The following is a 72,089-nucleotide window of genomic DNA, read 5'->3' as shown; positions in this document are numbered from 1 at the left end:
CAAACATGAAGCATATGACATCACTACATTTTTCCAAAGATCATCTGAAGGCCTTCCATGAATATAGAGAAAGTATATTATGAAAGGTCCCATTAGAATTATTACAGATTGAACTAATAAGGGAGACAAATCCCAGTGTAAGCTTAGAGGAAAGCTCCAGAGAAAATTGTAAAGATAATTATAAAGCAGAGTCACAAGAGAAGTCTGCACATGAGTTATAACACTCAGAGCAACAATCCCAGAATGGGGGTGGTAAAAAAAAGAGTCTGAAAGGGACACTGCTAGAACTACAGACAATATAGTTGAGAAAACCTTAGCTAAGAAGCAGGTCGAAATTTAATCTACTTCCACCCAGTCAACAAAACCCATTGTTATTCATTTAGAAAAAGAATGGGAACATTTTAATAAAAATTTCCATACATAAGAACAATCATCTGAGGTAATATACTCCATAGCATAGATCAACTCAAGAAGTTACAATGTAGAAAATTGTAAGCAATCAAGATGTGGAGCTCATTCCTACCACCTCCACCTCTAAAATTGTTTTGAGAATTGAGGAAATTGATCCCTTAGATGTGTTTTATAGACCTACCCATAAACTATCATTAAGAGGTAGAGGAAGAAAATAAAGGTTGATGTTGTATCTTTTAGCATTCCTAACAATGAACCAATGGATATTGTCTAGAAATATCCGCCCATGGACCCACCTAAAAACCTTACTAGATTGTCGCAATTCGTAGGAGCCTATGCCACAATAACTATTGATAAAGCGATAGAGGTTGAAATGCTGCTTAGATAAAAAGAAAATAAAATTTTGTTGTTGGAACAATAGATATAGTAGGAAAAATATGACCAACAAGAGGAAATGCAAGCATCCAAGCTCTAGTAGGAATTCAAACAGATGCAAATAGAACATCATGCCAGCCTAGTAGAAAAAGATGCATAGATACAAGCCATGATAGATATGTTGTTATGAAACCAGCTCACAGAAAGATATAAAAGATAGTTGAACGCCTTAGTATTCATCCTCTTCGAGGGGGCAACCTCCTTTAGATTACACAAATGGACAATTCTTGGATGATAGAAATGAAAAGACCTCCTTTCTATATATAGGAGTCTAAGGAGTCATAATATAATCATAGCCGACATAAAACTAATAATGTAAGGGCACAATAATAACAATAGTGGGCTTGTATGGGGCACAATAGTAATAATATGGGGACTACATGGGTACAACAATATAATAAGGGGGTTGTACTACTAACAATAAGGGGTTACACCAGTAGTATAGGGGCTTAACATGCCCCTCTCCTTCAAAAAGTGTTGTCCTCAATACTTGAGTAGTTCTCGATGCTTCTGTAGAATATTCTTGTCTTCCCATGTGGAATCTTCAGTGGGTAAGTTCTTCCACCTGATGAGATACTCTGAAATTGATCGATTTTGTAGCTGTTGGGTTCTTGTTTCTATGACTGCTCTAGGTTCCAATATGATTTTTCCTTCCTCCTCACGTTCTATCAATATTGTTTGAATTGGGATAAGAACAATCTACAAATCAATCAATTTATAATAGAAGCACTCAGCCTTAACTCCCAATTAATGCACCAAAATGAACTTCTATGCCAGAAAATCTTGCAGTTAAGTCCTTATTATGGGATAAGTGGTAAGATAACAAGCAAAGTCATCAACATGAGGCTTGAGTAGGACAAAATATACAAAATTATTTCTAACTTTATCACTTGGAAAGACTCGGAAAATGGAAGAAAGGATGATTTTCCGAAACTAGAGTAATCACATAAAGAAATTATATTTGGATACTGGGATTCTCGTCTCAAGCAAGTAGAAAGGTCAAAAATCTTCGTGGCAACTACAACAAACAATGTCATTGAAACTATCAAGGAAAATCTACATGGCACCATCTTAGTTGCAAAATCCATACCAGGATTTCTTCCAAATGCCAAAGAACTAAAGAAACATTAGAGACAGAGGAAAATGTAAAGAGAGGAAGTAATTAGGCAAATGAGAAAGTTAAATTGGGAAGCATACTGGAAATACTTAGTCAAACGATACAACCAGTGGATGACCATGTGATTCCTAACCACTTCCACATAGAAAATGGTGCCATCACTGACTAATGTCATATTTACTGGATAGTTGAAACCTGTGATCGACCAAGTGACACAACTCAAACCAATGATGGATATTTGCGATCTTAAGGATCAATTGCAAGGGATTTAGTCACCTTATTTTATTTCCATTTTAGTTTCACTTCACATAATCTGAAGTAGGTCATTTAAACCTCCTCAGCTATTTTTTTTGTAATAATATATCTTTAGGACCTATAGTTTAGTATTTAAACCCCTCTCACGCATTTAGATAGTGGTAAAGAAATTTTATTAGAAAAAATATTCAAAACATGCACTTCTGTACCTTTGAGAAGGTTTTGATGGAATGAATGGAACAAGATTTATTTTCTTCTTATCTGGCATGTTTTACTGAAATTCAGTTTTGTACTCTTAGATGGTGTTGGATTGATTGGAAGTAGGTTGATATTGCTGAGACTTATGAAAATAACTTATTACAAATGGTAATTTTATCTTGTAATTTTTCTTTATTTATGTACCAAGCAATAGTTTTTCTTCAAATTGCTTTATGTATGAAAGTTTGAATCTTGGTTAGCATTGTTTCACTTTTGTATGGTTTTGGCCTAAACATTATGAAGAATAAAGGAATAGTTGTATATGTGATATATCTTTCACAAACGTTCTAGATAAATATTTATGCAAAATGATTACTGGTAATCGATTTCACTTCTTATTGCAGTTGAATGATCTTTATTATCAATTGTTATAGGACATTATTGTAGATCGCATACTTTACTTTTATTCCCGGGTATAGTTATAGTTAGATAGTGTTTAAAACTAGAATATATGCATGTGATTAATAATTTAGATTATATTACACTTAGTTTAAACTTTCCCTCGTTTTATGATATATCAGCCCATCAACACTCTCAAAATTCCTATTAGGAAAATGGTCCCATTATCCCTAGTCAGAGCCACTACATCAAACAGAAAAGGAGCTACCAACCATGGTTTGGACCAGGTGGTTTTCCCCCATGTTGTAGCAATTATTTTCAAACCTTTAACATTTTGGCGCTAGAAGGATGGCCTGACTATGAATGGCAAGTAAATTCAAACCAACAACCCATTATAAGAGTAAAAATCCATCGCCCTAACCTCCAACTTTTCGATCGCATTCCAAATCTCCCAATCCTAAGTGGGAAGTTGTAATGTGACCTTTAGAACTTAGAACTAAAATCTCAAAGAAGACAAATCATTCTTCTTCTATTGGACCCCTGAAGTCTAATCTTTGATTCATAAGTTACAAGGGATTTTGATATATCAAGAAGAATCTGAGTTATCCCAAGCTAGTGTCACTTCTTAGTTCCCCCCTTCTCAACGGTTAACTAGAGCACATATTGAAAAGTTTGGGATCCCACCATTCGAGGTCCCTCTACTAAGTCGTAAGAAAGCTAAGAATACATCATTTGAATCCCATAGTTAGGCTCTCTCATTGACACCTCAATCATCTTCATTCATTCAATCCATATCATCACAAGATTAATCATCCACCTCACAACTCCAGATCATGATTTACATAGGTACTAGAACTCAACCCTTGTCTACCCAATCACCTTCAACCACTGGAAGATCTTCCTCTATGAAGATACCAACAATGGATCAAAACCCTCCAAGGCCATGGACAAATCTAGGAATTGTAAGGATGGCAGGATCTTTACATCCATTTCCAGCCCATTGATAAAAATGTCTACTAAAGTCTAATCTTGATAATGGCTTACTAGCTGAGGAACACATAAATAATTTTGTGTTTTCCATTAACCGAAATGAAGTAGTAGAAGAAGATGCATTTGTAAGATTATTTCCATATAATTTACAAGGACCAATAGTGTCATGGTAATTTTCATTACCATCAGGTTCTATTAATAGTTGGGATGCCTTTTAAGAGCAGTTCTTAACCAAATTTAGAGATGACAGATCCATCACTACCCTCATCAATGATATCTCCAATTTGAAATCTAAACCTAAAGAACCGATCAAAGAGTTCAATTCCCGCTTCAATAAATTATTGAATAAAATACGAGTAGCATCCAAGCCCAGCGTTGAAGTCCAAAATGAGTGGTACATTTCAGTTATCCCTTCAAACACGACTATTTCGTTGATAGAGTTGCCAAGCGAACTTTGGCAAAAAATATGAAAGAAGCAATAGATGTAGAAAAATGAATTATAGCCTTAGATAAAAAAAAAATACATTAGAAGATGAAAATCCAAGAAAGTTACTTTTAGGGATGAATCCAAGAAAAAATCACCAACATATCCTTTTGATCTCAAAGGTTTATAAAAAGTCCTCAAAACCATGTCTAATGAAATGGTTGATATCAAGAAACAAGTAGCAGAGATTTCCTCAAAGAAATATTTTAGACCATATAAAATGAATTCCACTACTGATCCTAAGCCTCCAAATGCTATATCAAATGTTGAATCATACGGGAGGAAGATGAAGTCTCAAAAAATGAAGAAAAAAAATATGATGATGAACTGGCTGAGTTATAAGGAATGTGGGATTTTATACTTCCCAGTGAAGAAACACAAGAAGCACTCCCTGTTACCCCCCGAAGTAAAGGCCCTATTTATTTTCCACAAACAAATTGAAAACAGAAGGCTTCAACGCTATCTCCCAGGGGAAAAAAATAGGTAAGAAATATTCACCTAAATCTACTCAAACTACTTCTCAATTGAATTCTTCACCTCCAGCTAAAACCTTGATATTATCCAATGAAATGGAATACAACATTATTGATGATATGAAAAATACTACGATGAACATTAGCTTTCATGAGCTTAGCAAGTTGAAATATCAGCAGAAGCTACTCCTGAAGGAACTCAAAGCAGTCCATAGTTCACCTCTTTCTGTTGATGTGATCTTGCAGGCTACCCAAGAAATGGGGTGACCCCCTAACACCTCATTAGATAATCGATTCTACTGATATTTCTCTAATTGGGGGAATATGAAAATACCATACTCCTGCATTTCTGCTGACTTTTGAACTTTTAGTAAAATCCTACAAAAATGTTTAGTTGATTCTGGAGCTTCATCTAACATTTTATGAAGAACAATTTGTGCAAAGTTGAATGTTCACCCTCAAAAATCTGTTATATGCATCGTACAGTTAGACCGATCCCAGGTCGGAGTTGTAGGGGAACTTAATCAAGTTACCATTAGACTTTCTTCAAACCCTAAAGTTTGTCAAGTCATTGACATTATTGTAGCTGATATTCTCGATTTCTATGGCTTAATCCTTAGTAGAGACTCATCAGAAAAGCTCCATGGTTACTTTGTAATTGATTGGTCTCACATGTGGCTTCCCTATAATGGCAAGCAAAATCCAATAAGGGTTGATAGCGAAAAACATCAGAAATACATTGTCACAGAGCTAGAAGGATAAAACGAACCAATCAGGTATAACAAAAATATCATTGGAAACTACACAGTAGAATCATTTATAGGAAATTTTAATGCTTGTACTTCACCTTAGAAAAATCTATTGTATCACAAGTTGAAATTTTTTCTCAAACAAATAATTTTAAGCGTGTAAATTTTGTAGATAAACTTGTAGTTGGCTCTTTATTTTGGAAATTATTTTTTGATAGATCTAAATCCAATGATGGAATAGGAGCGGGATGCATTTTAGTTAGCCCAGAAGGGGAAAAAACCAGTATAGCATGCAGACTTGAATTTGATTGCACAAACAACACTGCTAAATATGAAGCATTAGTTCAAGGTTTATATAAAGCAATCGACCTTAATATCAAACACCTTCAAGAGTTCGGAGATTCAGAAATTGTGCTAAAGCAGGTAAGAAATACTATATATTGTTTGTCTAAACATTTGAAACATTATCAATCGTTAGTACAAGATCTTACTTCTCACTTTACAACATTCAATATTTCCCCTATCCCAAGACACCAAAATGCAAGCATTGATATTTTGGCTAATGTGGCTTCCAAGCTTATTCCACCAAGTGATTACAATCCCGTTCGATTTTATATTGATTTGATTTTTAGGCCTTCTTTTGTTGATAGTGTCACCAATTAGCAAGTCTTTAATAAAAATCTGAATATCGTAAGATTTTTGACATCAGAAGGCACTTATGATGACTAGATAATTGATGAAGATCAACATGACAACCAGACTAAGCAAGAAATAGCTAAGAATCCCATACCTATGTTTGTACTTAAGATAGAATATTTATATGGCCTTAAATATAGATTCAAAATTCCCACCAACTCACAACTTTAGAGTTCCACTCTGAGGTATGAATTGATTAACCTTGGAACTAACCTTAAACCTCAAAATATTAATCTAGGCCTTGGTTTTATGTCATATGAAAAATCAGTCTTCATACATTTTTGGAAGAAATATAAGAATATCTTTGCATGAAACTATGAATATATTAAATCATATGACACTTCTATGATTCAACATACTAAACCCATGACATCTGATGAAAAGCCTATGAAGCAGAAATTGAGAAAGATTCATCCCAATTTAGAAAATCAAATTAAATTTGAATTGAACAAACTACTGAAATCCAAAATTATTTTTGTTGTCAGACATTCTAGGTGGGTCTCCAACTTTGTCCCAATCAGAAAAATAATGGTGATATTCGAATATGGATAGACTTTTGCAATCTCAACAAAGATTGTCAGAAGGACAACATTCCATTCCCTCCTATAGAATGGATATTGCAATCATTTGCAGGCTTAGAACTAAGGTCTTTCCTCGATGGATTTCCAAGTTATAATCAGATTCTAGTACATCCAGATGACCAGCTAAAAACTACATTAGAACAAATTGGGGCACTTACGCTTATCAAAAGATGCCATTTGGATTAATCAACGCTGGTGGAACATTTCAAAGAGCCATGGACATAGGTTTCAAAGGTTTAGTAAACAAATCAATAGTGATCTATTTAGATGATATAAGTATATATCATAAGAGGCGCAGTAATAATTTGAGAGACTTGAAACAAATATTTGAGAATTGTGAGAGGTATGGAATTTCTCTTAATCCCGAGAAACATTTCTTTGCATTAAGTGCAGGAAAACTCCTTGGATTCATCGTATCCAAAGAAGGGATTCACATTGACTGTGAAAGAATAAGAGAAATTTCTGAAATTCCTTTACCTCATAACAAAAAATCTATGCAATCCTTCCTAGGTGAAATAAATTTTGTGAAAATATTTGTCCTCTACTTTTCATAAATTGTTTTACCTCTTCACTCTATGATTAAGAAAAATTATATTTTTAAATGGGGACACACAGAACATGAAACCTTTAATCTGATTAAACAAGCAATCATAAATTCTCCCTCTTTAGAAACTCCAAAATTTTCCAATAATTTCATTTTATATCAATTTTCTTCCGAGAAATTGTATGTCGCTATATTAAAAAAGGTCAATTATGACAAAGCCGAAGCCCCAAGCTCCAATTTGTAGGGGTCTGAATTAAACTATTCAAATGTTATAAAACAAGCTTTTGTTGTTTCCAAATCAATAAAGCATTTCAGTCCTTCTCTCCTCAAAACTCATACCAAGGTAGTAGTTCCATTCTCAGTAGTGATAAATCTATTAATACAAAAGGATGTAGGTGAAAAGAGGGAAAATTGGGTAATAGCACTGCAAGAATATGACATTGAAATTAGACTAGCTAATATTGTAAAAGGTCAAGGTTTTTACAGGATGTTAGCAGGAGCATCCTGTTTATCAATGCTACAAGACCACGCTGATGATGTACAAGTCTATGAAGTAAGCCTTAACGACACTGAGTCAAGATATGCTAATATCATCTTTAATTTAAGAAATGGGTATGCCCTGACACAATTAAATTATAAGAAGAGAAGGGCATTAAGGCTAAAATCTAGATAATACCAAATCATCAATGATATGTTGTTTAGAAAAAACTATGATTCTATTTTTCTTAGATGTCTTGAAAAATCTGAGGCATAAAAAGTTTTTCAGGAACTCCATGATGGAGTAGTTGGTGGACATTTTGGAGGAGACACAACTGCACACAAAATCCTGCATGCTAGGTATTATTGGCCAACCTTATTCAAGGAAACACACAGTTATGTAAGGAAAGGTAAATTTTTTCAAATAACTGCTGGGAAGCATTTAGTTTTGGCTTTGCAAATAATAGTCTCTTTTATATTTTGACTTTTCGCTTATATAAGTAAAGATTGTTAAGACAATAATTTTTGCATTTGAAACATAGGTTAAGTTTTATTTCTCTGAAATTTCTTGTTCTTGCCCGCAATTTTTTATCCTTTCCTAAAACTTGACTTTATAATGAAACCTTTGTTCTACCATCAGTCAAGAAAAGTATCTGTAACAAAGAAAAGTCTCTCCACAACAAGGCGTTTTTAAACTGTATGATTGTCATCCTAAACTCTTAAGGAGTCTATGATTCCCCCCATCTACTGAGATTTCATTTTTCAGAGTGTAATTCTAATATATGCTTAAAACTTAAAGGATAAGAGGTCTCATCAAGAGTCGGATTACCATGATCATAGAGACATCACTAGATGACATTACCAATACTGCATATCAAAATAGGGTAATGACTTGAGATTCTATCAATGAAAAGAAAAGGGGTCTCATCAAGAGTCAAATTTTTAGTTAATTTACAACCAAGTGAATGACATTGTCAATTTTCGTCACCAAACAAAGGGATTTTCCTTTAAGGAATAATATGAAAATATTAAAGAAAAAAGAATTGTTTAGAAAAATCAGAAAAAGACTGAATTTATATCTAAAAATTACTTTCTTATCTAGATGGGATACCAAATCATTGTTATTAAAAGGTAACCCTATCAAGGCTATGGATGCCTACTCGAAGCGGAGGCTCTACCTATGATAACTGAGTATACAAAAAGCTGATAGGTGAGAGTCCCCCTGTTTTTGTCTTTAAAACCAAGTAATGACTGATGTAAACAAAGAAAAATCTTATTTGAAAAGGATGGTAGATAGGTGGATGTTTTTCTTATTATTCAGAGGAATGTTACTTATCTTATATTTCATGTAATTTTTATTTTCTAAAGAATCCTTATTTTGGAAGTTTTTAGAAATTGCAAAAAATTGTCAGAGATAGTTGGTTCTTCCAAGTGAATTGCTAATTGTTGTGCTATGCAGAAAAACCCCATTTGTTAAATGTGATATTCAATATTATATTCATAAATGATGACCCTTTAAAAATAATTCAAAAAATAAGTTTAGCATTTAGGCATTTTTCTTGTTAATTTTTGGAATAAAGCAAGATATCATGATAGCACATTTTGAAAAAGCTAGAAAATGTTCGCCTTTTCACATATCACATGATCAAGAGTGTCAAAAGCCTTGCTATCCACAAAAACTACTGAAAAGCAATAAAAAATGAACACCTCGCTAAACGTCGAAACTATTAGGTTTCCCATGAGAACTAAGTCCTAAGGCATGTCTTATTAAAATAAGGCTCGCATCACATATCACCACTTACAAAGGGTGTTCCCTAACAAAGTATCTTAAACGATGTGATATGCGACATTGCGATAATACAATTTCCCTTATCACATCATATTACGAACACCTAAGAGAAGCCTGAAACCTTATCATTAGGCGAGATTGCGAAATGTGATTGAGACCTGGACCCGATTCCAAGATATGTTATAAAGAAGCACTCAAGTCCTATGCTTAAGACAAATGGCTTTACATCGAAAATCATAATGAATAAGATATGCTTTGGAAATTATAATGAGGGCCCCAAATTTCGCATCCTATAGAAACTAAAGAAATGTTAAATAAAGTGTATAGACATAATGCAGTAATGTGATTTGTGATATTGCATTGCAATCTCCAAATTGGCATTTTCGAAGTTTAAAGGCTCACCACGCTAAAAAATTTCTTCCCCTGCTTATGATGTGAACATTAAAGAGCATTAAAGTTAGGGATAAGGAACCTTTAATGGTCATTTAGTAAGCATTAATGGTATTTACGTTTGAAAATAAATTCGACGTGATATGATATCTTCTCACCTGCATTTAGTAAAACTCATTCCTTCTCATCTTTTCAAAAGTTATATGTGTCATTCATTCTTATGTTCATTCTTGTCTCTGTATATCTTATAGCTTTTTCTTTTCTCCATTTTTAGCAAAAATCCACATAAAGAGTCATTGGGAGTAATGGCAAAGAGGGGTAAGGCAACCACTTCTGAGAAATCATAAATGGCTCCTTGATTCTCTGATGCTACATGCAACAAAGGTGGAGGAACCTCTACATGGGAAACCATGTATTATTTATTAGAATAAGAGAAACCAAGATCTCTAGTAACAAAGGCCACAAACAATGGTCATGTTTCCTCAAAAGCCTCCATCTTCGAGATGACATGTTGATTTATGCACCGCATAGCCATGATACCTAAGATAATTCCATATAAAGATATGGGCTAGTGGATAATTGATCAGGTAGATGTCTCGGACAAAAAATTTAAGAATAGCAGGTAGGAGGTTATGGGATCTTTTTCACTAGATAACCTCCATCTTATGTACAATCTTCTGGAGCCACAAAAGCTCTACAACAAACAACTCCTTGAGAAATTTGCTAAGGAGAATGAAGACCCAACAGATGTCATGCAGACCTAAACAAAAAATGAAGGAAATATCAAAAAGGATAAAACAGGTATGCATTCTACAACATCTATTTATCCCCCTCATAGTTTTGTAGTAGCCATGCTATGTAGAATGTTCAACAAGCCCAGTATTGCCACATTTTTACCAAAATGGTTGCCATTAATAGATGCAACTGTAAACGTGACAATAATGAATTGGGCCCAAATTTTATCTGATAATTTGGCAAAGGCTATAATGGATGTGATCTTTTTTGGCTCCAAATATCGTATCATGGGATGGAAGTGGATTATGCAAGACTTTCTTTCCATTCATATATATATCATAAGAGTATGTAGGAGTTTCAGTTTCACCCCCATTTTCACAAAATTTGTCATGGAATTATGTTGCCTATCCATAAACAAGTCTATAACAAAAATGCCCCTAGGTCTTCTAGAGAAGCTGAAATAGATATCCTACCTGTGGCCAAATGGTTTGCGGAGGAGACATTTATGTATATAAGAGTATTTTGGAGCATTTCTTCACTGCATATCTTCTCATATATTGTCCGTAACAAGTTTATGGCTAGGGAGATAGTGTACCAAACAACAGGTGAAGTTGGGCTCAACAAAGGATTAAAGGATAAAAAAAGGCCATTTGGCCTACATTTCCATTGCAGTTTAGTTTGTTTTCACTACACGATTTTGGACATTCATGCAAATATGTAGAGATTATGAAGTCTCTAAAGCTACCTACATTCCTAGGAAGACGGTACGACCCAAGTGGCACTACAAAAAACTTTACTACCGTGGTGAAAGTGAAAAAATTCACTAGTTAGGAAGATGCATTCGATGACCTCTTCCTACAAAAGGGGACATTTTCAGATGTGAATAATATGGCATCACTACTTATTTCCCAGATGATCTTGAAGCCTTCCATGAATATAGAGAGAGGATATTATTAAAGGTCCCATTGGACCTATTACCTATTGAACCAATAAGGGAGACAACTCCTAGTGTAAGCTCAGAGGAATGCCCCAGAGAAAATTCCAAAGATCATTCTGAAGTAGAGCCTGAGGAGAAGTCTACTCATGAGTCAAAGAACTTAGAGAAATATTCCTAGAATGGGCATAGGAAAAACAAATATTTTGAAAGGGACAATTCCAGAACTACAGAGAAAGCAATCAAGAAAACCTCAGCTAAGAGACAGGCTGAAATTCACTCTACATCCACCCAGTTGTCAAAATCTCTAGTTATTGATTTAGAAAAATAATGGGAGGATTTTAATAAAAATCACCATACAGAGGAAAAAACATCTGAGGTACAGACTCCACAGCACATATCAACTCAAGAAGTTACAATGGAGAAAACTAGAAGCACTCAATATGTGGAGCTTATTCCTACCACCACCACCTCTGAAATTGTTTTAAGAATTGAGGAAATTCCTCCCTTATATTTGATTCATAGCCCTACCCATAAAGTAGTCAGCAAGAGGCAGAGGAACAAAAGAAAGTTGGATGTTGCAGCTGTTACCACTCCTGACAATGACCCAATGAATATTTTCTGGAAAGGTTTTCCCATGGACCCATTTGAAAACCTTACTAGACTATCACAATTTTTAGGACCCTATGCCACAACAAATATTAATAAAGCGACAGAGGTCCAAATGTTTCTTAGAGAAAAGGAACATAAAATTTTGTTTTTCGAACAACAGTTAGAGTAGAAAAATTCTAACCAACAAGCAGAATTGCAAGTAGCCAAGCTCCAGCAGGAATTCAAACATATACAAATAGAACATCATGTCAGCCTAGCAGAAAAATATGTGTAGATACAAGCCATGATAGATAAGTATAAGGACATTCCACAAATCTATTAGTTTATAATAGAAGCACTCAACCTTAACTCCTAATTAATGCACCAAAAGAAATTTCTATGCTAGAAAATCTTGCAGTTAAGTCCTTGTTTTGAGATAAGTGGTAATCTAACAAGCCAAGTTGTCGATGTGAGGCTTAAGTATGACGAAGTATAAAAAATGATTTTATAATTTATCACCTAGAAGGATTCGGAAGATGGATGAAAGGTTGAATTTCCTAAATTGGAGGAATCACATAAGGAAATTCTATTTGCAGATTAGGATTCTCAGCCCATGCAACTAGAAAGGGAAATAACAGTCACCGAAGTAGCAACAAACACCAACATTGAAACTATCAATGAAAATCTACATGGAACAAACCTAGTTGTAGAATCCACACAAGGATTTCCTCTAAAGGCAAAATAACTGGAGCAGTAGTGGAGACATGTGACAAAGGAAAGAGAGGAAGAAATCAGGAAAATGAGCAGGCTGAATTGGGAAGCATACTGGCAATACTTAGTCAAACCATAAAGCCAATGTGTGGCCATTGTGATGCCTAACAACTTCCACATAGAAAACGGTTCCAGCACTAACAAATTCCATATTTATTGAAAAGTTGAAATATACGATCAACCAATAGACACGGCTCAAACCAATGATGGATATTTGTGATCTTAAGGATCAAATACAAAGGATTTAGTCACCTTTTTTTATTTCTATTTTAGTTTCATTTCAAATCATCTAAGGTAGGTCATTTAAACCTCCTCAACTATTTTTTTGTAATAATCTATTTTTAGGACCTATAGTTTAGTATGTAAACCCCTCTCATGCATTTAGTGAGTGGTACAGAAAAATTATCTGAAACAATCTTCAAAACATGCACTTTTGTACATTTTAGGAGGTTCTGATGGAATGAATGGAAAATCATTTATTTTCTTTTTATCTTGCATGTTCTATTGAAATTGCACTTTTGTACTCTTAGATGGTGGTGGATTTGTTGGATGTAGGTCGATATTGCCGAAACACATGAGCATAACTTATTAGAAATGGCACTTTTATGTTGTAATTTTGTTTTATTTATGTATCAAGTAATAGATTTTATTCAAATTTCTTTATGTATGAAGGTTTGAATCTTGGTTAGCATTATTGCACTTTTGTATGGTGTTGGCCTAAACCTTATGCTGAATACATGAACAATTCTATATGTGATATATCTTTCACAATCATTTTGGCTAACTATTTATCCAAAATGATTATTGTTAAATGATTTCACTTCTTATTTCAGTTTAATGTTATTTATTACCAATTGCTATAGGAAATTATTGTATATCACATAATTTAATTTTATTCCGAGGTATAGTTATTGTTAGATAGTGTTTAAAACTATGATATATGCATGAGAGTAATAGTTTATATTAGATTACACTTAGTTTAAACATTCCCCCATTTTATCATATATGACCCCATCAACACTATCAAAATATCTATTGGGAAATTGGTCCCATTATCCCGAGTTGAAAACACTACACGAAATGCAAAAGGAGCTTCCAACCAAGGTCTAGACCAAGTCATTTTCAGCCATGTTGTAGCAACGATTTCTGAGGCTTCAAAAGGCTCATTGCTTCAAAGGTTCATATTGAGTCAGGATTCCTATAGATAGGAAGAGCACGTCATGAATAATCTTCAACATTGTGTTAGTCACTATTTCTTAGTACAAAAGGAAGCATAAAATAGTTACACTCAGTTCAACAAAGGTCGAGTACGTGGCTTCTAGTGAAGAACCATGCACAATCATTTTGATGAGGAAGATCCTCATAGGATTCTTTATTCATGGGATGTATTCTACATTGATCTACTGTTACAATCATAGTTTCAAAGAACTCTTGAGAATCCAGTGTTTGAAGATAGCTCCAAGCATATAGAAATCACGTACCGTCATCTTAGATATTGTGTGCATAGGAGGATTGTTATGGTACCATATATTGTTGCAAAGCAATAGGATGCATACATCTTGACTAAGATCCTATCAAGGGGAAGTTCAAGCTTCATAGAGGAAACATTGGGGTTGTTCACAATCCCTTCCTTGCTAAGAGGGAGTGTTGAAGATGTAGCGAGGAATGGATTCTTTGACTTTTGCCTTTGTCAAAGATGCCAATTCAAATTCAGTCTCATAGTTGATTGAGTTAGATTTTAGTTAACATGTTTGATGTGTCATATCACAAAGTTATACTTAGTTAATTTGAGTTAGATGGAATGTAGTGAGTTGTGATCTAGTTGATGAGTAAAATTAGCTATCTAGTGGAGTTAACACTTGTACTTATTAGTTAACTAATATCTAGTCCTAGAATAGAGACAGATCTAAGATAGACATGACATTAGCTGAGTAGTCGACTTTGTGTTAAGAAAAATTACTCTTTGTTAACAATAGCACTAGTAGGCCATTCAATTCGAAATTCCTATAGATATTTAATGAAGGCACAATTGTAAAGAATTATTTTATGAAGGTTCTAGTGCATAGGCTTGACAACCGAGTCAAACTAATTCTCTTGGGAATTGTACAAGGAAATAGGATAAATTCCTATTTTTTAGGGGTAGATTTCTGCTAGGAAATAGGAGCTGCTAGTAAGTCTTATTTACATTGGTGTTGGGCAAGTCTTGAAGAGAGTTGATCATTATTGTAAGGAGCTTCAGGATTCCCCATAAAGATGTTTTTTTTCTAATTGGTTTCCCTAAATATATTTTGTGTTCTATGTTTTATTGTGTTTCTATTCATTTTTTCTTTCCATAGATTTTTGGTAGAGAAATCTTATTTCTTTTGTGATCAGTTTTCTCCCATTAGCAGTTGCAAGCCTTGAAGTATTTTATACATTCACTTGATCCATCATCTTATTAATTTTTAGTTACCCTGTTTGGGTATTATTTTTGAAGTAGATCATATTGTGACACCCATTATTTTCTCCCTATGGCGCTCATACTATCAAGATCCCACTTTTTGATTTGAGAGATCAACTCCCTCTAAAGCTAAAACAAGGGTTCCTAAGGGATTCTTGAATTCTCCCTTTAAAGAAAATATTTTTGATCAATTATACTCCCCCTAACACATGGGTTCTTGAATTTTAATAAAAAAAACAAATCACATGGGATCAACCTTGATACATAAACTCTGAGGAGCCTATACAAATCCTTCTTTCTTCATATAAGTATAAAAATTCATCATGTACCTCACAATCTTGAAATAGATTTTATGTACACTTATTATTTCATCAAGGAAGGTGATCACTACATTCATATGATGTAATTTTAAATTGAAATGATAAAATTAATTAGATTGTAACACAAGTACACTTGAAAATATGTCCCTTTTGTAGGTTTTAACCCAACAAAAAAATTTCCTGCATATAAATTCAAAAAACAAAAAATAAATGATGGTGATAGCATAAAACATAAAACATATATGCCCAGAGAATTTCCCATGTATACCAAATTGAGGACTACCAGATTGATTTTTCATTATATTCCTTTCAATGTTACAATACATATGTATAAATTTCAAAGCATCCATAAGCCCCAATCCATTAACCATATATTAGAACATAATCATAGTTCCCTTGACCAGATCTACAAAATACCATCGGCAAAAAGTTATCATTAGCAAAACAATGTGTGAAATCCATGCACAAAACCATAGGTAGGTCTGCCCACCTACTATAGGGTCCCAAAAAATAAATTCCCCAGGGCACTGCCCCAGACCTCGTAGAGTAGGGCTACCAGCCCGTCAAACCCCACAACAAGGATGGATTTTTCCTCCACTGTGACACCCCTGCTATGTCCAACGCAATGAACATGGGGGTATTTTGTCTCTCTTGTGAAACCCCCATGCATGTGGCTAGTGATGGAAAGAAATTAACACACACCAAACATTCCCCCACTTTTTGTTTTATTTCCACAAAGGGACATAGGAGATCTTATTCATTAGTCCAGCCTCGCAATGCCGATTATTTCTCTACACCAAGAAAACTTATCAGTTCTCACAAACTTTGTCAATGTATTTGTAGTATTCTTAAAAATGTCAAAATTTACCATCAGCACCTTTTTGTCCTCAACCATACCCCTTGAAAGTTATACTGAAAATCAATTTGATTTGTCGTTGATTGGTAAGAAGGGTTATTTTCAAAGAAAATTGCACTTTGGCTATGAAAGTATATTCTTATAGGTAGTTGTACTAACTGCATATTTGGACACAATATTTGTAGCCAAATTGCTTCCTTTCTTGCATGAGTGGCTGCCATGTATTCTTCTTGTGTAGTTGAAAGTGGCACTATAGACTGTCTCTTACTCATCCAACTGAATACACTTCCAAATAGGTTAAATACATACCCACTTTTAGATCTTCTCTGATATCGATCTCCAACACAGTATACATCATCAAAGCCATGGATATCCAAAGCTCTGCCCAATCCCGCTCTTCCTTGGTAGCACAAACCGTAACCAGTAGTGCCACATAATTACCTGAAAACCTGTTTCACTACTGTCCAATGCCCCTTCCATGATTTTGACATAAACCTTCTAAATACTCCCACTGCATGTTTAATGTATGGTCTAGTACATACCATTGCACACATTAGGCTACTTATTGGACTTGCATATGGAACACAGAACATGTCCTCTCCCTCTTCTTGTCTTTTGGGACACTATTCAACAAATAACTTTATAGCTACAGGAATAGGAACCCTCACTGGTTTACTATCCTGCATATTAAAAATCTACAATATTGTCTTGACATACTTCCTTTGGTTTAATTAATGCTTCCTATATTCCCAAACTCATTTAATTTCCATGCCGAAAATATAGTTTATAGCACCAAGATCTTTCATGTCGAATTTGGAGGGTAATTGGGTCTTCAATTCTTGGATAATTTCTTTGTTATTACCAATCAGCAACATATCATCCACATAGAAGACCAAATAAATAACATGATCATGAATTAACTTAAAATAAACTCAATGATATTCTTTGCTTCTGGTGAAGGCATGTCCCCGTATATATGTATCAAATTTCTGATATCACATCCTGGTTTACTGTTTTAACCCATACAAAGACCTTTTTAACCTACATACCACTTCTTTCTTACCCTTCACTGCAAAGCCTTCAGGTTGTTTCATGTAGATCTCATCTTCTAGATCGCTATGAAGAAATTCTATCTTCACATCCATCTATTCTACCTCAAAATCAAAAGCAATAGAAACATATAAAAGTAATTTAATAGAAGCTACCTTGGCAATAGGAGAAAAAATATCAGCAAAATCAATTCCTGGTACCTAGGAATAACCTTTTACTACCGACCGATCTTTCTATTTCTCCACTTTGCCTTCTTCATTCATATTCTTCTTAAACACTCATTTTCTTGCAACAGATTTCCTTCTTGTTGGCAAATCTACCATATCCCAAGCCTCATTTCTGTGCAAAGATGCCATTTCATCAACCATGGCCTCTTTCCAGAGTTTTCCATAGTCTAAATCTATTGCTTCCATGACACTTCTAGGATCATCATTAGTAATAGATAAAGGAAAATTTGAACAAAAAACAGTTCGAATGTACCTTTCTAGTTTCCTTCTTTCTCGAACTAGTCTTCTCACAAATGAAGTTTATGCCTCTTCATCTTCTGATTCCTCTTACGTTGTAGAGTTTGATTCCTCCTCCTCTAGCTCAAACTCTATCTTCTTAGTTTCATTTTGTAGGAATTTATGTTTAAAAACAATTTTGACCCATCTAAACACCACATCATTGTTTTACACAACCTTCATTGTTTATGGGTTCCAAAGCTTATAACCTTTTAAACCATCCTTGTACCCAATAAAGATGCACCTTTCATATTTTTTGTCCAACTTGGTTCTTTTCTCCTTCAGAACATGTAAATATGCATCACATCTAAATATCCTCATATGTGAAAGAGAGGGTTTCTTACTATTCGATACCTCTTGTATAGCCTTATCTTCCAACGCTAATGAAGGTGATTTGTTGACTAGGTAACATGCAATCTCCACTACCTCTAACCAGAATTCTTGTCCTAACCCAACACCACTGAGGATACTTCTTACTTTTCCCATTAAAGTCCTATTCATTCTTTCTACAACTCCATTTTCCTAAGGCATGTATGGATTAGTCTTCTATCATGCTATACCACACTTCTTAGAGAAATCTTCAAATTCCTTCTTGCGAAACTCTCCATCGTTATCTTTCCTCAACACTTTTATGTTCTTCTCTGTCTGGTTTTACACTAGACCCTTAAATCCTTTAAACTTCTCAAAGACTTTAGATTTCTTTTGGAGGAAATATATCCATCTATTCCTTTAGAATCCATCTATAAATGATACATAGTACATAGAATGTCCCAGTGATGGAACCGACACAAGTCTGAACACATCACTCTGCATAAGCTCTAATATTTGTTTTTCCCTCTTATCACCATAGGGGAAAATCACTTGATTTTACTTCCCATATATGAAATTTTGACGTAAATCAAAATCTATAGAGAAATTGGGCATATCTTCTACCATCCCATTACCATGAAGTATTTTATGGCCCTTCTCTCTAATACATCCAAGCCTTTGATTTCATAGCAAGGTCTTTTCTCCAGAGACGACTATATTTTCTACTCCATTTTTAGGAACCACAGGACTACTACACCCATCAATAACATTGCTACCCTAAATATTGTACAAGGTTCGAATCCAAACTCCCCACATAAATAGTAGTGCTCCCTAAACCATCTTGTAGGTGTGTTTCTTGAACACTTATTTTACACATGCATCATCTATCTTGTTTATATAAATCAGATTTGTGGCCAATGTAGGAATATGCAGAACACCCAAAAGTGTTCTAATCCTTCCACCTTACAAATTCAACTTAACTTTTCTATGATCGAAACTTCTAGCCTTCCTAACACTCCTTAAGAAGACATCACCACAATCATATTTATCATACTCCCACAACCACTCCTTATTGGGAGTGAACTGAAAGGATGTACTTGAGTCAATCAACCATACCTCATGATCTACATTTGTACCTGAAGAAGAATCAAGGTACACATCCCCACCTTCATCTGAGGTGGTTTTCTCCTCTACAAAAGGAGCATCATCAGATCCATTTCCTTTCTAAGGATATTTAGATCTATAGTCCTTTTTGAAGTACCCTTCTTTTCCACATTTCAAGCACACATTTACATTTTTTACTAGAGATTCAAATATCCCTCTAGATTTAGATCTCCCACTCAAGGATTTTTTTTATTTATTTTTTCTATTTTGGGGCCGTACTCATATAGACAAGGCATCAGCATTTTGTCCCTCCATATTTTTCCATCTCATCTCCTTCGATAGCAAGGATGAGAACATTTCATCGAACTCCAAGGTAGTCACATTTCTACCAATTGTAACAACCAGACTATCCCACGAGCTTGGTAGGTAACACAAACATTTGATGCACTTATCTTCATATATAATTTTTATATCATCAGATAACAACTCACTAACCACAATATTAAATCTCAGATGCTCTATCATCGAGTCTCCATCCTTCATCCTCAGGTTACATAGATTTTTTCCTAGGAACCGTTTATTCACCAGAGACTTAGATTGGTAGAAATTCCCTAACTTGTCCAACAAAGCCTTTGCTTAAGCTTCCTAACAATACTAAATCTAAGATACACAACATATTGTGATCTTTTCCTTTTGATCCAACTTCTTTGAGTGTTCAGCTAAAATTGTTGTTTGTTTAGTACTCGGATCTACTATGATCTACTGATCTCTATCCACCAACAGATCCTCCATCTTGAGTTTCCACCACTCAAAACTCTGACCACTAAATTTCTCGATCTCTATTTTTCCACTGGTCACCATATTCCTTCACCACAAGAATCAATCCCGTAGATCTCCCACTAAAAAGTTTTTCCCATAAGCCTGAGAAAAACCTCTTAGTAGTAATGGCATCCCCTTGAAACCAAACGAATATACATAGACATTTTTGGTCCTATCCCAAAACTGAGGCTACTAGGTTTATTTTTCATTATATTCCTTTCAGTGCTACAATACATATATATATACATGCCAAAGCATCCATAAACCCCAATCCATTAACTTTGGATTAGAATATAACTATAGTTCCCTAGGCTAGATCTACAAAATACCATGCGTAGAACACCATCATGCCGAAAACCATGCACAAAACCATAGGTAGGTAGCGCGAGGGGCTGGTCATGGAAAGAAAATAATAAACAACCAACACCTTTGTAATATTCTTCCTTTTACTAAGTTAATCCTTCACTTTGTACTTCTATCAAGTTTTCATTTACTATATACTTCATCTTTAGAGCCACTATTGACTTTCTTTTGGTATAGATCAAGACATACTTCAATTCTTTTAATTTTATTGCTCCCTCTTGAGCTAAGATTTAGTATAATATATCTTAACAAAAATATTTATTTTAGGGAGAGTCCTTTTCTCACAAATTTTATTTGTTCTTCCACCTACTAATAAAGCCTTTCCAACATTCATTATGTACCTGCAATCCTCACTAGGAGGTCATCAAAGAATAGTTACCAACAAGAAAACGATTCAAAGATAAGAGACTAATTTATATTAAAAAAAGAACAATACTAGTAATCAATGAAGAGAGATATACAATATTTTTCTTTTAAGAAGAATTTTATATCCCTATTGATATTTGGTCTCCATACATCCATTTTTAAGGTTGTCATCTTCATCCACATCATTATGATGTCATCCCTTTGTTGCAAGAGCTAGGGATTTCTCATTCAGTGGAAATTTGGATCTAAATTCAACCCTAGAGATTTTGTCCATAAACCATAAACCATTATTTTTTACTAGGGTTTACAAACCATATATATCTAATTGTGTATAAACCATATAATTTTTTACATCCAAGGCTTTCATTCAGTCTTCCAAACCCTATATTTAAAAAGGTTCATTTTCAACCTATTTCAAGTCATATTATAGAATCATAAAGTCCTGAAGTTTTTGGAAAACAATCAAGAACGTGTATCCCACAAAATACTTGGTTATTATTATAATTCTCTTAGATAAACATGACTCTTATCCTTTCAACCTAAGTATCCTATTCGTGATGATACTAAGAGATTCAACAATTGACTCATTTTTCTTAACACGGTTTCGTTCATTAGCCTTAAAGAGGAACTCAACCTCTTATTCACTATGAGACCATAAATTCTAAACCTATAGTAATAGTAGAAACATCAATGGCAACCTATCAATAACTAATAATGTTGAAGCAATGAACTAGGAGTTGGACTTTGGAGTAGGTGTTCAATTAAATCATCCTCATCTTATTGTCCTCCTCCAATGGTTGCTTCAAAAATATAAAGTTAGGTAGAATAAACCTCATCGTCTTCCTCCTTCTCTAACCATAAAGGTAAATCATGCTCTAGGGTAGGTTGAGAAGGAGGGTATAGGACTAACTATTTGGAAATATGCCCATTCTTAATGGTAATATTCCCAGCTCTGCAGCTAATGTGAGCATCACTTGTGCCCAACCATGGCCTATCAAGGATGAGAGGATAACCAGTAAACTTAGCCTTAGGCTAAAGAACTAGGAAATCTACAAGGTACTCCTAGGAGTCAATGGAGACCATCACGTCCACTAGAATTCCCTTAGGGGTGACTATGAAACGGTCTGGAAGTTGTAGAATTATTTTGGTCTTCGTCAATGACCCTTGGAGGTTGAGCTTGAGCATGGTGTCGTTAGTCATCACATTGATGGCATCCCCAAGATCAATCAGAGTGTGTGGGAAAATGGTGCCATTGATGTGCACATCTACTATAGGGCTTCCATGGACAAAATATTTTGGACATATTACCTACCCCAACATTAAGTCAGACAACTACCCAATGACATTAATGGTAGGGGAATCCCCTTTTCTTCTTCCTCAATGCTTGAAGAACTTTTCCTTAATCATCTTATTGTAAATGGGAACATATTTGATTTCTTGTAGAAGCAGGATCTTTACACATAGACTTTTTAATTCTCCGAGAAGTTCAGTTTCTTCTAGGGTAGGATGGAGTGGTTGGGCTAGTCTTTCAGGAAAGGGTGGATTTACATTAAGGTTGATTTATCTCTTTCTTCCTTGACCTCGCTATTTGGAGAGGGAGGTTGGTTGTTTGGGAGAATTCTCCCAGATCTTAGGTTGATCTCCTGGATTTTTGTAGCATAAGCTGGGTATGATGTCTCTCCAATGTATGCATGTTGAACCTGCCTATTGTTTGGGTTTGGATTTGGATATGTAGGCATCTGGGGTTGGTTAGGTGGAGTCGAGTGTACGAGTTGTGGTTGGTTAGGTGGCGGAGGCAATAGGACTATAACATTCTTGAATTGGAGCCTCCACCCCTCGGGTGGGGTATTCCACTGATGTTATGGCTGAACATAAGGTTGAATGACTAGCTGGCTAGCTAGGATTCATACTAAGATGCATAGGATGAAGGAGGCGGTGTAGGCCAGAAAGGATGAGCAGGGGGTCCCCAAGAAGGTATAACTGTGGTTTGGTTGGGGTTTTAATATGCATGGGATGGCCCTTTCATACCATGCTGGTATTGTCTATGCCCAAGAGGTCTCCTTTGGATGATGTAGAAAGGCTTCTCAGTGACCCCTTTAGCTCCTGGACACACAAATTTGAGTCTAGGTAAATAAGGGCACTAGTCAGTGTAGTGGTTTTCTTCATAAACTAAGAAAATCTTAATACAATTCGATGGACATTCATTCCTAGGATGCCTCCAGGTGCATCTAGGAAAAAATATGGCCAAGGCTATCTCTGCTTCCTCTTTCTTCCTTTTGATTTTCATGGTGTCCAATTGTAAGGAAAGGTTTTGCAGCATATCACTTTTGAAATCTTCCAACATATTTCCAATTTCACCCTTGATGGATAAGTTGGAGGATGATGTACTAGCCATATGCTGACTACCACTACCGTTTTTCCTTGGCTGCCCCAGAATTGTTTCTGAAGACAACCTTAATAAGCTCATATGGTAATTGGTAGACATCTCCTCCTACTATCATATGTAAGATATCTAGGAGATCTTCCCTTACTCCTCTAAGCAGAACCAAATTTAGTGACTTAGGGTCGAGTGTGCACCTGGCCCTTTTGTAACTGAGTTGAAATATTTCTTCATAGTCTTCTAAGGATTCATCATGCCCTATGGTCATCATGAAAATATCCTCTATAGTATCCTTTGACCTACATTATTCCATATATTTTTTGTTAAAAACCTGTTACATCTGAACCCAAGTTGTGATGTTATCTCTAGGTAAACCCATGAACCAACATATTGTTGCATCCTTGGGGGTGGATGGAAACAATTTTAACTCTTTCTCATCATCTTTATAGTCATAGGTTCAACATATAATAACATACACAAATACGAAAGTGTGAGGATCCTCTTTGGTCAAGCCATGGAAATAAGTTAGAGAAGAGGGGCTTTTATTCTTCATCTTAGTGTCCCCATTCATCTCCTTGATGGGGAAGGCACCCTCAAATCTCTCTCTATTTCCTCTGACATTTCAGTTTTTAGCCATTGGTTTAGTAGGAATGGATTCTTCCTCTTCTTCTTCCCCTGTAGGTTCCTCAAATATGTAAGGCTGCTCACCTAAAGGGTCTTCCAATTCATGATCAATAAATTCGAGAGAAGGTTGACTGTTGGATGCAGTGGGGGTATTTGACAAGAATTTCCCTAAATTGTCCCTATTCCTACGAGACATGAAAGGAAATGTTTTTGGGCTTATTTCTGGAAGATCTTTTTTAGCACGAAAGTAATTTGCAAAAATGAAATTGTTGATTGAACAAAAAGCCACTAACAAGAAAAACTACTTTCCGAATTGAAATTTTACTTGTAGAATGGAAAGGAAAGTAGATAAGACAAGTGAAAGAGAGGAAGAAACTAGATTACTTTTGTAGAAATAAACTAATGGGAGAAAATTGGAGACTAGAAATATAAGAAAGCAGTAATTACATTCTACTTAGACACCTCCATGTCAACAGTGCCAAAAACTGATGACCCTAGGTACTGCAACAATAATGTTGCAACTCCCAGGACTACCAGATTTACTTATCAACCTAGGGTTCGTACAAACCTAGAGGTGACAGTGCTATATGCACAAGTAAAAGTGTACATATTGCTTGCTTTCACTACTCATCTCATAAGAGACACCAGGGGTTCTAATCCGGACTTCTATGGGGTCAAAAGAAGCTTAATTATCTGATGGAAGGAGAGAAAACCTATTCTAAGGGAGAGATACTCTACTGTAGTAATGAAGAAAATTGCATCTAATGATTAAACTATACCATAACCTCACTAACAAATCAAATAGCTATGCTAAGAATAATTGCTAAATTAACACTAATTTAATGCTAATTATCTAAGTTGCAGAAGTAAAGAGCATCAAAACTAGAATAAGGTGTAAGCAAAGAACTAAAGTAACTCATATTTCAAGCAGAAGAGTAGTAGGAGGGTCAAATTAGTGAAAGGAGGACATGAGGAAGCAATAATGCATAAAAATCATTGGATTAGTCAGGTGAATGGAAAATGAGAGACAAAGATTGGATTGTAGGAGGTTACATAGATAGATGGGCAAATAGGGTTGACTAATAGGATGAAGGGTGGAGATCTTATTGTGAAGGATTTCGTGAATGGATGGACAAACAAGGTAACAATGCAGATGAACGTTGGAGATAGCATCATGAGGGATTAGGTGAGTGGATAGACAAACAAGGTTAATAGGAGATGAATGGCTGAGATCTAATCACGTAGGTGAAGCCAAGAGTTGGATGGACGAGGTTAAGAGGAACAATGAACAACTAAGATATTATCACACAAGTGAAGTCAAGAGATGGACAACAAAGATAATATCGTGGGGAAAAGAAACATGCGGAAATGAGGGAGCAAGTTTCTAAGGTGGTAAGTAGTTTCTTGCGTGTGCTTTAGGCTGTAAGAATTATTTCGAAATTTCATGTGATTAGCCTTACTGTGCAACATATAGCATGAGAAGACCACTTTTATCACATGCTCTCGGGTGGATAACGTTCATGCACTAATTCGTGTAAGATTGTGCGATGGCCGTTAGATCAGGCAGGACTGATCAATGGTAGAGATCGGCCAAGCTAGTTGGCGATCAGGTGAAGTGACAACCGTCAGATCAGGCAAGGTAGATCAATGGAGGGGAATTAAAGTGCATAAAGTGATTGGGTGACACACTAGTCATCAGATCAAGGGACAGATCGAAGGTGGAGATTAAAGCTCATAAACTTAGTGGAAGACTCCACACGAGGCAACAGTTAGAGAAAATAGTGAATGAAACTATGATTAATAAGGTTTGTTGGTGATCAAATGGTGAGGAAGTGATGCATGAGGAAAGTGTTGGAGGCGGTTTCAACTGAAAATGACAGGGATAAATAGTGTGGGTGAACAAATAACTGCACTAAATAGCAAACTCCATAGCCCATGTGAGAACTAGAGACCTTTGTTTCTGGGGCTATTGAAGGGTCCCTTCCTCAAGTCATGGTCCCAGAGGGAGGAGATGAGGCCAAGACACCTGTACACAACCTGATAGTGATCCTTTTCCTCTAACTAACCTATGAACTGAAAGAAGGCATAAAATAAAGTAAACTACAACAATTGCAACTACTGAAGCGGATGAATAGGAAAACCATGCATGACCTACGATATATTATTGTAATGAAAGTGCAACTAGTTAAGCAAATAAACATTGAAAATGATATGGCTACTTAAGCAAATGAACAGAAAACCATGAAACTACTAAGAAAATAAATAGAACATAAGTCTATGTTAACATACATGTATAGTAAAGAGGAGTTGTGGTTGTTTGGTTCAGGCCCTAACCCAAGAGCTTTAGCCCTCAAATTTAACTCAAAGCTAGCATAAACATAAGTCATCCTCATTATAAAAACCATGAATTATAGAGAAAACTATCACAAGTCTTTGCAGCTCAGAAATAAAACAGGCTTTTACAAATGAAGTCCAAACCCTATTGAGGTCCTAAGCCTATCTACTTATACATGTGATAAACTGGTTTCTATCACTTTCACTTGCTCGGTTGTCTTATAGTATTCAAAGCGATGGTTGTTTGCACTCTGAGATGATGGAGAAATATTTGAATGGAGGGGTACTAAATGAGGAGGATTTACCTCCTATAATTACTCTCCCTTGTCCCATTTGATTTTTTACCAAGGTCTTTGCCACAGTCGCTTGCTTTTATCCTTTATTGCTACATTTTTCCTTCCTTTTATCCATCATTAGTTCATTACATGCACGTTAGACCACAAAACAAAATATCCAACTCTAACTCATCTCATAAACAAAATATAATCAAAAGTATAGAATAAGTTGTGAGAATAGTTGGTTTGACTAAGCTAGGAGGTGAATTAAGGCCAATTAAGGCCCATATAAGGCTCAACACCATAATTAGGCCGATAGGCCTTCCCTTTGAAAGAGACTTCCGTCGTCCCTTTCATTCTAAGGTTGACACCTGACATTTTTTTCATCTTGCCGTTTTGCATTTGTTAATGCCCCTGTATGCGTTGTTAATCCGTGGATTGTGGAACCTCTACCCAACAACCTACGTGTGGTGCGGTGGATTGTGGAACCTCTGCCCAACAACCTGCGTGTGGTGCGGTGAACGTTGTTGGACAAGATGAGGCGGTTCAAGCGGTTGCGGAAGCTATGTTAAGATCGTGGGCTGGACTTGAAAGACCTCAACAGCCGACTAGCATGCAGTCTTTGGTCGACCGATTTTATCTTTCGAAATTCTTCTGTCCCCTGACTTCAAAAATTGCAGGCTTTGCTGCCTGTTGCTGTGTGATGCTGTCACGGGACTTTGAGCATGGGGCAGCGCGACCAGTTGGGGATTTTTATCGTTTTCAGTTGCCCGCTTTCATTTCCATTGTCCGCAAGTAAGGTGTATTTCCACCCCAATCAAATTTATTATGGAAAATGGCTTATTAACAAGCAGGTATCTGAATTTTCCATCTTCAATCAGTTCATTGTTATATAAGCCTGCAACACTATAGCGAGAAATTTCACAGTTGCGACTCGCGGTGAATGCCGTGTATTAAACACTGGGGGTTTTCAACCCTGGACGGGAATTATTTCACACACCGAACTAACCGCCATAAAAACCCTCGCCAAAGAGTTGCCTTCACCGATTATTTATTGATCCTTTTTTATTTTTACTTGCAATCAAGTAGAAGTTCTTCCTTGATTATTCGTGGTTTCGAAATTCAGATTTTTCACGGGCAACCCTAGTTGTGGTAGCTTCTGAAGTTCATTAAATGCATTAGGGTTTTTCCATTTCAATTTTTGTAAATTTTGTTATATTTTGGAGTTTAAAATTGTTGATATCAATGTTTTCCTGTTTCCAATGTTTTCAATGTTTAGGTGGATATTGTGGTGTTCCCTGGTTCGCTTTATCGGGTTCTGGTACTTAATTTTTATTCAAACTAGGAGTGAGATAGAAATGTGTTCCCAGGGTGTAAAAATGTCAACTTTTTTTTTTGACATTCAATGCAAAATTATCAGGTCCTATGTCTTTGTCGCGGTGGATTTCTGGAGAAGTTAAGGTAAAGGGTGTTTGTTTTTCATAATTTTTGCTTTAATTACATTTTATGACACTACACTCTGTGTCTTTGTCGCGTTGGATTTCTGGAGAAGTTAAGGTAAAGGGTGTTTGTTTTTCGTAATTTTTGCTTTAATTACATTTGATGACACTACACTCTGCATCTGATATAGATGCAAGGGGCTTTGGACAAATCAAGGAGCTTTGCACTCTTAAGGTAGAGAGAGTAAGTGGGATGGAAAGTTCAAAGAAGCAATGTGGAAAATGCAAAGTCTTGGGAAAGGAGAGGAAGCTCAAATACTTGGGAAAGGAGGGATTTTTGACATTGCTGGGACAAGAGATAGTCGTTTTGGTTTGGTCCGTATTGATATGTCTGAATATATGGAGCAACATTTAGTTGCAAGGCTCATAGGTGCTCCTCCTGGGTATGTGAACAGCTAGATGTTTCTAATTGAGATTAGTTGATAGCCAGACACTCAATTGGTTGACAGCAAGACGCCTTTTCTACACTTTGCTTCAAATGCTTGATGATGGTAGACTTACGGATGGCCAAGGTCGCACTGTTAGTTTCTCAAACAGAGTCATTCTCATGACATCCAACCTTGGAGCAGAGCACTTGCTTGCTGCATTGTTTGGCCACACAACAGTAAAAACTGCAAGAGAGAATGTCACGCCACACAACAGTAAAAACCGCAAGAGAGAATGTCATGCAAGAAGTATGCACACGCATTCCTGGACTCTGTGTATGCATCTTTTTCATATAATTTTATCACAAAGTTGGTTGCGGTGCTTTGACATGCCTTTGAATATTGTTGTAGGTTAGAAGACATTTCAGGCTAGATTTATTGAATAGACTTGATGAGATAGTTGTATTTGATCCTCTTTCTCATGATGAGCTCAAGAAAGTTGCTAGAATACAGATGAAAGATGTAGCAATTCGTCCTGCAGAGAGAGGTGTTTCTTTAGGGTTTACAGATGCCGCTCTGGATCTTGTTTTTCACGAAGCCTATGATCCTTGGGTAATAACATTGAAATATGTTTATTATGGTTGTTGTTGCCATTTACATTAATCTGTAAGTGAGAAGTTTAAAGAACTGTCAAATGGCAATTGCAACCTTACCATACAGATAAAATGTCTGGCTTTCCAAGTAAAGATCAGCTAAATTTATAGACTTGATGATGGACCTTACATTGGGAGATGCTTATGTATGCTGTTGTATGTCATATGCATTAATCCTTGGGTAATAACATTGAAATATGTTTATTATGGCTATTGTTTCCATTTACATTAATCTGTAAGTGAGAAGTTTAAAGAACTGTCAAATGGCAATTGCAACCTCACCATACAGATAAAATGTCTGGCTTTCCAAGTAAAGATCAGCTGAATTTATAGACTTGAGGATGGACCTTACATTGGGAGATGTTTATGTATGCTGTTGTATGTCATATGCATTAATTCGACAGTGAAAAACACTTGCGGATGGGCACTTGGATGCTAATCGTATAAGCTGTGCACAAATTTCACCACCTCCATTTTGAAGCAGTTAACTTAACAAGAATGGTAATAAATATGATGTTTGTTGTGGCCATTGATATCATCTACATTGATGGTTTTTTTAACTGTATAAGTTATTCTCATGTTTCGTTACTTCAAGGTAATCTGAAATTGGCTTGATGCCAATCAATCTTATCACGTTTCACCCACTACTACTTGTCAAATCATTCATTTGATCCCCAAAAAAAATCCTTTTCCTATGTGTAGGAGAGAAAAAGACACCCCTGTACTAAGCGGCAATCCAGACCCAAAATGTTTTGGCAAGTTTGCAAATCCACGTAACATGCCTAACCGTTATGCATCTCCCAGCAAACTACACAACGTGCATTTGTAAGGTCAGTGATATATAGTCTATCTTTTGCTGCTGAACCCATACGAAGATTGAACCACCCAAACATTCTAATCTCAAAATAGTTGGATGGCTAGATACCTTGAGGCTTGAGGCCTCCTCATCCACCTTGTTTCGGTATCCTGAATGTTCCATTCTTGTCAAGGTGATCTGCAATGGGATAAATTGGCCAACACCCCCATGTTCGTCTGGAGATTGAATGTTATCAGAAATATTCTCTATCCAATAATGAAGGGAAATATTTACTGCCAAGAACCCAGTGGGTTAAACCCACATAAAAATAGCAACAACATTGCTTCCATATACATGTCAGCCGAAATTGCAGTTCTCTAGCCTAGATATTTGTTGCCCTTTTCTGTCGAGATCTTTGTCTTTCTTCATTATGGCTTCAGTCCTCAACACTTTGCTTCAAATGCTTGATGATGGTAGACTTACGGATGGCCAAGGTCGCACTGTTAGTTTCTCAAACAGAGTCATTATCATGACATCCAACCTTGGAGCATATCACTTGCTTGCTGCATTATCTGGCCACACAACAGTAAAAACCACAAGAGATAATGTCATGCAAAAAGTATGCACACGCATTCCTGGACTTTGTGTATGCATCTTTTTAATTTAATTTTATCACAAAGTTGGCTACGGTGCTTTGACATGCCTTTGAATATTGTTGCAAGTTAGAAGACATTTCAGGCCAGAGTTATTGAATAGACTTGATGAGATAGTTGTATTCGATCCTCTTTCTCATGATGAGCTCAAGAAAGTTGCTAGACTACAGATGAAAGATGTAGCAATTCGTCTTGCAGAGAGAGGTGTTGCTTTAGGGTTTACAGATGCTGCTTTGGATCTTGTTATTCACGAAGCCTATGATCCTGTAAGTAATCACTTTGTTTCTTGTTTTATTCAGTCTAACTTGCCAGGGGATGTGCCCCCTACCCTAATAAACTTGACACTGCATCTCCTTCACAAGTCCTCCCTTTCCCTATTGCAGGGGACATGACCCACTCCTTGGACACATGTCTCCACATCGTAGGAGATGTTGTGGGAGGGTTCCCTGACTAAATTGAACTTACCTCCCTTTGAAACAATCTAGAATTGCGATTTATATGTTCTATTCTGATGCCTGGTATTTTTCATTCATAATGTTTGCTGGGTGTTCTTCATGTACAATGATTTTATTCAAGGTCTGATTTCTATTTTCCATGCCCTGTCATATAAACATGTGTGGAAAGTTATTCTAGGAGTTTGATGTTTTGCAGAGTTTTGGTTGTGTTGGCCAACAGTGAATATTAAAAGCGCAGGACTTTTCAGTTTACAATTTCATTTTCTCATATTTTCAATGGTCTGTCATATATTTTGCATGAACCTGTCTAGGGAGTAATTTTAGTCTGATATTTTTGCTGGCAGTTGGTTATGGTGGCCAACGGTTGATCTTTAAGAGCTGTGAACTCTTCAGTTTACAGAGTTGCTTTCTGAGATTTTCAATTTTCTCAATTTTCACATTCAGTTTCAGATTTTCTAATTTTCACGTGATTTTCTTCCTTCTGTATGGATCCCATCGATATAAATTTCAGTTCTGTTCTTTAAATTTTAACATTTTCCTCTCGCACTTGAACTTTAAAAATGGGGTGTTGCCTGTCTCTGCGTACTCGACGAACTTAGTTCAAAGTATATAGTAAAGGGATGTTTTTGGTGTGTTTGTTGATTAATATAAATTAATGCATTGTTTACTTGTTAATACTAGTGAAGCAGGCAGGATCATTATTAGCCTTTGTGGTTTGTGGGCAATTTAGGTCAAAATTTGTGAGTAAAATGCAAGACTAGTTGGGGATTCTCATTTAAAACCTCTAAATGGATAACGTGGTAACCTGGTACTTGTAGGTTTATGGTGCTCGCCCCTTGCAACGATGGTTGAAAAGTAAAGTTCTCACTTTGCTATCTTGGATGCTCATCAGTGGGGAGATTGATGAGAACAGTAAAGTATACATTGATGCAGTGCCTGAGCACCAACTCCCAGAGTTTGCTCCAGATACATCCTCAATAAATTCATCTATCACTGGCAATGCTTGGAGTTGATGATGATTTGGTATCAAACAGTAGTCTCTGTAAAAGCTTCAATATTTTATATGTGGTGCATTACTGTGAGCCAATGTCACTACTTAGTTGTGTTCAATTTCAATCACTCTGCATAATGGCTGAAGCTGTGTCTGAAGTTGAGTGGAGTCCATGTAAAGTCCCTTGCCCACTTGATCTACTTGGAGCAAACTTTTAGAGAACAAGAACATGATAATAAAAAACCTAGGGGCAAAACCTTTTGCTCTGCAAATTCCAGTTGGGATCCTTAATAAATATAGTTAAAGTCTATAAGAACTTTTTAAGGCATTTCGGCGCCCCTCAGTAACTAATTTAATCATTTGCACATCTCTTGAGCTAGCTCACTGAAAATACATATAAAGATCATGTTTCAAAAAGAAATAGATGGACCTACATGTAAGTAGAGAAGCAAACGGTTCCGGCTCCTCCAGTGGTAACCAAAAGGAAAACTTTACAAATGGGTGAAATTCATTGCCACCTGTAGCATGTAGTATAAAGGAGGACAAATGAACTTCTGCCGGGTTGTTGGAGATTCAGAAGCTTCAGAAAAGGCCTATAGCCTAATGGCATGTAGCAATCTAGCATTGCAGAGTGTTTGAATTAGATAACAGCCCAAAACCAAAGATATCATCCACAAATGAGATGCAATTAGGGGATCACGGTTTCAATCAGACATGATGTTATGAAAATTCAACGTCAATACAAACTGGACCAATAGACAGATTTTTTTAATTGTTGACATAAGAGAATTTGAATTAACATGATCCATAGAAAGATCATTAAGATTTAAAAAACTTAGGTGACCTTACACTTATGCAGAGCAGCAAAGGTTCCTTCTCCTCCGGTAGTTATCAAAAAGGAAACAGATGGCTAAAATTTCTTAACGCCTTTATCCTTTTGTAGAGAGGACAATGAAATTTTGCCTATTTCAATGAGATAATACGCCATAATCAAAGACAAGATCCACAAGGAGAGACGGTTAAGAAATCATGGCTTCAACTAGACACAATGTTGTGAAAAGTCAAAGACGATAATGGACCCTTGGGCTGATATTTGATTTATTTTTATAGTTGACATAAGACAATTTGAATTAATATGATCCATAGAAAGATCATTAATTTTCAGAAATGGTTCACATAAGCAGATAACCAAAAGTTTGTTCTCTTCCAGTGGCTACCAAGAAGGAAAACTATAGAGAAATTCAACAACTATAATTTAATAATCCTATCGGCCTCTCTTTGTACGTTTTGGGACAATTGCTAGTTTTTAACTAAATGAGAACAATGGTTATTGTTTAGAGTAATACATAAGCTAATAAGTGACGATAGCATTTTGAAATTTTTATATTATATGTAGTGATAATAAATCACCGATAGGTGTATACATGTGAACTTTCCGTGGAAGAGGGTAGGTTGATTTTTGTTCTGTGTTAATAATCAACAAACATATTTGAGTTAGTGTGAATATGCCTAGCATATTCTTTTCCTGAGTATTTAATTGACAACTGCAAAAATGGAAATGAAAATAAGGAAACAGGTTGGAAGATTTAGTGTGGAAGTGTTGGCAGTTGCATTAACACGTCAAAGTTGGTTCATGAATATACAAAAAAAATTAATGTATGTTATTATAAAGATTTGAATTAAATGTACGTTGTTGTTGAAAGAACAAGTTAAAGTTAAATGTTACTGAGTTATTAGTTTACTATAATTAAAAGTAATTTACTATGGTAAAATATATTCAAAGTTAAAAATAAACACATTAATGCTAAATTTCACTCTGTTTTTTATAACAAAATCCAAAAAGTTATTTTCATATGAATCTTTACGCCGTAAGGCGTTTCCCTCTGAAAGCAACTCCCTTCTCTGCGTACCTGTCATCTTGTAATCCACACGATTATATGTTAGACGATTGCAACAATTTCACCCGTTGATCATTGATTCAAAAAGGTTGCCGAAACAGTTTGGGCGTTTCATTTGGCATCGGATCGAATAATTTCATCAAGACAACTGAACCGGGCTCTAGTGCTACATGCGTCCCACTAACCCTGTCATTCCCTACCTGAACACTTTTGTTATGCACATTAGGGCATATGTTTCTGTTCGACATTTTATAGAAGAGCTCCATACCCTCGTCCAACTTCCCTTCTTTGCAAAGACCGTCAATCAGAGCAGTAAATGCAATAACATCAGGGTTATGCCCTTCGTTTAGCATCTGATACAACAATTTCTTGGCCTCTCGGAGCTTACCTTCTTTACACAGTCGATCCATGAGGGCAGTAAATGTGATTGTGTCCGGCTCAAAACCCTTCTGCAGCATCGCAACTAACAACCCGAACGCCTCGTAGGTTTTCCCGATCTTGCAGAGCCCGTCTATTAGGCTACTATATGTAAAACGATCGGGAACCTGTTGTTTGCCCACCATTTCTTTGAAAAGTTTGACAGCGTCCTCCATCTTGCCCTTCCTGCAAAGCCCTTTGATGAGGGTACTGAAGGTTATAACATCTGGAATATAACCATATGTTTCTATTCCTTCAAACACTTTGAATGCATGATCTAGTCTACCTGTTTGACAGTGAGAATTAATGATAATGTTCAAAGTTATCAGATCTGGAACAATCTCTTTTTCGCCCATAAGTCTGTAAACGGATAGCGCTGATTCATGTCGACTTTGTCGGACTAGGGTACTTAACAAAAGGTTGCAGGTCATGAGAGAGGGGATGTATTTAGATTCAGCTGAAGGCAGATGCTTGAAGGTGTCCACCGCCTCTTGAAGTCTGTTGGCGTGGCAAAGTTTTTTGATGCGCATGTCTGCAGAGGCATTGAATGCATGGAAGGGATGTCGAAACAGAAACACAAGCAACATTTTCAATCTGTTCATGTTTCTCCAGGTACTGTACTCCCAGATCATTTTTTATTTCTTGTGACAGTTGTAAAGGGGCATCAACATTTCATTCTGAGTACAAACCCATAGTTAAATAATCAGAGTATTTGTTGTACAGGAACTGGGAGAATCCAACCAAAAAAAACAGGGCATGAATGAAGGTAAGTACTTTGTCTGCTCACCTCTTGAATCTCTGTTTGTAGTTATTGATAAATTCTTTCTGAAATTTCTGTGTCAAGGAAAATCAATGTTTTATCAGATATTTTGAAGTTTCAGATTTCAATATGTTTTTTTGGGCAGATGCCATCGACATTAACAATGAAGTTTCAGTCTCAGATCGCTGTAATTGCCCTGTTACTGTGCTTCTTCTTGTCATGTGGGCAGCTTGTATCAAAACAAGCTGATGGGTCTCTCAATATCTTAGTAGTTGGAGATTGGGGAAGAAAAGGGCTCTACAACCAGTCCCAAGTGGCATATCAGGCATGATTTTCAGACCTTCATTTATATATAATATCTGGCATATTTTTTTTCCCTATATATGCATGGGTTCATTGTTTTGTAAATGGATTATAGATGGGAAGAATAGCAGAGGACCTGGATGTAGATTTCATCATCTCCACTGGTGACAACTTCTATGAGAACGGGCTAACAGGTGTATCAGACCCAGCCTTTTTACAATCATTTTCTCAAATGTACACTGCAAAGAGTCTACAAAAACCTTGGTATGCTGGTATGTTTGATTACCTCTATGCAGAATAATTTTATTTACATTCACATGTTTGTTCAATATGTATTATATATATATTTTTAGTTAAGATGTTTTTTGATTTAATATCGTTAATTGGGTTTATCTTGTGATTGGGGTGATTGGGGAATGATATCACTCTGTTTTTCTTACAACATGCAATAATCTTTTCGACTTAATGCTGTCAATTACGTTTATCTTGTCTGATTGGGGAATGATGTCAATCTTTTTCTACATGATGGGAGAATTTTTTTGACTTAATATTGTTAATTAGGTTTATCCTGTCTGATGGGGAATGATGTCAATCTTTTTTGCGGAATTCAATTAGGGCAAGGAACATGAATACTCTGGAGGACTAGAACACGTATATTCCTCATATAAAATATTCTCTGAAGACTAGAACATGTATATTGCTTATATAAAACATAAAATATTCTCTACATCAAAAAATTAATCAACAAATGATATAAACTACTCAAACCACAGTTTGATATTAATATTTCTGTGTTTTCTATATTAATCATGAAATCATATACCTCTGCAGTTTTAGGAAACCATGACTACAGAGGGGACGTTTTGGCCCAGCTGGATCAAGTTTTGAAAGAAATTGATAGCAGGTGGCTTTGTCAGAGATCATTCACCCTCAAATACAACCTCAGTACATTACCTTTTTCTTCTGCAAATGGTATGTTATAAATTCATAACTTGCTATTCCAAATTTCATATTTCTGTTTGCACTACTTTATCTATGTTGGAAGTAATGCTTCCATATCATGTATAATTGTTATTAAGAATTATGAAAAATCAATCTAGAAATTATGTTTCCAGTAATTATGATCCACATATATCAATCTAGAAATTATGTTTACCATTTATAAATTGTAATTATTAACTATAATTAGTATCTAAATGTGTCGAAATCCTTAATTTATGTAGTATTTGCATTTTTACCAAAATTACTCTGATCGCTGTAATTGCCCTGTTACTGTGCTTCTTCTTGTCATGTGGGCAGCTTGTATCAAAACAAGCTGATGGGTCTCTCAATATCTTAGTAGTTGGAGATTGGGGAAGAAAAGGGCTCTACAACCAGTCCCAAGTGGCATATGAGGCATGATTTTCAGAGCTTCATTTATATATAATATCTGGCATATTTTTTTTCCCTGTATATATGCATGAGTTAATTGTTTTGTAAATGGATTATAGATGGGAAGAATAGCAGAGGATCTGGATGTAGATTTCATCATCTCCACTGGTGACAACTTCTATGAGAACGGGCTAACAGGTGTATCAGACCCAGCCTTTTTACAATCATTTTCTCAAATGTACACTGCAAAGAGTCTACAAAAACCTTAGTATGCTGGTATGTTTGATTACCTCTATGCAGAATAATTTTATTTACATTCACATGTTTGTTCAATATGTATTATATATATATTTTTAGTTAAGATGTTTTTTGATTTAATATGGTTAATTGGGTTTATCTTGTGATTGGGGTGATTGGGGAATGATATCACTCTATTTTTCTTACAACATGCAATAATTTTTTTGACTTAATGTTGTCAATTACGTTTATCTTGTCTGATTGGGGAATGATGTCAATCTTTTTCTACATGATGGGAGAATTTTTTTGACTTAATATTGTTAATTAGGTTTATCTTGTCTGACGGGGAATGATGTCAATCTTTTTTGCGACATTCAATTAGGGCAAGGAACATGAATACTCTGGAGGACTAGAACATGTATATTCCTCATATAAAATATTCTCTGAAGACTAGAACATGTATATTCCTTATATAAAACATAAAATATTTTCTACATCAAAAAATTACTCAACAAATGATATAAACTACTCAAACCACAGTTTGATATTAATATTTTTGTGTTTTCTATATTAATCATGAAATCATATACCTCTTCAGTTTTAGGCAACCATGACTACAAAGGGGACGTTTTGGCCCAGCTGGATCCAGTTTTGAAAGAAATTGATAGCAGGTGGCTTTGTCAGAGATCATTCACCCTCAAATACAACCTCAGTACATTACCTTTTTCTTTTGCAAATGGTATGTTATAAATTCATAACTTGCCATTCCAAATTTCATATTTCTATTTGCACTACTTTATCTATGTTGGAAGTAATGCTTCCATATCATGTATAATTGTTATTAAGAATTATGAAAAATCAATCTAGAAATTACGTTTCCAATAATTATGATCCACATATATCAATCTAGAAATTATGTTTACCATTTATAAATTGTAATTATTAACTATAATTATTATCTAAATGTGTCGAAATCCTTAATTTATGTAGTATTTGCATTTTTACCAAAATTACTCAGATCGCTGTAATTGCCCTGTTACTGTGCTTCTTCTTGTCATGTGGGCAGCTTGTATCAAAACAAGCTGATGGGTCTCTCAATATCTTAGTAGTTGGAGATTGGGGAAGAAAAGGGCTCTACAACCAGTCCCAAGTGGCATATCAGGCATGATTTTCAGACCTTCATTTATATATAATATCTGGCATATTTTTTTTCCCTGTATATATGCATGAGTTCATTGTTTTGTAAATGGATTATAGATGGGAAGAATAGCAGAGGATCTGGATGTAGATTTCATCATCTCCACTGGTGACAACTTCTATGAGAACGGGCTAACAGGTGTATCAGACCCAGCCTTTTTACAATCATTTTCTCAAATGTACACTGCAAAGAGTCTACAAAAACCTTGGTATGCTGGTATGTTTGATTACCTCTATGCAGAATAATTTTATTTACATTCACATGTTTGTTCAATATGTATTATATATATATATTTTTAGTTAAGATGTTTTTTGATTTAATATGGTTAATTGGGTTTATCTTGTGATTGGGGTGATTGGGGAATGATATCACTCTGTTTTTCTTACAACATGCAATAATTATTTGACTTAATGTTGTCAATTACGTTTATCTTGTCTGATTGGGGAATGATGTCAATCTTTTTCTACATGATTGGAGAATTTTTTTGACTTAATATTGTTAATTAGGTTTATCTTGTCTGATGGGGAATGATGTCAATCTTTTTTGTGGCATTCAATTAGGGCAAGGAACATGAATACTCTGGAGGACTAGAACATGTATATTCCTCATATAAAATATTCTCTGAAGACTAGAACATGTATATTCCTTATATAAAACATAAAATATTTTTTACATCAAAAAATTACTCAACAAATGATATAAACTACTCAAACCACAGTTTGATATTAATATTTCTGTGTTTTCTATATTAATCATGAAATCATATACCTCTGCAGTTTTAGGCAACCATGACTACAAAGGGGGCGTTTTGGCCCAGCTGGATCCAGTTTTGAAAGAAATTGATAGCAGGTGGCTTTGTCAGAGATCATTCACCCTCAAATACAACCTCAGTACATTACCTTTTTCTTCTGCAAATGGTATGTTATAAATTCGTAACTTGCCATTCCAAATTTCATATTTCTGTTTGCACTACTTTATCTATGTTGGAAGTAATGCTTCCATATCATGTATAATTGTTATTAAGAATTATGAAAAATCAATCTAGAAATTATGTTTCCAGTAATTATGATCCACATATATCAATCTAGAAATTATGTTTACCATTTATAAATTGTAATTATTAACTATAATTATTATCTAAATGTGTCGAAATCCTTAATTTATGTAGTATTTGCATTTTTACCAAAATTAATCCAACCAAGAACAAGCCATAGTTGTTTGGCACAGGAAGAGGTTTCTCATGAGAATGAAAAATTGTTTTTTCTGTTTTTGTCTTTTCTAAATATCCCTTTTTGGGTTGCAGACCTAGAATGTCCTTCGACTGCGGAGCTGTATTTTGTGGATACATCGCCATTTGTCGATAAATACTGGAAGATAACCAATGAAGATACCTATGATTGGCGGGGTGTTATTCCCCGAGATACATATCTTCGACAACAGTTGCAGGTAAAGTTATAAATATAGAAAGTCATAATTAGATGTGCAGTCAGATAGATAAATATAACCTATGAAATTGAACAGGACTTGGAAACAGGTCTGAGGAGTTCAAATGCAACATGGAAATTAGTAATTGGGCATCATACACTAAGAAGTGTTGGTGATCATGGTGACACAGAAGAACTCGTTCAACAATTGTTACCGATCCTGGAAGTAAGTTATATGTTTTACCATTTTTCTTTTTAAGAATGTATAATTTTAAAAAGTATTTGTTAAAATTTTGATTTTTTTAAAATGACCATTCATATATCTATTAAATTTTCAAAATAAATACTCTCTATTTGTTCTGTCTCAGAAATATAACGTAGATCTCTATATCAATGGACATGATCATTGCCTAGAGCATATCAAAAGTCTTACCAGGTAATTACACCGTAAGGCGTTTCCCTCTGAAAGCAACTCCCCTCTCTGCTTACCTGTCATCTTGTAATCCACACGATTATATGTTAGACGATTGCAACAATTTCAGCCGTTGATCGTTGATTCAAAAGGGTTGCCCAAACGGTTTGGGCGTTTCATTTGGCATCGGATCGAATAGTTTCATCCAGGCAGCTGAACCGGGCTCTAGTGCTACATGCGTCCCACTAACCCTGTCATTCCCTACCTGAACACTTTCGTTATGCACATCAGGGCATATGTTTCTGTTGGACATTTTATAGAAGAGCTCCATACCCTCGTCCAACTTCCCTTCTTTGCAAAGACCGTCCATCAGAGCAGTAAATGCAATAACATCAGGGTTATGCCCTTCGTTTAGCATCTGATACAACAGTTTCTTGGCCTCTCGGAGCTTACCTTCTTTACACAGTCGATCCATGAGGGCAGTAAATGTGATTGTGTCCGGCTCATAACCCTTCTGCAGCATCACAGCTAACAACCCGAACGCCTCGTAGGTTTTCCCGATCTTGCAGAGCCCGTCTATTAGGCTACTATATGTAAAAAGATCGGGAACCTGTTGTTTGCCCACCATTTCTTTGAAAAGTTTGACAGCGTCCTCCATCTTGCCCTTCCTGCAAAGCCCTTTGATGAGGGTACTGAAGGTTATAACATCTGGAATATAGCCATGTGTTTCTATTCCTTCAAACACTTTGAATGCATGATCCAGTCTACCTGTTTGACAGTGAGAATTGATGATAATGTTCAAAGTTATCAGATCTGGAACAATCTCTTTTTCGCCCATAAGTCTGTAAACGGACAGCGCTGATTCATGTCGACTTTGTCGGACTAGGGTACTTAACAAAAGGTTGCAGGTCATGAGAGAGGGGATGTATTTAGATTCAGCTGAAGGCAGATGCTTGAAGGTGTCCACCGCCTCTTGAAGCCTGTTGGCGTGGCAGAGTTTTTTGATGCGCATGTCTGCAGAGGCATTGAATGCATGGAAGGGATGTCGAAACAGAAATACAAGCAACATTTTCAATCTGTACATGTTTCTCCAGGTACTGTAACTCCCAGATCATTTTTTATTTCTTGTGACAGTTGTAAAGGGGCGTCAACATTTCATTCTGAGTACAAACCCATGAGATTACGTTCCTCTTCCATCGAAAATGACGCATATCCATTTCAGAATCATGGTGGCAAACCCTCAAACGAAGAAGTCATGGAGAATAGAAGTAATGAGTGCTTAGTGTCAGGCCAATTAGACGAAAACCAGGATTTGTTATATGAGGAATTTAGTAATCTTTCAGAAACCCAAACAGATGGTGTTCGACATAAGGATGGATTAGGAACCACAGATGATTCGAAGAGTGACACGACACAGTTTGGGGTGGAGGGAAGGGCTTTGCAGGGGTTTAAGTGTTGTTCCGATGTGGTGGGTAGGGTTGGGAAATGGTTCGAGGGCAGGACTGAAGACAAGGGAATTTGAGAAAGCTGAACAGTTCTTCAGGGACTGGTCTTCTGGGAAAATCTTTCTAGGAAATACTACAAATGTTTGTTCATCTAAATCAGAGCCTGATCGACAGCAACCGAAGGATTTCTTCTATATTAGTCGTCGGTGTGAAGTAAAAAATCATTTTGAGGACCCACTCGGTAAAAGGGACTGCTCTCCAAATAATTTTCCTGAAGGAGTGCTCATTAAAGGGTTATTAGATGATAAGTGCATGGATCCTTGCAGAGAGAATGATCAAGTTCAGAGGCCACGCAGTTCTTACATGTATAATACATTAATTGATACTTATGGGAAGGCAGGCCGCCTAAAAGAAGCTTCCGAGTTATTTTCTGAGATGTTAAAAGAAGGAATAGGCACAAATGTTGTAACATTCAATACCATGATTCACATCTATGGATCTTATGGATATCTTGACGAAGCAGATGCCCTTATGGTGAAAATGGAAGAGCTTCATTGCTTGCTTGACACAAGGACGTATAACACTCTTATAGCATTACATGCTCAAAATGACAATATTGATAAAGTATTTTGTTACTTCACAAAGATGAAGGAAGCAGGACTCGTTCTTGATACTGTGGGTTGTCGAACTATTTTATATGCATTTTGTATTAAACACATGGTCAGTGAAGTAGAAGCTGTTGTCAGGGAGATGGATGGATTGGGCATTCATGTGGATGAGTACTCCGAATCAGCTGTTATTAGGATGTATATAGATCTGGGGATGCTTGAGAAAGCATGGGCATGGTTTGAAAGGTTCCATCTTGCTGGAGGAATGAGCTGTGAATGCTATGCTGCCAATATTGATGCATATGGGGAACAGGGTTGTTGGTTAGAAGCTGAAAAGGTGTTTAAACGCAGTCAAGAAAGAGGCAAGGGTCAAACTGTATTAGAATTTAATTTCATGATTAAGGCCTATGGGATTGCAAAAGTCCATGACAAGGTTCTGAAGTTGTTTGAAAGAATGGAAGTTCAAGGGGTTTTGCCTGACAGATGTACATATGCTTCTGTCATTCAGACACTTGCAAGTTCAGGACTTCTTGATGAATCAAAACACTTTATTACCAAAATGCAGGAAGCAGGGTTTGTGCCTAACTGTTCATCATTTTGTGTTGTTATTTCCGTCTATGGAAGATTGGGTCGCGCTGCAGAGGCAGAGAAGACGTTTGAAAAGATGGTTAAAGCAGCTGTGGAGCCAGATGTTTTTGTTTATGGTGCCTTGATAAATTCATTTGCTGAAGCTGGATGTGTGGAAGAAGTTGTACGTTACTTTCAAATAATGCAAAATGCTGGTTTTGCAGGGAACTTTGTGGTGTATAGTTCTTTGATTAAGGTTTATAGTAAACGTGGTCTTTTGAAGGAAGGACAAGAAACGTACAAACGCATACAGGAATTGGGTGTTGAGCCAGATGCCTTTTTATCAGGCTGTATGCTTGACCTTTATGCTCGCACTGATATGGTGACTGAAGCAGAAGAAGTGTTCAAAGTCTTGAAGGGAAAGTAGTAGGCAAATGAATTTTCTTTTTCCATGATGTTTTCCTTATACAAAAAGAATGGAAGGCTTAATGAAGCCACTGAAATTACAAAGGAAATGTTAGAATTAGGATTTCTTACTAACATTCTTTCTTTTAATAGTTTCATTAGCATGTTCATTGCAGATGGAAGATTGAGAGAGGCTGCTGAAGTTTTTCATCAAATGTTAATTCTTTGGCTTCACCCAATGAGAATACATACAAAACACTGGGCATTCTTCTAAAGAGAAGAGGCATTCCAAGAGAGGCAGTAGAGCAACTCGATGTTGCACGTAAAAGCGGGCTTCCACATGGTATTCAGGCCTTGAGAATGACAATCTTTTCTACAGTGGGGATGCATGCTGAAGCTTTGGAAGCTTGTGATGAACTGAGAGCTTCTGGGTTGGATTTTGATGTGTCTTCTTACAATGTTGTTATATATGCACTTGGTAGTGCTGGGAGGATTAATGAAGCTTACAAGATGTTCATGATCATGCACGCCAAAGGTCTTGAACCAGATACAATTACTTATGCAAGTATGATAATTAGCTATGGGAAGCTAGGATTGGTAGACGGTGTTAGGAGAATGTTTTACAAAATGAAACAGAAGGGTTTTCAGCCAAACGAATTCACGTTCAAGGCAGTTATAGATGCCTATAAAAGTGCTGGGAAGTTTGCTCTAGCCAGATTTGTTACCCAGGAGAGGGAGTTCATGCATCAGTGGCAAGATCATGGTCACGTTACATAAGATTATGCAGATCGGATTTCGAGCTCCATTTCATGTGCAAAGCTTTTAAAAGGAAGCTGGCATATCCTGTATTCATGCTGTTGTGTCTTTTAACATTTTGTAAAATTGTAACAGGTTATTTTTTTGGGAAATTTAAATCTATGCTCCTTGTATAGAGAAATTGTGGATAAAAGGGTACTAGTAGTTCTTTTAGTGTATAACAAAAATGCAAATAAAAAGACATTGGTCATTCCCTCCTCCAATATAAATTAAGGCTTTGAAAACAGACTGCAAGCTTTGGGTTTTTGAAGTGGGAAGTTTTGATATTTCCGCTTCACAATAATAAGAGTAATTAGGGTTTTGATATTTTATTTTGTATGACAAGAGAAAAGATGGGCATTATGGATGCTACTATTGTTGTTTCACCAGATAGATAGGCACTTGTATTCGACAGATACTGAATCTGTCAATTTTTCTCTTCATATTCTGGTCAGAGATTAGTTACATCTTATTTAGCATAAAGCATTTCCCACTAATGGCTTCGTTCAGTATAGATTAAGGCTTTGAAGGCAGTCTGCAAGCTATGGGGTTTTGAAGTGGAAAGTTTTGATGTTTCTGCTTCACAACAGGAAGGGTATTCAGGGTTTTGATTTTTTAATTTGTATGACAAAAGCAGAGGAGCGCATTATGGATGCTATTATTGTTGTTTCAGAAGATCAATCAGGGTCATCAGGTAACTTGCTCTGTCTCTGGACAGCTTTTATTTATTTATTTTTTCAGTTTTAACAACATTGCTGCATGTTAGAGTATATAACCCCTTTTTATTTCAGATGTGTTCATGTTATTGATTATGTTAGTTTTGTGATAAATGTGCAGACTGTAATGTCCTGTTTGGCACAAGCAAAGCAGCAAAATGGTTCCGAGGATTGACTAAGATGAGAAATGATCAACTTCCTTTCCAGGCAAAAGTCTTACAACAGAATTGGGATACCTGCCTAAAGGCTAAAACTTGGCAGAGTAGGAGATAATTTTTTAGTGATGTTCAAGGTAGCAAGTACAAAAACTAAGGTACTTTTTGTTTGGTTGCATTTTGAATGCTAAAGATCTGGATAAGGTTTTGAAATCGAGTCTTCTTTCAGTCCTTGTGAGTTGAAAAAGTCTTTTTATTTGATTACAAAATCATGTATTGGGAACAAATTATTTATTTCTCCTCTATTATTTGTTTCCTACTTCTGATGTCTTTTGAAAAAATCTCACTCCCTTTGTTGTTAGAACAATCGATCATAATCAGTATTTTCTGTTTGAGGAGACCAATTTGTTGGAAGATTATGGAAAGGGATTCAACATAAGGTGAATTACCAGTTTATCACTGCCTTTATTCAGTGATATTTCCCAAGTTGAATCTTGGTAAATATGTGATAGTCCCTTGCTTTTAATCACTGAATCCAGTGTTTGAACTTGAGTGGGTTTCTGTTCATCTCACTCTAGATCAAAATTGCATCGTGTTTAATATGTTGGAGATCGAGGGAGACCCTTGTACCTTGTGAAGAGTTTAACTATTTGCAATCATTGATTTAGAAGCAGTCCATTGATATTTTTTTTACAGGCTTCTGTTAGAAAGGAATCAACATAAGATGAATTGAAAAGTAATTCAATCTAAACATTGTAGGTTATGCATTTTAGGTTGCAGGCTGAATTAGCCCAATTTTGAGGGTAATATCCAAGGACAAATAGTTTATCGTGTGGAAATATTTAAGCATGTATGTTACAACTAGAGTATTTTAAAAGTATTGCTTGAATTGAAACTTCAACCCAATTTTTGCATTGTGAGCAGTTTAGCAAGCTGAAACACTAACAACTTGTTTCTGTTTAACAAAGTTGAAGTTTTCTATGAAGCATACATGACTTGACATGCTTTATTAGTGTCTCTTTTTTCTTAGATTCCTTTCATTTTTGTTTGAATGGTCAATTATCTGGTGCCACTTTTATATTACTTTGGGCATGATTCCTATCTTATATATGGCTTTGAATTAGAAATCTCTATGTCTGATGGAGGCGTTTTCTTGATTTGGGCAGGCGATGTTCTATCTGGAACATCATCAAATGGCATGCATCATGCAGGTATACTTGAAGAATGGTTTGGATTTCATTGGTGGAATGGACGTGTTCCGATCCTAGTTCTCACCATAGTCCTTATTTTAGCTCCGTTGGTGTCTTTCAAGAGAGTGGGTAAGTCTGCTTTGCTCATCCTAATAAGCATTTTTTAGCACTGATTTTCAGATATATCATATTTCATTTGGGCCTTTTCAGGGATTTGAATGTCTAGAAACTGTTGTAATTATATGAGGGGATTCAACATATCTTGCGAATGTCACATACTGATGGCATCTGCTTAACGATTTGTCTGACTTTTCATGTTGCCCTGTTAGAAATGGCATATGGCATATACATTCAAGGATGTGGATCATGGGTTATTCCTTAGGAGTTGTGATGTTCAAATCTTCATGCCTATATTGATGTGTTCATTTCCATGAATTTGCAGATTCTTCGAAATTCACTTCTTCATTATCAGTTGCAATTGCTGTTGTATTTGTTGTGATTATGGCTGGTATTGTGATTGTAAAGTTGTTCAATGGCACCGTCAAAGCACCAAGATTGTTACCAGATATTGTGGATTTTACTTCGTTATTTGTTGTTAGAACAATCGATCATAATCAGTATTTTCTGTTTGAGGAGACCAATTTGTTGGAAGATTATGGAAAGGGATTCAACATAAGGTGAATTACCAGTTTAACACTGCCTTTATTCAGTGATATTTCCCAAGTTGAATCTTGGTAAATATGTGATAGTCCCTTGCTTTTAATCACTGAATCAAGTGTTTGAACTTGAGTGGGTTTCTGTTCATCTGACTCTAGATCATAATTGCATCGTTTTTAATATGTTGGAGATCGAGGGAGACCCGTGTACCTTGTGAAGAGTTTAACTATTTGCAATCATTGATTTAGAAGCAGTCCGTTGATATTTTTTTTGCAGGCTTCTGTTAGAAAGGAATCAAGATAAGATGAATTGAAAAGTAATTCAATCTAAACATTGTAGGTTATGCATTTTAGGTCGCAGGCTGAATTAGCCCAATTTTGAGGGTAATATGCAAGGACAAATAGTTTATCGTGTGGAAATATTTAAGCATGTATGTTACAACTAGAGTATTTTAAAAGTACTGCTTGAATTGAAACTTCAACCCAATTTTTGCATTGTGAGCAGTTTAGCAAGCTGAAACACTAACAACTTGTTTCTGTTTAACAAAGTTGAAGTTTTCTATGAAGCATACATGACTTGACATGCTTTATTAGTGTCTCTTTTTTCTTAGATTCCTTTCATTTTTGTTTGAATGGTCAATTATCCGGTGCCACTTTTATATTACTTTGGGCATGATTCCTATCTTATATATGGCTTTGAATTAGAAATCTCTATGTCTGATGGAGGCGTTTTCTTGATTTGGGCAGGCGATGTGCTATCTGGAACATCATCAAATGGCATGCATCATGCAGGTACACTTGAAGAATGGTTTGGATTTCATTGGTGGAATGGACGTGTTCCGATCCTAGTTCTCACCATAGTCCTTATTTTAGCTCCGTTGGTGTCTTTCAAGAGAGTGGGTAAGTCTGCTTTGCTCATCCTCATAAGCATTTTTTAGCACTGATTTTCAGATATATCATATTTCATTTGGGCCTTTTCAGGGATTTGAATGTCTAGAAACTGTTGTAATTATATGAGGGGATTTAACATATCTTGTGAATGTCACATACTGATGGCATCTTCTTAACGATTTGTCTGACTTTTCATGTTGCCCTGTTACAAATTGCATATGGCATATACATTCAAGGATGTGGATGATGGGTTATTCCTTAGGAGTTGTGATGTTCAAATCTTCATGCCTATATTGATGTGTTCATTTCCATGAATTTGCAGATTCTTTGAAATTCACTTCTTCATTATCAGTTGCACTTGCTGTTGTATTTGTTGTGATTACGCCTGGTATTGTGATTGTAAAGTTGTTCAGTGGCACCATTAAAGCACCAAGATTGTTACCAGATATTGTGGATTTTACTTCGTTCTTTGTTGTTAGAACAATCGATCATAATCTGTATTTTCTGTTTGAGGAGACCAATTTGTTGGAAGATTATGGAAAGTGATTCAACATAAGGTCAATTACCAGTTTATCACTGCCTTTATTCAGTGATATTTCCCAAGTTGAATCTTGGTAAATATGTGATAGTCCCTTGCTTTTAATCACTGAATCAAGTGTTTGAACTTGAGTGGGTTTCTGTTCATCTGACTCTAGATCATAATTGCATCGTTTTTAATATGTTGGAGATCGAGGGAGACCCGTGTACCTTGTGAAGAGTTTAACTATTTGCAATCATTGATTTAGAAGCAGTCCGTTGATATTTTTTTTGCAGGCTTCTGTTAGAAAGGAATCAAGATAAGATGAATTGAAAAGTAATTCAATCTAAACATTGTAGGTTATGCATTTTAGGTCGCAGGCTGAATTAGCCCAATTTTGAGGGTAATATGCAAGGACAAATAGTTTATCGTGTGGAAATATTTAAGCATGTATGTTACAACTAGAGTTATTTAAAAGTACTGCTTGAATTGAAACTTCAACCCAATTTTTGCATTGTGAGCAGCAGTTTAGCAAGCTGAAACACTAACAACTTGTTTCTGTTTAACAAAGTTGAAGTTTTCTATGAAGCATACATGACTTGACATGCTTTATTAATGTCTCTTTTTTCTTAGATTCCTTTCATTTTTGTTTGAATGGTCAATTATCCGGTGCCACTTTTATATTACTTTGGGCATGATTCCTATCTTATATATGGCTTTGAATTAGAAATCTCTATGTCTGATGGAGGCGTTTTCTTGATTTGGGCAGGCGATGTGCTATCTGGAACATCATCAAATGGCATGCATCATGCAGGTACACTTGAAGAATGGTTTGGATTTCATTGGTGGAATGGACGTGTTCCGATCCTAGTTCTCACCATAGTCCTTATTTTAGCTCCGTTGGTGTCTTTCAAGAGAGTGGGTAAGTCTGCTTTGCTCATCCTCATAAGCATTTTTTAGCACTGATTTTCAGATATATCATATTTCATTTGGGCCTTTTCAGGGATTTGAATGTCTAGAAACTGTTGTAATTATATGAGGGGATTTAACATATCCTGCGAATGTCACATACTGATGGCATCTTCTTAACGATTTGTCTGACTTTTCATGTTGCCCTGTTAGAAATTGCATATGGCATATACATTCAAGGATGTGGATGATGGGTTATTCCTTAGGAGTTGTGATGTTCAAATCTTCATGCCTATATTGATGTGTTCATTTCCATGAATTTGCAAATTCTTTGAAATTCACTTCTTCATTATCAGTTGCACTTGCTGTTGTATTTGTTGTGATTACGCCTGGTATTGTGATTGTAAAGTTGTTCAGTGGCACCGTTAAAGCACCAAGATTGTTACCAGATATTGTGGATTTTACTTCGTTCTTTGTTGTTAGAACAATCGATCATAATCTGTATTTTCTGTTTGAGGAGACCAATTTGTTGGAAGATTATGGAAAGTGATTCAACATAAGGTGAATTACCAGTTTATCACTGCCTTTATTCAGTGATATTTCCCAAGTTGAATCTTGGTAAATATGTGATAGTCCCTTGCTTTTAATCACTGAATCCAGTGTTTGAACTTGAATGGGTTTCTGTTCATCTGACTCTAGATCATAATTGCATCGTGTTTAATATGTTGGAGATCAAGGGAGACCCTCGTACCTTGTGAAGAGTTTAACTATTTGCAATCATTGATTTAGAAGCAGTTCGTTGATATTTTTTTTACAGGCTTCTGTTAGAAAGGAATCGAGGTAAGATGAATTGAAAAGTAATTCAATCTAAACATTGAAGGTTATGCATTTTAGGTCGCAGGCTGAATTAGCCCAGTTTTGAGGGTAATATCCAAGGACAAATAGTTTATCGTGTGGAAATATTTAAGCATGTATGTTACAACTAGAGTATTTTAAAAGTACTGCTTGAATTGAAACTTCAACCCAATTTTTGCATTGTGAGCAACAGTTTAGCAAGCTGAAACACTAAGAACTTGTTTCTGTTTAACAAAGTTGAAGTTTTCTATGAAGCATACATGACTTGACATGCTTTATTAGTGTCTCTTTTTTCTTAGATTCCTTTCATTTTTGTTTGAATGGTCAATTATCTGGTGCCACTTTTATATTACTTTGGGCATGATTCCTATCTTATATATGGCTTTGAACTAGAAATCTCTATGTCTGATGGAGGCGTTTTCTTGATTTGGGCAGGCGATGTGCTATCTGGAACATCATCAAATGGCATGCATCATGCAGGTATACTTGAAGAATGGTTTGGATTTCATTGGTGGAATGGACGTGTTCCGATCCTAGTTCTCACCATAGTCCTTATTTTAGCTTCGTTGGTGTCTTTCAAGAGAGTGGGTAAGTCTGCTTTGCTCATCCTGATAAGCATTTTTTAGCACTGATTTTTAGATATATCATATTTCATTTGGGCCTTTTGAGGGATTCGAATGTCTAGAAACTGTTGTAATTATATGAGGGGATTCAACATATCTTGCGAATGTCAGATACTGATGGCATCTGCTTAACGATTTGTCTGACTTTTCATGTTGCCCTGTTAGAAATGGCATATGGCATATACATTCAAGGATGTGGATCATGGGTTATTCCTTAGGAGTTGTGATGTTCAAATCTTCATGCCTATATTGATGTGTTCATTTCCATGAATTTGCAGATTCTTTGAAATTCACTTCTTCATTATCAGTTGCACTTGTTGTTGTATTTGTTGTGATTATGGCTGGTATTGTGATTGTAAAGTTGTTCAGTGGCACCGTCAAAGCACCAAGATTGTTACCAGATATTGTGGATTTTACTTCGTTCTTGAAGCTTTTCACTGTGGTGCCAGTTATTGTGACTGCTTACATCTGTCATTACAATGGTATGGATTATTTTCCTCCATCTCTGGTCCTGCAGTGTAGTATCTTAGAGTTCATTAGTTGAATTTGCATTTAAAATTATGTTATAATGAATTGTGATGTCTTTGCGCCATGCAGTTCATTCCATATACAATGAACTTGAGGACCCTTCAGAAATGCAGCCCATTGTTCGCACAACATTGGCATCATGCTCAATTGTATACATAAGTACAAGCTTTTTTGGCTTTCTTCTGTTTGCAGACTAGACCATGGATGATGTCCTGGCCAATTTTCACACCAACTTGGGAGTTCCATACAGTGTTGTGCTGAATGACATTGTTCGTGTGACCTGTGTTGTACATCTGATGCTGGTCTTTCCTCTCATTTTTTTTTCCCTGGGACTTAATCTTGATGGGCTTGTCTTTCCAGCGAAAAAGAATATTGTTTTGGATAATAAGAGGTTCATTTTGATCACTGCTGGGTTAATTGGAATCGTTTTCCTTGGCGCATCATTCATACCAAGTATCTGGGATGCATTTCAATTCACAGGGGCCACAGCAGCAGTTTGTATTGGGTTCATCTTCCCAGCTCCCATTGCTCTCAGGTAGAAAAAAAGTTGTTTTTCATTTCTGGTTTCGTCTTTCACCTTGCTTGTATGTAACTTCTAACCTCAATTATTTTTTAATTGCAGAGACACCCATGGAATTTCAACCAGGAAGGACATATTTATTGCATTGTTCATGATTTTTCTGGCAGTGGTTTCAAGTTCAATTGCTATAGTGAGTGGCATTAATTCTTTGTTCAACAAAGAGGAGGAAGGCCCTCCACGATCTTGAGAATGCTTTTTTATGAGTAGGTGGTGCACATACATATAAACAAGAAACGTGTACAGAATCACAACATTGGTAACTTAACAACTAGGTCGATGCAATGAAATTATATTGAGATCCATGTTTGATATCCAGCACTCATATCGCCTCATTTTTGGTGAGTTTTGTTTTTCCACGAGTCAAAAGTTCCACTCTTTATTATTGTTTATTTGAAAAGAGATAATCAGCCAGAACTCCAAAAATAAATTCCACAGGGAAAGTTCACCTTCAATAAACAGAACTCTGACTTCCGTCATAATTCAAACTAGATTTAAGGTCAAATTTACTCAGGAAAATAGGGCAGTTTGAATACTATTTATCCTGAGCTCAACACACTTTTCCTTGACTTATAACTACCCACTGAATCTATTTAAATATATAGAGGTGCCTTGTGTGTGGTAAGAAATATGAAGAAACATGACGTTGGATTGTCTAGAAAAGATCTGTAAGGCAATCTAGGAAGAAACATGACATCGGATTTGTCTAAAGAAGATATGTTCGGCACTTATTTAAGACTGAAGAGGTGGCTTGTCTGTAGGGAAATCTGATTAGATTCAAAGCATTGTGATCAGACTGGATCTTATTAGCCATCCACAGTTTTAGAGTTTGAAAGTCTGAATTGGTTAATATGTAGATGTGCATGGATTAATCTTCCAGACAAGCATATGACTATTCACAAGATTTAGAGAGATAAAATTCCGAGATTTATGAAAAGCAAACCCATGAAATCATTTGCCAAAGATGTTTCCATTAATCAAGAACATGATATTGGAAGGCTCGAAGACGCTATTAGAATACAATTTAGCAAAAAAAACATGACATTGATTATATCTAGAGAAGATCTGTCCAACAATGTGGGAAGAAACATGAGATTGGATTCGTTTGGAAAAGATCTGTCCAACAATTCAAGCCCTAGGGGAAAAACAAGATAACTAAGATCTTTCAAGAAGATAAAACGCCAATAGAGGAAGATTTCATCAGACATAGGTTCGAGTCAAGTAGAAAGGAGAGTAGATGTGATGAACAACATCAACGAATGTGCCCCCACACAACGTAAAAGCCGAAGAATCAACCAAGAGGCAAGAAACGATACCAAGGTACGTGAACAGATTAATTATGCTACTTTGCTATTTGAAGTTAGAATATAGACACTATTTGAATAGAGTTTATAGAGTTTTAATACCTTTTTATTTATACACTCTTTAGTAGTCCTTTTCTTCTTAGCTATCTGAATTTTGTTATTTATATTTTTATTAAGTTGAAGGTTGAGTTTAGGTTGGGCTAGTTTCATGTCCGGTTTAGCTTTATGTTGGATGGAAGAATAATCTATTCAATTGTGTGATGTTGTCAATAAAAGTATTTAATGTTTGATCGAGTTTGGATGTTCCATAGGAGAGTTTCAATCCTCAACCCTTCACCAAGAAATTTAAACCTAGAGGCTGATAAAGATTAAACAAACAAACAAAAATAATTTTCACATTTAAATATGTCATGTGCTTTAAATTTACATAAAGATGGTGAAGTTTTTCTTCTATTTGTATATTTTTCAACATCACTTGATAGTCCCGTAATGCTAGGGAAAATAGAAAACCATTAATCAACATTTGTAAAAGTCAGTCTCCAATAAAAGAACAGGGTGGTTCCATGAAGATAATGAATGAGGGAACTAAACAATTGCCTAGACAAGTCAGTGCAGCTTGACAAAATGACTCTCCATGCCCTTGAATGTGGCAGAAGATTGTATATTTTTCAACATCACCTGATAATCACATGATTTTATGGAAAATAGAGTACCATTAATCAGCATTTATAAAAGTCAAAGCTTGCAATAAAAGAACAGGGTGATTCCACGAAAACAACGAATGAGGGAATTAAAAATTTGTCTAGACAATTGAATGCAGCTTGAAAAAATGACTTTTGTTGTCCTTGATTGTGGAAGAAGACACCATAATCAAATTCACCATGAAGTCATTGTCCTCTTCAAATACACTTAAAAATGCCTATTATCTGCCGAAACTGGTGATGTGGATGGATTAGAGTACATGCATCACTTCAGAGTAACAGTGTAGCAATCCTCATTTCATACTTCAGAAGATAACTGCTCTCTATCATCTCTTTCAGTGTCCTGCCACAAGATTAATCTTGTGAATAAACATCTCTATATAACATGAGAGGATTAATCTTCTGAACAATAAACATCTCTGTATAATACAATATATCACATAGTAAATTATAAAGGGTTTGCTTTATCTACCTTCCTTAAACTATCTTTAATTGAATCTACTGAACCTCCCCAAAGTTTAATCTGATCTTCAGCTTGTGAAGCCTGCAATTTATGGGTAAAACCAACAATATACTAAAGTGATTCCAGTTAATGGGGCATTGATTTCAATGTTTAATATATTTTTATTCTTTATCAAAGTATTTTTTGCTCTATTTGCTTTTGTCAATTTATGCCTTACGGTGTTTCCTTTGCAACATTTGGTGCAAATGCTAGTACAATATTTGGCTTTCACGAACTTGATGACAAAGGTTGAATAAAAAAACCTTTTCGTTATTCAAACCCACAATTTTATTGCATCGCACTGGAATAAGCCTCAATACGTCTCGAAAAGCATTTGACGTACACTCAGCCTATAAGTTGACACAACATTCGGTGAATTAATTTACTATATTACAGGTAAATTATTAAAGGTAATTTACTTTGGTAAAGGTTAAAGAAAAATCGTAAAGGTTAATGACTACGTGTACTTGTCTTTACTTGTTATCGTTTATAGAAGTGGATGTTAAAATGGGTGGGGTGGGAAATAGTTTCCATCACTGTGGATGTTAAGACCACTTGCATGCTTGTAGAATTTCATATTAAATGGAAGTTTGGGTTGTTGTGTTCTTCTTTGTTTGACTTTGCTGTTGTTATAGAATTGTGAATTGTGTGGCTTGGGATTGGAGAGAAATAATACAGTTGCAGAGGAACACTACAATGGTCCTCTGTCTTTTAACCAGTAAGAAGAATAAAAGAAATTTTCTATTCAAAGTATGAATTGACATGTACTTCTTATGTAAAGTTTTAATTAAAGGTATAGTAGGGGGAAGATCCATAAATAGTTGAGTAGTTGAACGATAATGATTATAATGAATGCTATAAATTCTGTTATGACTAATTCTATAAGATAAGACTAACAATTTAGTGCAGAAGCAGTTAATGTGAATTAACTTTTTATTATATATATATATATATATATATATATTATATATATAGTTTAGTAAATTATGAGGATCTATATGTATATGATCAGAAATAAGTCATGTTTGAAAGTCTATCAAATAACTCAGGTAAGATAACAGTGTCTGTCAAATACCTTCAACTATACATGATGGTGCTAACTAAAGGAATGTTGAATGAAGATAATTCATGCAAGGAATTGTAAACACTTTACAGAATTTTTTTTTGTTTGCGGAAAAACCTGTTAAATGTTGGTTTCAAAAATTGTTCACAAGTTTTTCCACAAACAAAAAAATTCTACCAACCTGTATGGAATCTCTCTTTAACAACTTTTAAGAAAAGTATACAAATATTCTCAAGAAGAAACAAAAACATTTTGTGCACAGGAACAAAATAATATTTTCATAGAATAATAATATTAGTGTGAATGAAAATAATAGTTTCTTCATAGAAGAACCATCTGCAAAATGTAATTGGAAGTCTCAGTTGATTTTACATAAGTCTTAAGAAAATAATAATAATTACATAACAATAAAAAGCAAGCCATGGTGCCCATAACCCTATTGTTGTTGTTAACAAGCAGCCAAAAGTTAAGAAGGCTTTATATCAAGTAGGAGTCTACACAAGTATCACACCTGGAGTACCAAAGCCCTTGAGGAGGTTTCCTCCCCTATGGAATTCCTCCCGCTTTCGCTCAACACAATGGAAACCCTAACACAGAAAGTTGGGTTAACCCTAGAAAATTGAGGGAACAATCAAGTAAACTCTAGAGTATACACAAAAATAAAGTAATTCTTACCCAAGATGAGTGTTAAAGGTTTGAAGAAGGTCAGCGGGATATTCGTTTCACATCAGGAGAAGCGCGAAGTACTTGCATGCTGAAATGGAGTGCGAGATCTACGGAGACAAGTGAATTTATGAAGAGTGAGAGAGAAACTTAAAAAAAATCATGAAACCCTTATGCTTGTTTTAGGGGGGGTGACCCAGGTTTAGAGTGTGCTACACATCAACAAAACCCTCCAGCAGTAGCCCTTTTGGCAATGACCTGCAAGTAGATCGTAGTCTCACCCGAAACATTTATGGGAGGCTATAGAACTAGGTTTCCTTAACCAAAGGGATATTCATATTTTTGCATCCATGTATTCACTTATGTTTTATACCTTCCTGCAACTTCTCATACATGAATAACTTCACAATGATGATTATCTTTACATAATTACACCTATCACATTATATAATAGAAAGCAATATAAGATGTATTGTTTCATGCAATTCAATAAAAAGCATGTATAAAAATAATAAAAACAATAGAGAGTGAACACAGAAATATACGCAATACTTTAGCAAAAATTCTTCTTTATTGATAATGATCTTTAGTATATGCTCCTTTTTCACTTGCATGTCCATTTGCAAGTGGCTTGTCACTCAACTGTAGACTCTTCCAGGCCTCCATGCACTCAACTCCAGAACGTTGCCAAAAAATACAAATTCGAAACTGTGAATATGAATAATATATTATTCTATTATGATATGATTCAATTAAAAATTATTACATCTCTTTATATACATTACATCATGACAAAATGCATGGTCCATATATCATGAATCCAATAAAGTAATGACTAATACTTGAAACCTGTTACAAAATAAGGGGCTTTGACCTTCCTAGATCCTTTTAAAACACCAGGAAATTAATATAAATTTGTGGGCTCCATGCACTCCTCTCCTCAAAATGCAGAGTCTTTGACCCAAAAATTTGACCAAGTTGGGTTGCACCCAACAAGTCCCCAACACTCACCTATGACTCATCCCAAGTGACTCAGCTTTAGTTCCCTTAATCTTCTTTGTGTTTCCATTATATAGTGCAATATACTCTTGTATGGTCTCTGCCATCTATTTCTCATGTTTGCACATCTCTTCCAACAACGCCTCTGTTGTAAGGCCAACAAATTTCTATAGTATCTCTAGCTCTCTTTTGTTTAATTCTCTAAGCCTATTGTCCATTGCCTAAGATAATTTCATCTCCTCATCTTGCCATGGCTTAGTCCTTTTTGGTAATATCTACTCCTTCTTCCAAATCTCTTCTATTTTCTTTTGGAGGTTATTCTCTTCAATAATGTGAGCGAGCCTCTGCAAGACTAGTAAGGTCTTTACATATGTCAGGGTCTCCTTGCCCTGCTTCTGCTTCGACTGTAATTTTTCCTTGATTTTATGGATGTTTGGATCCTCCTGTAATGAGGTCCAAATCTACATCGTGTCATCCAACAGCTTCCCGTAGTCCTCCATTGTTTCAGAGATGCCTCTCAATGATGCTTACAAATATTTCTTTCTCTACTCCCATACCTCTCGTGGCATGGTTGCCTACAACCTTATTTGTAGATCTGATATCTACACTTCGTAGTCAAATTTGAGCTTCGTCAATATGTTCTTCAATTCCTTGATCACAAGGGCAAGCTTTGCAACATTTTCTTTAGTTGGTTCCTCATAAATTATTTTTATATTCGGGCTTGTGCTACAACCCTCTTGGATGGATTTTTCCAACTTCTCTTGTTGCTAAATCACACCATATATGTGCTTAGCCACCTACTCTAACTACTTCTTCAGTGAAACTTTCTCCTTTTTCATCTGCAATGTTGTTGTTGAGGTTCGTTGCCCCATGTCCTTTAGCTTTTTTGTTAGAGTTTGATGGATATTGTGTAGCATATGAATGGGCAGCATGGAAATATTTACGCTGACATTCTTCCATACTTTATCTCACTCTTTGTCCTCTGGTGACTACCAGTGAAGTTCCCCAACTAGCTCTTACACAATTCTAACACCGAATTGAATTTGTATTCTTTGCTCTCCCTGTAGTGACTGAGTTATTTATTCCACATATTTTTCTACTTGCGACATCACCTTCAACTCCATGATGCCTTTCCTTACCTTAGTGAATATAGTTCTATATCGACCATTAATTTTGTCCCAGGTCTCTGCCATGATTTCCTAGACCTTTTCTTTGATCTTATCGATGTCCCCATCAGTGACGACAACCATTTCTACGGCCTTGGGATTAACGACATTTTTATTTTTCCTCTTTCCTACTGCAGTTGTCTCTCACCTTCTAATAATGAAAGGTGACTCATCTAATACTCTTACATCACTTAGGGGCTCCTCATGCTCCTATTCAGTTTCCTTTGTTTCCACCTCTGCATCCTTTCCACTTGTACCTGCATCTTGTAGGTTACCCTTTCTACTCCAAATGATCCACCCAGTAGGGTCATCCATTATTCTGACCATTATTGTACTATGGTGAGAAAATCATCTTCGGTCACTAAATATGGAAATGGGTGCCATGTCTCAGTTGGGTCCTTCATCGCTTTCACATAAGCTATGTGGAAGTCTGCTTTGAAATCTGCAATGTGACAATACTGCTTGTATGAACTAGGTGACAACCTTGGATGCTGATTCACCACCATGTATATATCCATTCCCATCACCAAAACGAAAATCCTATCTTTTGATGCACGTGTCATCTCCTTAGTAAAGAAGAGGGAGGCATACCTCACTACCTCAAAAACGTCTACCTTGACTGATGGAAACTATGAGTCTTTTGGTTCTTTCCATGCTATTAATATGATGAGTATTAATAGCCAAGCATAGTGGAACAAATTCCCTTCTTCCAGTGCTTCCCTGCATTTTATCAAAAATTCTTCACACAGATAGGTAGCCTAGTTAAACTAGACTCGTGTGTTGTACTGCACAGCAAAAGATACTACTACTGCAGGCACCTCATTGTGCCCATAACCTTAGAAATTTGGAAAAGATTCAACTTATCATGATGTATTCCATCAAGAAAGTTGACCCCAGTGAGTAGCTGGTTCATGGGCGAAGTCGCGTGATAGGAAAGACCGCCAAAAAATGTCAACAAAAGGAACAGTATGTGAAAGACTAATCAGGTTGTAGAGAGGGGTAGAGTGCTTGGAAAATGAGTCGAATGAGTGACAAAAGGGTGTGGGAGGCAAAGGTAGTTATGTTTCACCCACCGCAAATTCCTTCGGTCCGTTAATGTGTTCGCAAGTTTCCTGAGCCATCAATCTTTTACAAGTCCCAAGATCTGCATCCACCGTCGAACAACAGTTGATCCCGTGGTAGAGGAGACTCTAAGTGTGAGTTATCTGTGAACCAAAAATATGGGGTACATGTAACCCTCGCCAATTTAATCTTGTCTCACATTAGATATTAAACCATAGCACTAAGCATGCATATATTTAAATTTTGAATATGAATCTATGCATATATTAAATTATACGATAATTGGGGAAATGATTTTACGATATCACAAATAATGCCTAATTTAGTTTAATGTCACACATAATGTGTAGTTTAATTTAAATCATAACAGAACACAAATTATGTCAATATAATGTCTTTATGGAAATATAACAATTTACTAGAATAATAATATATTTTGATAATGAGAGAAATGTAACAAAGAGTTAGTAAAAAAATTATATTTTATTTTTTCCTTTCGAATGTTGAGAAACATAAAGCCTTTCTTATGATATTTTTGTAAATGTATAAATCATAACACCACATAAATAATGAAACCATGTTATGAAACCAACTCACAAAAAGATAGAAAAGATAGTTGAATGCCTTAGAATTCAACCTCTTCGAGGGGGCAACCTCCTTTACATTACACAAATGAACAATTCTTGGATAATACAAATGAAATTACCTCCTTTTTATATATAGGAGTCTAAGGGGTCATAATGTAATCAGAGTTGGCATAATAGTAATAATGTAAGGGCACAATAATAACAATAGTGGGCTTCTATGGGGCACAATAGTAACAATATGGGCAAGCTACATGGGTAGAAAAATATAAAAAGGGGGTTGTACTAATAACAATAAGGGGTTACACTAGTAATATAGGGGCCTAACATGCCCCTCTCCTTGAAGAAGTGTTGTCCTCAACACTTGAGTAGTTCTTGATACTTTTGTAGAAGATTCTTGTCCTCCCATGTGGAATATTCAGCGGGTAAGTTCTTCCACTTGATGAGTTCCTCTGAAATTGATCGATTTTGTCACTGTCGGGTTCTTGTTTTTGAGACTACTCCAGGTTCCAATATGGTTTTTCCTTCCTTGTCAAGTTCTGGAAATATTGTTGAAATAGGATATTCGGCAACTTTTGAATGAGTTCCCTCCCTGCTTAACCATTCTTCCGTTCATACCTTCCTTTTTTTATCAAATTTGGTTGGATAATTGTACCAATCTCTACCATTTCTGCAACCATATGTTCAATTTCACTCCTTTGGGCATATGGATATCTATAAGGATTTATGTTTTGAGGAACACATCCTAGAATAAAATGAATAGCATGATCATGATCACAAATATGTGGGAGACCTTTGGGGGTCTCAAATACCTTGGAATGATTGTCCAAGACTTTTTGCTGATCTAGAGAAATATGTGATTTCGATGTGCAAACAGTTAGTGAATGTAATTGTGCAATTACACCTCGATGTTCTTTCTTTATAAGATTTGTCATTCCGTTAGATTTGATTATATTTCCTGGTTTCCATGTGATACCCTTTAATTCAACTTCCTTTCCTTCCAAAGAAAATTTCATAAACAGTTCTTGAAAATTAAAAGCTATTGTACCCAAGGACTGTAGCCATTGGACTCCGTACAACATCAACACCACCCATTGGAATGGAAAACATTGTACTATTCAATACATATTTTCCCATGGATAGCTAGATATTATGGCACTTTCTAGAGCAATTTATGGTTCCTCCACTTACAGCCATCACTTGAAACTCTGGTTTTGGATCTAGGAAGAAATTCAAGTCCTTGGCTATCTTACAATTAATAAAATTATGGGTACTACTCGAATCAATCAACATTATTACCTTTTTCTTCTTGATATGTCCTTCTGTCTTTACCATTTGAGGAGTGCTAATTCTGATGAATGCACTACAAGATATGGTTGAATTCATTTCTTCTTTCTCTGGGGTTGGTTCTTGGGAAGTATCCTTTTCTTTTGATGTTTCTTGATACTTTTCTTCCTGATATTTCACTGCTTGAAGCTTCTTGTTCTTGATATGTCCATCTACCCTGAGATTTTTGGGAGTGGTAATTTCTTCCAATGCTTTACAAGATATGGTCGAATTCATTTCTTAATGCTTGATGTGATCTTTCACTTCTTCAAGATTTTTCTTCTTGATATGTCCTTCTATCTTGATAGTTTGAGGAGTGGTAATTCTGGCCAATGCATTACAAGATATGGTTGGATTCATTTCTTCTTTATCGGTGTGGTATTTCACTTCTTGAACCTTTTCTTCCTCCTGTTCATACTCTATGTAAAATAATTTCTTCTCAGCAGACTTATGACCTTTAGCGCATTTGCTATCACAATTGTAACACAACCCTTTTTCTCTTTTCTCCCCCAATTGTTGTGGTGTAACCCTTGTAGGTTGTGGAAGGATAGGAGAAAGAACACTTCAATTATTATAGTTGTGGGGGGTAGACTTCCTTGTCACCATAATTTTACTTTCCACTATGTAACAAAGCCCTTTTACACTTTCTAATTGTTGTGGTGTTGCGCTAAAGAAGGTATTGCTCTTTGTATCCTCATAATGGTCTATCATTTCCTCCGTGAAAATTGACCATGTAACAAGTAGTTTATGAGAAAAAGGCCCTTTATACCATAAAAATTGATCTAGTTCCAAATATGAAGATGCAATACATACCTTTTGTAATAGTGGTACACCATGTAGATCAAAATATTTCTCCATCTGAAGTATCCAATTTACCGGATCCTTGCCATCAAACTTTCTCATCTCGATTTTCTTGATTTTAGGAGCTCGATCTTGAAATGATTGTAACTCTGTACTTTCAGATCTTTAAGTTCTGAAATTGCGACATGCAATAGCTCTCTGTGTTCTCTTTCCCTGCCACCTATCTGATCCAAATTGGATTCTACAAGGAAGATTTATGCCAAATCTCCCACAGTGACCTGATTATAAACTAGTTCAGTAGAACAAACTTGTACGATGTGCCACATGTCATTGTTTTTCTCTTAGGATCTGAAAAATATGTACAAGAAACTACCATCCATCCGCTTTCTATAACTTCTTACGAAATTTCAATCTAATGCTCAAAACAAAAGTTATGACTATTTTTCTCATGTCACTTGCTTGGAATGTAATTTAGAAGTCTACAAAAGATCGACTTCCCCAGATCATATCTTCGCAAATATTGCGCGAAAAGATCTGAAATTCGGACCCAAGTTTCAGCGTCATTTCTTCTCAAATGGATTATTTTTGTAGCATCTGAACATTACAGAAAAAAAGTTATAGCGCAAATTCCACGATGACATGTTTGGAGTAGCGAAACCCATGAATTCAAAGCTCTGATACCAAATGTTATGAGACCAACTCACAAAAAGATAGAAAAGATAGTTGAAAACCTTAGAATTCAGCCTCTTGGAGGGGGCAACCTCCTTTACATTACAAAAATAAGCAATTCTTGAATAATACAAATGAAAATACCTCATTTCTATATATAGGAGTCTAAGGGGTCATAATGTAATCAGAGCTAACATAACAATAACAATATAAGGGCATATTAATAACAATAGTGGGCTTCTATGGGGCACAATAGTAACAATATGGGTACTACATGGGTACAAAAATATAATAAGGGGGTTGTACTAATAACAATAAGTGGTTACACTAGTAATATAGGGGCCTAACAAACCATAAAGATATGATAATGTCCAGCAGTGTATCCACCAAAGCACTTCCTATAGATGACTGGGGCTCTCACTAGAGGGCTTCTAGCTCTCATTGGAAGCAACGTGGAATGCCAATAATTCAAGAAAAGAATCATACTAAAAGAAAACACAATTTTTTTTTTTTTTTAATTTTATTATTTTAACTTGCTGAAGCTCTTTTTCCTACTTTTTATTGTTATTGTTTCACTAGAAGGAGTCGAGAAATGAGTTAACAAGCAAAAACTCTGCAAATCACTAAAGACTGCAAACATACATGCTCCATACTAGACTATAAAATAAATTATTAAAGTGGTGGTAAAATTTATACAGTGAAAAATCATAGCTGAAAGTCTATAAAATAACTCATGAAACCTAACATTGTTGGTTGAATACCTTCGACTTTGCACGACCACCCTAACTAAAGGAATATAGAAGGCAAAGAATTTAAGCAACAACTCATAAACAGGCTAAACACAACTATGCACATATTATTAAGAATAAATTACAAGAATACTCTACAAAAATAGAAAACAACAAGTCCACTTATATGCATATACATGGACAAGAAAATATTATCAATTTGCATACCCGAAAAAGTGTTTCTGAATGGTAAAGCAAAATAAGACCCAGAATCGGTTTCTTCATAGAAAAATGATTTCTAATTAGAGAACATTAAAAATGAAGTCGTGGCGCATGCAACCCTACCTCCATTAATAACCAGGAGAAAATTAAGAACCCTAGAGTTTACACAATTACTAGACCTAGAGTGTCGAAGCCAGCAAGGAGGCACCCTTGCCTGTCGAAACCCTCCACATTTCGCTCAGTGCTCTAGAAACCTTGGCATGAAAAGGTAAATTTTAACCCTAGAAAATAGAGGGAAGAATGAAGTAAACTACATGATGGGAAATACCCCCATAAAACCTGACCAAAAGGAAGAGTTCATCAAACCCTAACCAAGGTGCAGAGAAAGGGAAAGCATTCAAGAATGAAGTAACCTGCATGGGTGAGGTCACATGATGAGATAGACCCCCACAAAACCTAAGCATAAGAAAGATTATATGAAACCTCCATGGGGGAAGTCACGCGATGAGAAAGACCCCTAGAAGGCCTAAGTGGAAGGAACAGTATGTAAAACCCAAACTAGGTTGTAGAGAAAGGCAGAACGATGGAGGAGTTGAATGAGCGAGAGAGGGGCGTGGGTGAAAAAGGTAGTTTCCTTTTGAGCCACTGTGAATTCCTTTAGAACGATGATATCTTCCCAACTTTTGTGAGATGTTGAGGATATACGGATCTCAATGAATGGATCCACCATCGAACAATCCTTCATCACGCAGATGATATCTTCCCAACTTTTATGAGATGTTGAGCATATATGGATCTCAATAAGTGGATCCACCATTGAACAATCCTTCCTCATGCGGTAAAGGAGACTCCAAGTGTGAGGTGGTTGTCAATGGTTGAATGCATGGTACCATTATCACATCAACACTTGTGCACAAACCCATCTAGCTTCGCTGAGACATCAGTTTATTTAATATCCAAAAACACTCGTACGACATATATAATTCACATTATTTTCTTTATGAATATTTATCTAATAATATTTAAAAACACTCGTACCATGGATAGAATTCACATTATTTTCCTTATCAATTATTTATTTAATAATATACTATAATATTATTTTCAAGGTTGACATATGATCTCTGAGTTTAGTTGTGTCTAATGAAATGGTAGGGAAGGTGTTTTAATTTTAATTAATAAAATAGTTAATAGGGTAATCAAAATTTTATAATTATTTTCCTCTCTAATTATTTTTTTTTAAGTTCTTATACATTCCCATTTTATTAACACAATCAAATATTAAAAAAAAAAATTATGATTAATATCGCAATTATGAATTTTGAGTAATATTTTTCATTAATTACAAAATAAAAAAAATAACGCTTAATTTAATAATTATAATTCTTATACATAAGGGCACGGGTGGTAAACGCAATTTCCTTTTGAGCCACTATGAACTCCTCTCCACCGTTGATCTCTTCCCATTTTTTATAAGTCGTTGATCATCCACAGATCCCAACAAGCAAATTAACTGTTAACACTCATTCATCACCCGGTAAAGGAGGGCAGTGCCTAACCAGCCATATATCAAGTATTAAATGCACCCGGAGATGCACGCGACATAGCCTGTTAACACGCAAAATGCCTTTTTTTATTTAGTGACGAGTTTTCAAATTCGTGTGTTAACGGATTATCTCGCTTGCATCTCGGAATGCATTTAATACTTGATATATGGCTGATTAGGCGCTGCCGTAAAGGAGAATCTAGGATCTAGATGTCAACTGTTTGTCAATAGTTGAGTGCATGATACTATTATTATATCAACACTTGCGTGCAAACACATCTAGGTTGACTGACACCCATAGAATTAATAAGCACATTAAGTATATTTATATTAATATTTAAAAACACTCGTACCATGGATACAATTCACATTATTTTCGTTACGAATTATTTATTTTTATATTTATATTAATATTTAAAATACTCGTACGATGGATACAATTCACATTATTTCGTTATGAATTATTTAATTTTCCATTTATATTAATATTTAAAAACACTCGAGTGATACAATTTACATTACTTTGAATTATTTAAAATCAATTATTAAAAATGTATATATATAATATTAAAAATTATGAGTTTTGAGTAAGATTTTTCATGAGTTATAGAATATAAAGTGATGTTTAATTTAATAATTATAATTAATATTAAAAATTAAGATTTTTGAGTAATCTTATACATTGCCATTTTATTGATAAAATCAAATATTGAAAAAATATAACTAATATTATAATATTAAGGCTTTTGAGTAATATTTTTCATTAATTATAAAATTAAAAATAATGTTTAATTGAATAATTATAATTCTTATTCCTCGCCATTTTATTTGTTATAGCATCTCAACTATTAAAAGACTATTACTTTTACATAATATTATATTAAAATAATAAATTTAATGGTAAACATTTACATTTACTAAAAACTTTATACGATTTTTTAAATATTGAAATATTTTTATTTATTTATTTATTATTATTTGTTTATTTGTTTATTTCGGTATTATATTGAAATAACTAACATAATTTTCGTATTAATAAGTAGTTATCATTAAAAAAAAATAGCTTTTGGTAAAAGGTAAAGTTACAAGGTTTTTATGTTTATATAATAATAATAATAATATCCATTTTTAAGGTCACAGCCAAGCCAGACACCAAATTGGTGTATGAGACCCCCTTGTTTGTGGGACAAGGGACCCACCTCCGCGCAGCGATTTGACTGCTAAGTCTACGAAGGCATACATACTCTACCCCCTCTGCTTTTGAACCTGTGACCTCTTAGGAGGAAACACATGCTCTTAACCATTAGGCCCACTCAAGCTATATATGAAAGTTGTGATAACTTCATAAATTGCCAAGTCTCGCTTTCAGAAATATAAATTTATGGTCGATCAACATTTTAATATTATATTGAAAAGGTTTATCATGGGGTTATCTAAATTATGTTTTCACTATGGGGATGCATTCTTCTTAATTTTGAAATATTGAAATATTGAACCTCTTTTTACAAACTTTTGTAATATTAGATTATTAATACTGAGATAATGAACTTTTGTATTATATTGATTATTAATATTGAAATAATTAACTTTTGTTTTTTTTTTATTATATTGAAATAATGAACCTTTCTATTAATAAGTAGTTATCATTAAAAAAAATAGGCTACCTTAAAAGTATGTTACATATGTTTTCACTATGGGGATGCGTCCTTCTTAATATTGAAATATTAAACTTTTGTATGAACTTTTGTATTGTTAGATTATTAACATTGGAATAATGGACTTTTGTATTATATTGAAATAATGAACATTTGTGTTATTCCTTTTGTTTTTCTATATATATCATAATAATTTAATTAAATTGTAATAATTTTTAGTTGATTTTTTTGATTGAATTTTCAGCTTCTGCTCTGCAACCTGCGAGATCTGCACTTCGCATGATTTGAAGACTGTGAGCGCGCCCTCTTTCTGCGAATATTGATCCCTGCGGACTTGTCCGCTGAGGGCTTCGCTCCAAGCTGCGGTCGATTTGGTTGGATCTGTTGGCCCTTCATGGAGGAGATGAACCCCCCCCAAGGGTCTTCCTCCCCTCCTCTTCCCTCTGCTGCTGAGGCCTTCAGAACCTTGCTGGTCTCTTTTCCCAAGAAGAAATAAGTGGAAGCAGCTAAGTTCGTGAAAAAGATAGAAGATATCCCTGAGGTCACCCTTCCACACGAAGGTCTGATCCAGGTAGCCTTATCTCTGGTAGATCGTGCTCTGGTCGGTCAGTTTACAGGTCTTTGGCCTTGCCTGAAATGAACAGAGAACTGGGTCTCCAGGAACTAGGCTCCTCCGATAAAAAACAGGGTAACCTCTTACTTCCTTGGAAGAGGATATTTCTTATTTGAATTTTCTGAAAAAGAGGACAAGGATCTTATTTTCAAGAATGGCCCCTACTTCATGGGCCCTCAAGGTCTGTATTTAATTAAATGGATGCTAGACTTCGATCCGACGGTGGATGTGCCTTCAGTGGTCCTAGTGTGGGTAAGACTCCCCAATCTTCCGTTCACTACTGGAACTAGGACTCTTTGAAACATATAGGAAACACTTTTGGTAAATTTGTAGACAAGGCCAACAACAAAGATCAGTACGATTGCACCAGAATTTGTGTGGAGGTAGATCTGGAGGTCGGACTACCAGAAGCCATCAAAATAATTGTAGGTGACATATGTACAGAAACTGGACTATGAACAACTATTGTTCAAATGTCGGAAGTGCCACGTCTACGGGCACTTCGCCAAAGACTGCCCGTCTAAAGGGGTAGAAGAAAAAAGGAAGGAAGAAGGATGGAATCTGGCAAAGTGACCCAAAACTTCACACGGGAAGAATGCAAACACAAATGTAAAAGCTCCCCAAGCGGGCCCTGCTCAAAAATCATCCATGGAAAGCCAATGGAACAAATTTAAGATTCTTGGATCTGAAATCATGAACACACAGGAGACAGAAATCTCAAAGGAGATCTCTTCATCTAAATCCAAAAGTGTACCAGAGAGATCTAAAGGGAGAATGTCAGAGGAAGAAGAGGAAACCCAAGAGTCTGAGGAATTGGAGGAAGAAGGGGAAATAGGTGAATCACAGTCTACCCCTAGAAGATCTACAAGACGGTGCATGTCAGCAAAGGAAAAAGAGACCAAGAAACTTACAAGGACAAGCTCGAGTGTAGCCAGCCAAAGCTAGAGAAACTCCTAGAAAAAACCCCAAAGATGAAGAGGATCCAAACCCAGATCTCCAAAGGAGCTCACCACAACAAAAGTAAATGATGAAGATAGTGGAATTGTAGGGGAATGGGCACTAAAGCTAAGGAAGAACAAATGAATAATTTAATAAGACTAGAAGCCCCAGACATTCTTCTCATCCAGTAGACTAAATTGGAGGATTCAGTCTTCCTCTAGGCAAGCAAAAAATTTTGGAATAAAGACAGAGCACAAGCAACCACTGCTTGTGGATCATCGGGAGGAATTGGGTCCCTCTGGAATCTAAATAAGTTCTCATTAATCTCTGAGTCCCTGAACACTCATTGGATTTTGTTAAAAATGCAGCTCTTAGAATCTAAGGAAATTATTTGCCTGTTCAATGTATATGCTCCTGACAATGCAGGTGAGAAAAAATTATGATGGGACTCCATTAAAAACTTGGAAGATATAGAGAATTTGGAGAATATAATCATAGTCGGAGACCTCAACCTCACCCTCCTCTCGTTAGAAAAAAGAGAAGGCAGTATCGTTGGGGATCTCGAAAGAGGATTAGCGAAAGATCTCATGCATGATTGGGACCTGATAGACATTAAGCTGACTACTGGCAAGTTCACGTGGTCAAATAAGAGAGTTGGCCCGGGTTACATAGCGGCAAGACTGGACATATTTTTGGTGCAAAGCTCCTTCCTACTCCTTGGACTCGAAGATAGAATGCACATTCTTCATAGTAGCGTATCAGATCATAAGCCCATTAGCCTAGAGCTGCTGACCCTCAAGGACTTGGAGCCTATCCCTTTCAGATTCAGCTCTCTTTGGATCAAAGAAACAAACTTCGTGGATAAGGTCAGAGATTGCTCGAAAGATCCAATTAAGGGATCCGCCTTTTTTGTTTGCGAGGAAAAACTCAGAAGGGTTAAATCCATGCTAAAAAATTGGGCCTAAGACCCTACCCAACCCTACTGCAGAAAGGAAAAAAACACAAATTTCCCTAGAAAGTCAACATCTCCATCTTGAAGCAGCTGAAATCACAAATGATGAGCTGGAAAAGGAGGCCAAGCTTCGACAAAGCTTCCATAAGGCCTTTCTGGCAGAAGAAGAATATTGTACGCTCAAGTCCAGAAGTCTTTGGCTCAAATCTGGGGATAGAAACTCCTCCTTTTTCCACAAACAAGCCCAAGCTAGGAAAGGCCGCAATTCCATCACTGAAATTAAAGAAGACAATTGCATACTGAAGGACTTTGCAGGTATAAAAAAGGCAGCCTCAGAGCACATTGAGAAGTTGTATAGGGAAGAGCTAGGAGCTAGGCAAAATGACATTTTGTTAGTTGTTGTCCCTAGCCTTATCACCTCCAAGATGAACCAGGCACTTGAAAGCAAAATCATGTAAAACAAAATCAAGGAGGCCCTTTTTGCAGTGGATCCCGACAAAGCTCCGGGCTGGACGGTTTTACGTCTAGATTTCTCCAGACCTATTGGTAGATTGTTGAGAAAGAGTTATTCAAAATGATTCAGAAATCCCAAGACTATTAGAAGATTGGAGGCTACACAAATTCAGCCTTTCTCGCCCTCATTCCTAAAGACAAAGGAGCAAACTCTTTCAGTAGATTTTGCCCAATCTCCTTATGCAATATTGGGTACAAAGTGATAACCAAAGTGATAGCTAATAGGTTGAAAAGAATTCTCCCCAAAATCATCTCGGATAATCAAGGTGGATTTATTCATGGCAGGTAGCTGGTGGACAACTTCGTTATGGTTCAAGAGGTGATTCATTCTAGCCTACACCGAAAGGAAAAAGGTATGGTTATTAAATTAGATCTAGTGAATTATTTTGATCATGTTAGACATAGGTTTTTGTTTGATGTATTGCAACATTGGGATTCAGTAAAAATTTCATCAAGTGGATCAGAGCATGTATTTCAGAGCCTTGGATTGCCCCCTTGGTGAACGGTAGGGATGCTGACTTTCTCAAAGCCTCTAGAGGGCTGGGGCAGGGGTGCCCCCTTTCACCCCTCCTATTTGTCATACAGGCCTCTGTCCTCAGTTTTTATCTAGATATAAATTAGCAAGATCAAGATATCACTAGCCTGTGCATTACAATAGGGGTAAAAAGCATCAATCACACCCTCTTCACTGATGATACACTACTGCTAGGGGCTGATTCTCCTCATTCAGCTATTAAATTCAAAGAAATTCTAGAAGAATACTGCAATGTCTTAGGTAGCTTATTAAGCAATGGAAAATGCCATATCTACTGTTGGAATATCCCTACTTCAACTACAAGCTCCATTGCCAGATGCCTCGGATTTGTAGCCTCAACCTCTTGGTCCACTTTTAAATATCTTGGTCTGCCCATCTTTCATAAGAGGGCCTTGAGCAAAGACTGGTATCCTGAGTTAGACAAATTCAAAACAAAAATGCAAGCCTAGGGATCCTCTTGGCTCAGCATTGCTGGAAAATCAGTGCTCATTAAAGCAGTACTCAGCAGCGTTCTGCTATTCAAATTCTCTGTCCTCCTCGTGCTTATGGCAATCATCAAAAAGATGGAGGAACTAATCAAACAATTTTTCTAGAAAGGAGGAAAACAAAACGAGAAGAAAATCTCCCTAGTCAATTGGGAAATAGTCACCAGACCAATTCAGGAGGGAGGTTTGAACTTCAAAGATCTCAGTGCTCAAAACCTTGCCATGGGAGCCAAATAGATCTGGAAAATCATAGCTCCTAATCCAGGTTGGGTACAAGCTGCATTGTGGAGGAAATACTTCAGAGGAATGAGACTTAGATGCCTAGATCAGCCCAAAAATCAACTCTGAACTCCTTTCAGCATGTTCATCAACAAAATTGACCCGTTGATAAGAAATCATTCCTTCTGGATACCAGGAAATGGAAAACACATCCATCTGTGGAATGACAGGATCCTGAACAGACCTCCACTGGCAGAATCAAGAGACATGACAGAGTTAAAACATTGGATGTCAGAAGCCAGCATCAATACACTATCATATCTCTTGAACTAGAAGGAGGACACTTGGATGGGTTGGAAACAGATCCCAGTCCCTCTTGCCTTGCATCTAGAGCTCACAACGTTCACCAAGAAGATGCATGGGCTGGCTCCTATCCATGCGCGTAGGTAGGATGTGAAAGGTTGGGGCACAAATTAGGCAGGCTACACGGTAGCACAGGGACACACTAAATGTCTAGAGAGACCCCATGTGCCTCCCAACCCTGCCCCCTGGGTAGGCAAATGGAAAATCCCTTCAATCCTAAAAGTTGACCACTTCTCCTAGCTTCTCTGCCATCAAAAAGCTCTCATTGAAGACAGGCTTCAGAAAAAGGGCATCTATGGGCTCTCTAGATGCATGCTTTGGAAGGAAAACTTAGAATCCGCCTTTCATCTCATGATTGAGTGCAAGTTCACAACTTCCATATGGCAGGAGCTTCTTGTTTCCTGGAAATACAAGTTCATCTTCCCCTCCTCAGTTTCAGATCTTTTCGTAGGCTAGACGACCAGATATCCAGGCCCATTTCCAAAAAACAAAACAATCAGGACAGCGTGGAGTGCTCTACCCAAATTCATCAGCTGGCAAGTCTAGCTACAAAGGAACAAAAGGATATTTCGGAATAAGGAATAGGACTACAGATTAGTTTCCAACTCAGTGAAAATTCAACTAATTGAGTGGCTGGAAGATAAAGGAGATGACTCAAATCTAAGCCAACAGGACATAGATTTTGGAACTACCTTCAATTTCAAGTTTCAAAAATCGAACAGCTCTCCTCCAACCCTCAAAGAATGGCAAATCAGGAAAAATGAAGAAGATTTTCAATCTTGGTTGTCCATTCAACCAACTCCCTCTCTCTTCTTTGATGGGGCAGCCAAACGGATCTCAGGAATTGC

General features: G+C 36.0%; 1 protein-coding gene, 1 long non-coding RNA gene and 1 pseudogene across 3 annotated transcripts; all 3 read left to right on the top strand.

The window, feature by feature from the left end:
• Positions 1 to 27,220: 27,220 nt before the first annotated feature.
• LOC149216235 (uncharacterized) lies at positions 27,221 to 28,223 on the top strand. The gene is made up of 2 exons (XR_016250544.1): positions 27,221 to 27,557; positions 27,644 to 28,223. It is a non-coding gene; the product is annotated as an uncharacterized LOC149216235 (long non-coding RNA).
• A 251-nt stretch (positions 28,224 to 28,474) lies between these two features.
• Positions 28,475 to 32,196, top strand: LOC149216234 (chaperone protein ClpB1-like). The gene is made up of 4 exons (XM_089389872.1): positions 28,475 to 28,644; positions 28,757 to 28,886; positions 29,038 to 29,238; positions 32,002 to 32,196. The coding sequence occupies exons 1-4, from the start codon at positions 28,475 to 28,477 to the stop codon at positions 32,194 to 32,196; spliced, it is 696 nt and encodes a 231-aa protein (XP_089245998.1).
• A 4,850-nt stretch (positions 32,197 to 37,046) lies between these two features.
• On the top strand, positions 37,047 to 52,495 carry LOC149216233 (amino acid transporter AVT6A-like; annotated as a pseudogene). The gene is made up of 12 exons (XR_016251098.1): positions 37,047 to 37,199; positions 37,759 to 37,899; positions 38,227 to 38,322; positions 38,418 to 38,574; positions 39,135 to 39,275; positions 46,052 to 46,204; positions 47,479 to 47,631; positions 48,909 to 49,061; positions 50,339 to 50,491; positions 50,805 to 51,008; positions 51,124 to 51,589; positions 51,677 to 52,495. The product of XR_016251098.1 is annotated as an amino acid transporter AVT6A-like (transcript).
• The last annotated feature ends 19,594 nt before the right edge of the window (positions 52,496 to 72,089 follow it).

This window comes from Pinus tabuliformis, chromosome 1_1 (genome assembly GCF_031772625.1).
Source record: "Pinus tabuliformis cultivar Carrire ecotype Pingquan chromosome 1_1, CPIR1, whole genome shotgun sequence".
NCBI classification, from domain to species: Eukaryota; Viridiplantae; Streptophyta; class Pinopsida; order Pinales; family Pinaceae; genus Pinus; species Pinus tabuliformis.
This window is presented reverse-complemented; position numbering and strand designations above follow the sequence as displayed.

Bases quoted from the DNA above. Each gene is read 5' to 3' on its own strand.
- LOC149216234 (XM_089389872.1), top strand. From the start codon at position 28,475: ATGTGGAAAATGCAAAGTCTTGGGAAAGGAGAGGAAGCTCAAATACTT. The intron at 28,645-28,756 runs GTATGTGAACAG...TGATGATGGTAG, and splicing joins CTCATAGGTGCTCCTCCTGG to ACTTACGGATGGCCAAGGTC. The intron at 29,239-32,001 runs GTAATAACATTG...TGGTACTTGTAG, and splicing joins ACGAAGCCTATGATCCTTGG to GTTTATGGTGCTCGCCCCTT.